Source organism: Elgaria multicarinata, chromosome 10, assembly GCF_023053635.1.
Source record: "Elgaria multicarinata webbii isolate HBS135686 ecotype San Diego chromosome 10, rElgMul1.1.pri, whole genome shotgun sequence".
Lineage (NCBI taxonomy): Eukaryota > Metazoa > Chordata > Lepidosauria > Squamata > Anguidae > Elgaria > Elgaria multicarinata.
The window spans coordinates 35978119-36050207 of NC_086180.1; the positions used below are offsets into that span (position 1 = coordinate 35978119).

Consider the following 72089-nt stretch of genomic DNA (forward strand, 5'->3'; position numbering starts at 1 on the left):
TCTCAGAATGCATTTTAAAGCTTTTTAATACCTTTTTTTTTAGTATAGAACTCCATCCCAAAAATCAGAGCTGTCCTAAATCCAAACTATATCCCGTTTGGCAAATTAGTCCAATAGTGGTGGGTCTGTTCAGTTTGTACTGGAATTTACAAAAAGTGCATCCTTCAAGCATCCCTACTTAGGAGAAATACTGGCTTACACTGCAATCCTATACAATGGGACTTACTTCAGGTAAGTGTAGCATTGCAGCACTAATAAAACAGAATTAAGAACATGAACTTTGGATATGAAAGCATTGCATAAGTCTAGGGCCATGGCTAGACCTACTGGGTCTAGCATGACGGATGGGGGAGGATCTCACGATATGGTTATCATGAGATCTCCCTCTTTGTCTACACATGGCGTGCAACATCCCAGGAGAAAGAGGACGTTGCACCCACCATTTTGTTTTGTTTTTAAAAGAAAAGGAGCACATGAGCGCTCTAGTGCAAAACGTAAGTATTTTTTTTAAAAAAAATCCCCGCTCCCCCCCCCCCCCGCCCCACACACACACCTCCTGAGGAGTTCTGTGCCCAGGTCCCGGCTCCTCACGGTTACTCACGAGGAGCCGGGACAATCCGCCAGGGCCGGTGCTACCATTAGGCCAACTAGGAAGCCGCCTAGGGCGCAGACCTCAGAGGGGAGCAGTACTGACCTTTAAGGGTCACAGTTTTATACAAATTAGCTGTTTTAAGAAAAAACATAATAAAAGGAAAATATAATAGTTCATTGTTAGTTCATAACCAGTTTATTGTTTTCAATATTAACAATACTGTTAACATTAACAGTAACCTTAAAGAGTATATATACTTAAAGGTGTGTGAAGTAAAAGGTTTTCATGTTGTGTTGCCAATGGCAGAGCCCTTTAGGTCAAAATGATTTGTGTGCCAAAATATTTTCTTTTGTATTTGCGAAAGATAATAAAAAATTGATTATTACTTATTTTTGCAATTTAAAATAAATTTAGCAGTTTCAAGTTTTGTGCTGTTTATTTTTTCTACAAAATATCTGTTCTTAAAAATTGAAGTTGGCAATTTTGGGGGGGGGCGGGGGGGGCAAGTAGCTTACCTTGCCTAGGGCACAAAATAGTCTGGCACCAGCCCTGCAACCTGCAACACCCGGCCACACGTTCCGCGGTCTCGGGATCAGACCCAAGACTGTGGAAAAAGTGGCCTAAAAGGGTAGGGCGATATCCCAGGCAAAGGGAGGGATTATCTCTCCCTGCTCCCAGGATCCCCTGTGCATCATATGAATGCACAGGGACAATCCTGGGGCAATCCCCGAGATATCACCCTATCTAGCCATGCCCTAGATTTCTTAATGTTCTAAAATCCACTTTGTCACGGCCCATCCCTTTCCGTTTTTGCCTATGAATCACAGTGGAGCTATCTCAGATTTTCAGTAAAGAGAGAGGTCATCTCTGGGTAAGCCCTGTTTCTAAGAAAGAGAAAACACCTACAAACTAAAAAAGTTGGTGGTAGGAACAGAAGCAGAAGGCGTAGGCTGCTGGGTTTGATAAGGACTCCCCCTGGTTTGAAAATTATCCCCCATAAGTCAGATTTTAGTAATAACGGGATCTATTTAATCTTTGATAAATGACACTTTGGAGAGATAGTGCTTCAGACAATAAGTTTACTTTTGTTTAGTTAATATTCTTGATAAGCAGCGCTCTCTAGTGGATCACAGAATAACTATGAACATTTTGGTTTCTTATCTTGACATGGTATTTGTTTGGTAATCTGTGTTTTGTTAACTTTTTACCCATTTGTAGGCACTTTGAGGCATGACACAAAAATTAGGACTGACTGTGATATTTAACTGTAATAATTTAATTATTATTTTTTTATGAACAAAGCATGTACAATGTAAGCCTATGCGGCAGGGTCTTGCTATTTATTGTTTTACTCTGTACAGCACCATGTACATTGATGGTGCTTTATAAATTAATAATAATAATAATAATAATAATACAAGCCCTGAATCAATTTGCGTAGAGCACCTTCATTGTGTGGACAACTAGTGATTATTAACAAAACCTGACCATAAATCCAGCCACCTCCAGATAAGTATCCATTTTACCTGATTAATATGTATGTATTTATTTATTTATTACATTTCTATACCAATCGCCAAAGCTCTCTGGGTGGTTCACAATTATATATTGCCATGGATCTTCCACAAAAGGTTGGTGGAATAGTTCTCAATGTGCTCAAGATGATTACTAAAGTGACAGGAAAGGGAAAAAAGGTCTTTTCTTGGAGCTCCAAACCCCAGGCAATTAAGCATGTTACACAGAAGGTAATTAGGAATCCAGAGAATTAAATAAATAATAAGGCAACTGGAACCAACAGGGAAGATACGAAGTGAGTTCACAATGAACTTTAGGTAATTATTATCAAAATGTAACTGACAAGGCAGTTTGGATAATATCCAAAGTGAGAATGCTGAATTATAAATCTTCATCAGAGATGAAAAGGATTGTGTGAAAAATGGAGAGACATCAAACTGTATAATTAAGGGTCAGAATAACCTTAAATATTTCACTCACCAATTAATAAGCAAAAACTATTTTATAAAGTATGAATGTTAAATCACATATATAGATGTCTAGGAAAAATATATGTACTTAGGTGACTTAGTAAACTTTGAATGAGAAATTGCTTTGCTAAAGACATATATCAAAATTAATTGTATCTAACTTGAAAGTATATGTTTAAATTTATGTGTGTGGGTTTTGATCACCAAAGATTATTTTAGAAGATGATAATAATAATAATAATAATAATAATAATAATAATAATAATAATAATATATTTATTTATTTATTTGTTCCCTGCCTCTCCCTCTGGATCGAGGCTGGGATTTTATGAAACAGCAATTAGTATTGACATGTTGGCAGTGAATTACTATTGTAGAAACTGCATAAATATGGTCTGATTTGATATTGAAGCTCCTTACCTGTGATACTGCAAGACAACTCTATAGAGAAATCTTTGTAATCAAAATAGACTTAGCATTCTCTCTTTTGTTACAGCCATAAAATGCTTAAGAAATATAGCTTTAATTGCCTTTGAATACTACACTACTTGTATTTGAACTGGAACCTTACATTTGTAACAATAAAAGAAAAAAAAACACTGGATTCAAAAATTCCTGTACTATAATTACTGTTAGTGCAATACCTGGTTTGCAATCCATATAACAATCCTACATGTACTACATGTACACTCAGATGAGAGTTTTATCGTACACTCGTTACTGGTTACTCACGGTTTTTCACGGGTCCTTTTTTATGATAATGTCCGCCTCCGATGCATCTCCCACTCCTTCTGGTCTTTTTTCCGTGACAAAATAAGACCTGATAAATCCTGGTGTTTTTTTTTATTGAAGTGAAACTTGCTGCCATTTCCTGCTGTATGCAGGAAAAGCAGCGTAATAAAAATGCCGACTGAATGGACCATGTGGTTGTTGCTGCTTCCTCTTTCTTCTCCATGTGAAGAAAGAGGAAGCTGCTTGTCCATGGGACAGAAAAGCGACAGTAGGGGAAATGTGATTTCCCCCTATCTGATGATGCTCTGTGTTTAGATGTATTTCATCTGCTATTAGGTGGCCAAGAGGTAGCTAAATGCTCCCAAAGTGCTGAACTATTTATTTATTTATTATTTATTTATTACATTTCTATACCGCCCAATAGCCGGAGCTCTCTGGGCGGTTCACAAAAATGGAACTATGGAACTATGGAACTATGGACAGATACCTCAAACATAGTCCCTAATCTGTAACAAGATTCTCAGAGAGAGAGAGAGAGAGAGAGAGAGAGAGAGAGAGAGAGAGAGAGAGAATATATAAATATGATCAAACTAGTATTAAATTGTTAGATATCACATTGTAAATAATACAAAGAGCTTTAACTCTATGTAATTCCAATTACTTTAAGTATGCATATGCTTTATGGTGCACTTATGCAAGAAGGTAGGCTCTTTACAAATTATATGTACTAAGGGCACAATCCTATACATGTTTAGAAAGAAAGATGTCCAGGAATTCTTAGCATGCCTCAGCCAGTTCCCTTATTATGTTTAGAAGATTACTTGGTAAAAAATGAAAGCAAGTGTTAAAACAAATATCATGTAAACAGGGGTGCCACTAGGCCTGGAACTTGGGGGCAAATGTCCAGGGCCCCCACAGCTCAGGGGTCCCATAAAGGGCAGCTGATGAGCCCAGCAGCAAATAGGTCCAGTGAAAGCGCCTGGGCTGCACGAGTATGCCAGGCCTCTCTTGCGCTAATGCAGCTCACCATAGCATCTTTCTTCCATACATATTGGGACTGAGTGCCAAAATAGACATTACTTCTATTTTGGCAAAATGAAATGCTTCATTTTTACTCTACAGTAGGTACAGGGCCCCCAATCTGGGACCCTAGTGTGGGGCTGGTAGGGGTTTTTAAGATCTGGATTGAGCTCTGTGCACTTACTCTAGAATAAAAATGAAAAGAAGACATAGCTTCTAGTCTTGGCCCTGAAAAAGAATGCTTACATGAAACAGCTGAATTCTCAACTGTACCTGTTACAGTGCTTTGAGCATGAGGGATGATTCATGTAGGTATCTTCTCACTTGCACTTTAGAACTGACATATATGGCTAATAAAACTTGACATGTATTAAAAGATACAAAGGTTTGGTCCCCTATTGAATCTGGAAATACAAATTGCCACTTGCCTGATGATTGTAGATCAAGACTGTGGGGTTTCTCCCTCTTGACACAAGCAGCAACCCTACCAATGCCTACAAAACAGCTGCCTGTACCAGCACAAAATACTACTACTACTACTACTACTACTACTACTACTATTATTATTATTATTATTATTATTATTATTATTATTATTATTATTATTATTTCTAAAAACCACAGATCTGCAAGGGCTTGGCTTTGCTCTTTTAAACCAAAGAGGTTCAAACTGAGGCAGCAATCCTGGAACCTGAAGACATGTTACAAGGCCTTCACTCTATTCTACACAGATTCAGAAAGTCATAAAGTTTCATAAACAGAAAATAACCATTGTCTTGGGAAAAGGTATTCCAAGGTGTACCACATGATGTCGCCAGACAGACACCAAATGTTCACGCTAGTAGCCTAATATTGGGTGCTACTTCAGTTGTTTTCCACTGATGCCTTTTAGAAGTATAGAAGAGCACTCAAGTGCCTATGATGTGCTTAGAGTCACCAAGTGTAAAGAATGATTTCACTGTTGACTGTCACCAGCCTCATACCCCGTTTACAGTCCTGTAGGTCAAATCCACCTTAGGGGAAGTATTTCTTGGAAGGAGAATTGAAAACAAGCCCTTCTCTACTGTACTAAACCCTTCAATTTCCACTGAGCAAGAGTTCAGCCAGTTGCTCTCTGTCCCTCCCTCCTTGTCTCATGTGTAATCCCAAAGCATGGACTAACAGCTAGGCAGGGAAGAGAAGTTTATGGCATCAATTTGGTCTGCTGATTCACAGAGCAACAGAGAAAAGGATTCAGTTCAGACAGGTTTTGTTTAATAAATCAACGCTCCTGTTCAGATGACATGCTAAGCCATGGTGATTAGCCATTTTGAGCTAAACATTATGGCTTAGCATGTCATGTGAACAATTCCTAACCATGGTGGCTACAGAATGACAGTTTAAACACATTTACTAACCATTTGCTACAAAGGGATTAGTGGCCAAACCACAGCTTAGCGTGTCATCTGAACAGGCCCAACCTTAATTTCTGATAGCTTGTCTGATTTCCCTATTTGGAAAACCGAGGCCAAACTTCCAAAGGAAGTGAGGCAGGTGGCTACAAGGTGGAGGGCCTTCTGTACTGTGGCATCCTGGCTTTGGAATGAGCCCCCTAGAGAGGTTAGCTTGGCACCTACATAATAATCTTTTTGATGCCAGGTGAAGACCTTTTTATTTTCCCTATGTTTTGACATTTTATCACCTTAGTCTTTTAACATTCCTGATTTAAATCTGTATTTAAAATCTTGTTATTGTTGTTCAGTTTTATTCTGTTTGTACTTTTATATTGTGATTTTACATCATGTTTAAGTTTTATATTTTAAATTGTACTTATGGTTTTGATTTTTGTGAACTGCCCAGAGAGCTTTGGTTATTGCACAGTATAGAAAAGCAATCAATAAATCAATCAATAAATGAAAGTGGTGTCATCAAACAATTTGGCTTGAAATGTGTGATGTATCTCTCTTCCCCCATGTATGATTATTCTATAATCATCACTCTTCTTTAATATTTATATATCACCAAGTACAAATTCTGCTTCCAGGATTTCGGTACCTTTATTCAATTAACCTCCTCCTTGAGGTAATATCTTAGAGCAAGTGTGTGTGGAAAGAATATATCAACTATAACCACCCTACTCCTTATGAACAGAGAACCTTCAACTTCTTTATGTGTGGTGGTGTAGATTTATAGTGTTTGGCTTAATTAGGGTAACCATATGAAAAGGATCTTCTGTATCTTTAACAGTTGTATAGAAAAAGGAATTTCAGCAGGTGTCATTTGTATGCATGCAGCACCTGGTGAAATTCCCTCTTCATCACATCAGTTAAAGCTGCAAGAGCTATACTAAAGTGACCTGATGCAAAAGAGGTCAACCTCCTGCATCTTCCCCCAATTCTGTTCTTTAAAAAAAAACCTGGATATTGCAGGATTTCCTACCATGTGCAGCCAAAGTTGCACTATAAAGCACCCACTAGAGGGTGCTGTCTAATTCAAGGCTATGAACACTGAGAGGAGGGGAAGTTTTCAATTATACACTACATGATCACCCCTCTCTACCCATGTAATGCAGCCCATTACAACTGTGCAAGAAAGTCAGGAAGTAAAGCCACAAAAAGGTAACACGATTTCCCCTTAATCCAATGAAGAAATGAATAAATTTTATACATTTAATGTTACAATACTTTACACACATAACACATTTTTGCCAGTGGGCACTTAAATGGCTGCTCATAGTTCTTTAAGAACAATTTGTTGAAAGAATATTCCAAGGCAGCTTGCAAACCAATGCCTTTCAAACACTTCCCATCTTCTTCAAGGTGGGTAACTTTTCTGTATCCTTTCTTTTAAAAGGGAAACAAAGTGCTCTCTATACACATTTTTAGAAGACAGTGCTTAACAGAAGCAAAGATAAATTACACAATAAAGTGCCCCTGAGGGAAAAATGGAATACTCAAAATATGTTGAGCATCCATCTGCCTCAGACTGTAGTTTCAATAAACAGATACACAGCAATTCTTACTCCTCCTACTCCTCTTCTACACTTAGTGTATACAATTGAACCACTCAACAGCAATTGTGAATACATAAACTATTTACCAGGAAAATAATGTATCACAGTATCTATGTAACAAGTTGACAAGCTGGTGAAATGTATCATCCTGACAAGAGCTGAGGAGAATTTTACCATGCAACCATACCCGATTCATACATGAGAAACAGAATTATCTTCACTGGCTGATAGGGCAACATAGACCACTAGCTTACTTAAAAGTTGATGCACTCCATGGTAAGTTACCACTTAATAAATGGTTGTCTGTATTTACTCTCATACCTCCACCTTAGATTAGGGCTATGCACAGACCCCCGATCCACTCTGGATCCCGATCCACAACTTTCAGGTCAGGTCCGCTCCACTTTGGGATGATCCGCCTCTGGTCCGCTCCGCAATGGATCCGGATCCGGAGCTCCACGTTTTCCCCCCATAGACTTGCATTGAAAATGTCAAACGCCTATAACTTTTTTAGTGTTCAATTTAGAAACATGAAAATGGGCACCAGGAGAGCTTCTAAATAGGTCCTTAGGCATGGCCATGTTGAAGAAAATTAGATCATGCCCTGATTTTTGGTGAATTTTTAAAAGATTTCCCCCCATTTACAGAAATGCATTATCTCCATCATTTTTCCAGATACACACATGCAACTGCCCACCAGGATAGCTTATAAATACATCCTTACTCATGCCAATTTTGAAGGAAATTGGATCATGCCCTGATTTTTGGTGAATTTTTAAAAGATATTTACAGAAATGCATGTATCTCTGTCATTTTTCCAGATACACACATGCAACCACCCACCAGGATACCTTATAAATACATCCTTATTCATCCCATTTTGATGGAAATCTGATCATCTATTTATTTATTAAATTTATATACTTCCCCATAGCTGAAGCTCTCTGGATGGTTTACAAAACTTAAAAACAGTGGACATTAAAAAAAAAGTATACAAAAGTATACAAGATCATGCCCCGATTTGGGGGGAATTTTTAAAGTTAAACCTAAATCAGAATCTTCCACTCAGGTAACCACTTCAAAAATGAACACAGGGAACTTCAAGATAGAAAATTATTAAACTGGGTGAGCGTACAGCACATAGCTGTTCATGGGATAAACAACTCAGACCTTGTGTTGCCATGCTTGGGTCGCAATACTTCTAAAAACTTAATTTCTTTTATGCCATCCACTCATTTCAAAATGCTATTACATGTTGGTTTTTCAAGATGCACACACACACACACCTCTGTCACAGTTCACACACTCCAGGGTATGCCCAGCTAATAATTGTAATAACAATAACAATAATAATACTAATAATCACAACAACAAGAAGAATTAGAACAAAAAGGCTGTCGGACTTTATTACCAGTAAAGGGAAAGTGGACATCCCAGTGGAACAGTGGACTGTGCCACCAGTCGTTCTGCCGGTCCTGTCTAGGTGCCTGCCTTTGAGAAGCCACATCACACATCAACTCATGCAAATCATTGGCTTCCTTCCACAGGTTCCCTTTTGATTACCCTCAAGGGCAGTGGGCCCTGGGCATGTCCACATGCCATACAGGACATCATCCACTTGCACCACTGTATTCCAGTTGTCCAACAAGGTTATTGTGGGTACCTTGCAGTGCTGTGTTGCTTATCTGTTATTTTACTTTGTATATTATTTAAGGTTTTGTGTGTGAGTTTGCTGGGGATACTGCTTCACCAATCCACTACAAACTGAAAAAAAGTCCAACCCAAAGACAAAGAAAGAAAAGTTACTAAGTATCCCTTTTTGCTAAGTATCCACCCCCAGTCTTCCCACTGGTATCCCATCAGCCATTGTGAGTTCTGCCGGCTGGACTAGAGCGGCAGCTGCCGCTTTGGTCATTCTTCCCAGGGGACTCTGTAGTCACCGAAAATAACCAACCATGTGCATCGAAACAGTCAATGGTGCCCAACACATGACACAGTAACCAATGGTTGTTCAAATAATCAACTCTGCACAGCGTTGGTTATTTGCATTGGTTATTTCCACTGAATAACCAACTGTAGTGTAAAAAAGTCCTGACAGATGACACAATAACCAACCATTAACTATTTAACACACCTTTGGTTATTTAACCCACCATTGCTTATTGTGTTGTCTGAATCCAGTGTGAGTCTGTGAATTTTCAATACCTGAAAATTAAAGTTCCCATTTTTAGTCCATTTTACATCCACCAAATTCTTTCAAAATGTATCTGCCCAAGTAATGATTAAGCATTTTCTCAACTAAGTAATATTAGCTTCTAACTTCTGTGAAACAGATCTCTCCAACGCTGAAGTGATGCAAATTAATGTTATACTTGAATGACGCTTTTTGGGAAATGAAAAAAATTGATGTTTTCAGCCAATATGCCGTAATGATATTTTCAATTGATTTCTGAATACACAGTGATAGAAAATGTTATCATTCCAATGGAACACAGTACTTTTCTAAGTGAAACTTTTAAATGTTTCATTTATAGACTGATTGTTCAGTGCAAAGTGATATGTAGTACAAAGTGATATGTACTCCTTTCAGCACCACATGAAGACTTATTTTATTTTCCCAGTATTTTAGCATTTTAGCACCCTAGGCAGGATCTACACTACTGCTATATAATGGTTTATAACAGTATTGGCAACTGTTGAGGCCCAGGACACATTCCATATACTATTTTCAAACCACTTTCAAAGTGTCATATACTGCTTGCCCCAATCTTTTAGCTCTGCTATTTTAAATTTGTATTTTAAATCTCTGCATTGCTGCTAGGTTTTATTGTGGTTGTACTTTTCTATTGTGGTTTGAAGCTTCCATATTTTGTAATTTACTTCGTGGTTTTAATTTTTGTGAACTGTGCAGAGAGCTTCAGCTGTTGTGCAGAATATAAATGAAATGAATAGTTAGACCTTGCAGTGTTTATAGTATGAGAAACTGCAAAACCATGACTCCATTAAAATTAATGTTATTGTTCTCAGCCCAAATAAGAACCTTACATTTTTCCTCTGACAAGGAATAGATTTTTCGCAAGCAGGCTTTTCTCAAACAGGTTTCAATATTTAATATCACTGATTACTTACACACACACCCAAAGCATAAGAAAACAACTTCCACTATTATATTGCTGTCCATCAAGTTTAGCTGAAAGATGTATGGAAGAATAATTCTTTTCTTATTGGACACTTGATGTCTCTGCAAAGATGGCACTATAGTCAGTATTTTATCCTCTTTTAGCATCTCAACAACACACTAAGAATTGAACAGTTGAGAGCTACAGAAACGGTGACCGACATTTTCACTGCATTCATAGTAACCACTCTCTAGCAATCATGCCAATGTCCCCAGTCTACCAATTGCAGTGAGAAAATAGCAACCCCACACATACAGACACTTTCCAGACAAAGAACAGCAGCCTTCTCTTCTGTAGTTCCACGAAAAGAAGGGAGAAAAAAATTCTCAGGATGCTGAACTTTTTATTGTAGGTTGTAAAGCCCAACGCGTTTCAGCCTTACCTTTTCAAGGCCTTTTTCAGGGGACTGTAAACATTTAAAATAATACTATAAAACATGGTAGGAACAACATGTGAAAAATATATACTTATTATAAAATTAGATTGACATATTGCCACAGGAGCCTATGTAGTATGTACATATGTAAATTGTTTAAAGCATTTTTCAAATTTATAAGAGGACATTCTTATGTATTACATTCATACATTCATACAAAACATTTCTTATCAAAAGAATATATATTATATTCAATAAACAAAAAACTTACGGTTTACAAAACAACCTTAAAGGCTCTACAGTTTTCAACCAAACTCCAAAAAGCAGGGAAATTGGGAGTTAAGGCTCACAAGCCTTTAACACCACATCTTCCCTAAGGAGGCAGAAAGTGCCAGTGAAATTCTCATTCTCCCAAAGCAGATATAAACCATGAGGACAGGATGGAGAATAGGATATGCAGAGGTGACTGCGGGGTTGTGGAAAACTGATGATGAACAACTTACGGCCACCTACTTCTCTCTTTTTGTTTAGAGCAGCCCTTCCCCAACCTGGTGCCCTCCAAAGGTGTTGGACTACAACTCCCATCATTGCAGGTCAGTTTTTAGCTTAATGCAACCCTATGGGGGGGGGGAAACGGATCCGAGCGGAGCGGACATAGGCAGAGCGGGGGCGGGGCGGAGCGGGCCAATCCGCAAATCGCGGATCTGGAAGAGAAGCGGAGCGGGGGGTCCGTGCACACCCCTACTAATAAATGAACCAGGCAGCCATCTTATTTCAGCCAGGCGGCCATCTTATTTCCAACATTCCAATCTATCTGAGACAGGAGGGAGGGGGGAGAGCGACGCTACTGAGCATGCTCCATTTAGGAGTTATGAGTCTGTACTCACTTTAATGGGGCAAAGAAGTATTCATTAAAAAACAATGGAAGCGAATTTTGAAAAAAGAAAAGCCATTCCACCAACTAGGACAGGGGGACAAGATCCCACCACTGGTTTGAAGGGTAAGGGTCCTAATTCGGAGCTTTTAGTGAGCAAAAAAATCGTCGCCACACGGAAGTACAGAAGAGCCATTTTGAGCAAGAGAGGTTTTTCCCATTTTGGTACTTTGAACTGCCATCCTGCCCTCAATATTTCACCAAACTTCTTGAAACATGCAGGGTATGTAAAATCAGCATTTCTTTCTGGCAGGTCTCCGTTTCAGAAAGATTGATGAAACATTTTCCATTTTATGAACTTCAGAATGACCCACCCCCAATTACAGCTTTAACATGGTGGAATGCTCTTTTCACTGATCGCCTATAACACAGGGAAACACTCCCTTGTTTCCCTGTAATCTTACTTGTAGGAAGATGTCTGCAAAGATCTTCTTATCAACAGAATGTTTTTCTCTGATTGTTAATAGCGACTGAAAAGACTGGCCTTCGAATAGCGAATGAAAAGACTGGCAGTCGCTATTAACAATCAGAGAAAGACATTCCGTTGATAAGAAGACCTTTGCAGACATCCTCCTACAAGTAAGAAATGATATATATTCTTTTAACAAGAAATGTTTTGTATGAATGTAATAAAATATCGTATACATAGTACTTTGTCCTCTTATCATAAATTTGAAAAATGCTTTAAACAATTTACATATGTACATACTACATAGGCCCCTGTGGCCATATGTCAATCTAATTTCATAATAAGAATATATTTTTCTTACATGTTGTTCCTACCATGTTTTATAGTATATATTTTAAATATTTATAGCCCCCTGAAGAAGGCCTTGAAAAGGTGCAGGCCAAAATGTGTTGGGCTTCACAATCTACAATAAAAAGTTTAGCATCCTGAGAATTCGTTTCTCCCTTCTTTTCATTTCATTGGATGCTTTTCTCCCCCTGCTTTTCTTTTCTTCAGTAGTTCCAACAACTGTTCTACTTTAGCCCCCATTTTAGGATTTCTGGGGTGTAAGGAATTAGAAGATGTGATTCTAGGCAGTGGGGGATCATCTGCCCCATCCACACTGGTCATTGGTTTGCCTCAGCATAATAGCATCCTGTAGTGACCCAAACGCATAGGGCAGTATCCAATTCTGTTGCTGCATCTCTGCTACTTCCGTCGTGCCCATAGAACTTACAACTACTGCAACAGGAACTAGCGCTTCTGAAAGCAACCCCAGAAATGAACAGAAACATTTGTTTTCAGAAAAGGACAAATCAATGGGGATCCCTTCTGTGAGCTCTGCTGTCCTGCCCTGTTCTGAAAACATGCATTTCCGGTCTTTTCTGATTGCTTTATGAAGTGCAAATTGTCTTCCAAAATGGGTTGACTCAAATCCCAGGCAAGTGTTCCAGCAAGCTTCAGAGTGGTTCTTGACAAAAACTCACCAACAACAAAAAAAACTCACCACCAACAAAAAACACCACCACCTCGCCACCTCTGAAACTTTTCGGAAAACTTGCCTGGGATTTGAGTCAATCCGTCTTTGAAAACAATTAAAGCTGTTTGGGGCAGAGGAACAATTTAAGAATGGCCTCACTTTTTCTCCCAAAGCACATGCTTATGAGTGGTGCAACAACAGAGAGTTTCTGAAGAAGCTGCAGTGAAAGAGGTGTAAAATCCGGAGTCCCTGCTGTGTGCCTGTTTGAATATTGCTACTAGTACATTATACACATTTCTCTGTGTTCAGTTTCAACTCCATTGTTAGCAAAATATGGAATTGATCTTACATGTTTACCCCATTGTCCTGATTGTTATTCAAACTTTGTGCAATTGTGTACTGTTCAGAATTTGTCTTTGTTAGTTATTTACAATTGCTGTCTCCGTTTTGTGCTTCCAGAGCTTGCATTTGAACACAGGGTTCCAAGGCCAGCTTTAGTACTCTCCTCGTTAGGGCCATTGATGGGAAAATCAATGTGGCAACATGTAACAAGGAATTATTTTATGTGAACAGTTGCATAATTAGTTTGCCAGTTATATTTCTAAATGTGGAGCTTATTACGGAACTAAAAAATGGTTCCAATCTAACCCAGTAATTGGGCGAAGGGCAGACTATAGAACTACTTCGTGTTTTTCACTAGACCTTCCACCCACAGTCAGGTGGATCAGACCAAGAATTTGTTTTCAATATCAGAGCTGAACCCACAATCTTTTTGTACAATCCTTTCATCCTGGTTTCCCCCACAAGCTTTCATTTTAGCAGCATAATTTACAGCGGGAAAGCTTTTTTGTAACCAGTTGGGAGTCAGAAACCACTGGAGATCTACCCCGTGTCACTCAGTGATCTACCAGTCAATTCTATCTACCTTCTGCCCATCCCTGTGTAGATGATATCTCAAAATTCTGGACATATATGTGGTCTTTAAGGTGGCTTTTGAAGAAACCATAATTGTCCAAAACATTCTAGAAATTTGATCACATTTAATGTGGTGGGTCATGAGGTGGTAGGAATCAAGTACATTTACACCTTAATCAGTTTTAAATGCTATATATACAGAATTAAGATCTGCTTAAAACAGGTTTTTGGTTTCCACTTTTTATTTCTTTGCAAGAGAGATCATCTTCATTTGAAAGTAGAATAAATGCTCAGCGTATTGAAAGGCTGTCATATGAAAAGCAATTTTCTCAATCAGGTTTAAAAAGATGGCCATAAGGGCAGGGAAAAGAGGCAGAGAAATGACGAATTTTTAGAAGCTGCCAAGTAATAATGTCATTTTTTTTTTAGCTTTTCATTACAGCTTTAAGTCAAATAGAAAGATTCATGGGAAAAGATTAAAATAGGCAACAACATTCGCTGCATGCATGGAATAATCTGTCACCCAGCTTGCTGTTTTAGACAGGAGGATGCCATTCTGTTATGGACATAAATGACAGGCAGGTATTAATCAACTGCAGGTTGTGAGGGGGCAAGAAAAATGACCCAAAGCAGCAACAGTGAGTCAATGTGGTGTAGTGGTTAGAGTGCCAGACTGGGAGTCAGAAGGTCTGGGTTCTAATCCTCACTTGGCCATGGAAACTCACCCAGTGAGTTTCTCAGCCCAACCTACCTCACAGGGTTGTTGTTGTGTGGATAAAAATAGACAGGAGGAGGATTATGTATGCTGCCTTGGGTTCCTTGGAGGAAGAAAAGTGGGATATAAATGCAAGGAATAAATACGTAGTAGTAGTATAATGCTTTTATTAGGATATAAGAAGAGCTATGCTCGATCAGACCAAAGGGCTACCTAGTCCAACTGAAAAGCCACAAAGTGACCAAGTTTCAGGTCATTCAAATTCATAATCAGGCTAGGTGTTAAGCAAAAGGGGTGGGAGAGGGAGAAGAAATAGATGTTGCTGGGAATGATGACCCCTCCCTCACACACAATAATTTATGACAATGAAAAAGGTAGTAAGCAAACCTTTTTAGGTTAGGCACAGCTCTGGGTGCGGGTTAAACCATGGCTAGACTAAAAAGATCTCAGGTGATGCCATGGACACTAAAAAAAGGGAGAGAAGTATGGCTGCTCTACCCTTGAATATATAAAAGCCAAGCAGTAATTCAGATCTAACTGGAATTCATTGCTCCTTTGTCAACTTGAAAGAGAAGATGCTCTTTTCAGGGCTTCTGGAAGCACCCAATGTACTGCATCGCAGGTAGGGAAGAGGAATGTGTGTCCCTACCCACAGTATTGTTGAACTGTCACTTTTCATCAGCCATAGCCAGCGGTGAGGGCCGACTGGAGATGCAGTCCAATTACAGCTAAAGGGCCACACATGCTGCCTGATACAAGTGGACAAGCCGCCTTGTGGCAACTTGAGGCAATGCTGTCAGGAGACAAATTAGTGAAGTATGAGGCAAAAGGAGCCGTGCAGTCAAAAGAGCTGGGCGAGGGTGATTTGTTGGGAAAACTTTGTTGTTCCTTCTCTCAGTCCAAGATGTGATAATTTAAAACCCAATAATATTACTCAGTTAACTCAATTATACTAGTGTAGGGTGAACATATGAAAAGGAGGACAGGGCTCCTATACCTTTAACCATTGCATAGAGAAGGGAATTTCAGCAGGTGTCATTTGCATGCATGCAGCACTTGGTGAAATTCCCTCTTCATCACAATGGAGCCCTGGCCTCTTTAGAGTGACCAGATATAAAAGAGGCCTGGTGAGAGTAAAGAACTAAACATGGCTACCTGGAAGTAACTCATTGCCTTCCATTGTACTTTGCTGGGTACAGGAGTGGGGAGGGGAGCCTGCCCTGCTGCTTTGAAACTGCGCTGTTGCGAACATGGGCTCAATCGCTGCCTTTCCACTCTTTACTGCTGCACTATTTCAGTTGTGCAGTTTCAATATAGGGTATTTCCTACTTTATCTGAGCTTAGGGGTGCAGTCACCACCATAAGGAGAGAGAGGGGTGCGAGGCTGGATGTTTGCATGTCTATCAAAAGTAACTCCTCCATTTCACTTTATGAGCATACAAGGGAGGGGGGAAGCCTGTTGATTCAAAGTTTCGCAACTGCAAAGGAGCACAGCTGAGAGAGGGTGATTTGAAGTTGTGTAGGTGTGTGAAAGCATCCTTTCACTGCTACAGAAGAGCAGTGAGAAGAAATTACTTTCAGATCCCAATTGATAGACGCTACTTGCTGCACATTACAGCTCTGTAACCAATCCTACAAAGTTTCAGGGCAGGATAATCCACATTCAATCCTGCCCAAGTATCACCGGTGGTTGTCGCTTTGCAACTAGGATATTACAGGTTTGGGAGGGTCAGCAGTGAAAGCAGCACTATGTAGACAGCCCTCATGTGTAGTGATGGATAGCAAATTTTTCCAACTCTTTCTTCAATACTCATTCGTATGTGAAATAGCAATTCTAATTAGGGCAGTGCTTTGCTCCATTTCGGGTCATAGAAGCGGAGCGGCTCGATTCGCCTCTGCCGAAGGCAGATCTGAATCGGATCAGAGGAGCTGCAGATCGAGGCAAAGTGGTTTGCTTCCATCCGGAACTCCGAATGCAGGTAGGTAAGTGGGGAGGAGGGGGCTTAACTGGCACCGGCACTGCAGTCCGTGCGGCGACAGTGGCGGAGCCAAGTAAGGGGACAGGGGACAGGGGGGCTTACCTGTGTCCGTCGCAGCCACAGCCTCAGTTGAAGCCTGTGCCAGACCGCAACGGAGGCAGGTAAGTGGGGGGAGGGGGGCTTACCTGGCTCTGCCGTCGCAGTCCGTGTGGCAACGGTGGCAGAGCCAGGTAAGGGGGCAGGGAGGTTTATTTGGCCCCCATTTTGTCCCCCCTTACCTGCCTCCACCGTCCACCACTTTATAGAGTTCAAGGCATTGAATTCATCATCACAACTTTGCTGAAAACATTGTCACTGTACACTGATTGGCAGCAATACAATGCATAAATGAAGGGAAGCAGTGGTTGGGAATACAGGACTCCACCCCAACTTCTGTAGCAATACAATGCATACATTATTCCTGTTGTAATATCTATATTTCTATTTGGCCAATTATTTAAATACAACAGTAGATATTATGTGAAAAACAGACTTCCTTTTTAAAAAAACTGCATGCAAACCTGGAAAACTTTAACAAAATCTTCCACTACAAGTCAGGCTTTGGAGCTCAAAAAGCTCAAAAAGATCACTGGTGTAAAGTCAAGAGTGACAGAATGTAGCATTAAGCCAGTACATTGCTGTGAAGATCTTGAAATGGTAGATCTTGACTTTAGGCAAAACCTAAATTAGTGCAACTTGTTTACAATGCTCTGTTCTTCATATATGCAAAGAGCCCTCAAACACTGTTACTCAGTTAAGAACCCATCTCTCCAAGCATCTTCACATTTAACTAAGGCCATAGCTAGACCTAAGGTTTATCCCTTGATCATCCAGGGGTCAAACCTGTTCATCTAGGTGACACACAGGGGATCCAGTGCTCAGGCAGGGGCGAACCCTGGATGATCCCAGGATAAACCTTAGGTCTAGCTGTGGCCTAAGTCAAAAGCAAATAGTGTGCTTGACAGAGCAGACTTTTGTTCTTAAATTGAAGAACACATGAAAAAAGAAATGGAAGAAGTATGATGTGGGTCCATAGGAAGCTTTTCAAATGGATGTCAGAAGGAGGTAGAAGAAGAAAGAAAGAAAAGGGGCTACTCAGGGGTGTGCAGAGTGGGTCTTCTCTGCCTCCAAATTCGATCCGGAGCTCCATAGAGGTGTTTCTCCACCTCAATTTCCAGAGCAGGTCCCTCTCTAGAACCATTCAATATTTGGGTAACCAGTGTTAACAGAAATGCTTACAGCACCCTCAGTTTTAAAGATAAATACATAAAAATCGGCACTATGACAGCTTTTAAAAAGGGTTTTAGGCATGCCAAAGCCTAATTCAGTGATTTATAGGGATTTTTTTAAAGTCTGAACTCAAATGTCTTCTCTCATGCACCTCTCATGGGGGAGAGGGAAATGAAGCAGCAGGAAAGCACTTAGCACAATAATAAAAAGGTAAATATATTAATAAATGCCACAACAGCAGCACACAGCTTGCCCAACCTCAGAGAGAACAGGAAGCTTGCAGGAGAAGGAGGAGAAGGCACCCCTTTCCCACTGTCGGTCAGGCACATTGGAGTGAGTCAAGGCAACAACAACAGCTTTCCTACATGGGAGGAGGACGAGGATGATGAGGAGGGGTCCTATTGGCTGCACTGGAAGCCCAGCCAGCCAATAGTTTAACTGAGAAATAAACAACCTGCCTGACTCAGGTGTAGAAGCTTACTCACTGACGATGCCAGCCCAGCAGCACTTTCACACTGTGGCTGACTTCTATGAGTCCAAGCAGAAAGGTGCCACCAACCAACCAGCCCTGCACTCCCTCTCCCCCTATGGCCAGAACCAGCACAGCAGCAGCAGTCAGTGTTTCCTATGCCTCATGATGGAATGTTATCGGTGTGCTTTATTGTGTATTGCTTGTGTGCACTGCACAAACCTAAACACACAAACATACAAGAAGAAGACACTTGTAACTTTGAAGCCAAGTGCTGCTGGGAAGGCTCAACTTTGAGGAAGGAGAGCTACAGCATGTCAAACCATTAAGGGGAAATAATAATAATTTAATAATAATCATACAACCCAGCCCTGCAGGCACATTGGAGGAAAAAGCTTTAACAGAACAGGCAGGCACACACGCACACCCTGGGGGTGGAACAGGTCCCTCTCTCTCTCCTTCTCTCTCTGGAAAGAAACAGATTTGTCTTGAGATCTCATAGATATCTCTCTCTCTTCCTCTCTCTCCTCCTTTGCAAACAAACGCACACCCTATCTCACTTTGCACTGTGTGCGCAAAGATAAAAGAATCTCTCTCTCTCTCTCTCTGACTGAAATGAATGCTGCAAGACCAAGAACAGCAATGAATGTGTGGAATCAAGGACTGTGAGAAAAATTCCCTCCCCTAACAGTGCAATTAAAGGAGAACAGAATACAATCACAGCCAGTGTTGTGACAATTCGTAATTGGTTAGCTACAGATGTCAGTAACATCAATTATCAAAACTTCCCCACCCCATCACCCCATGTTCCCTATTGGGAGGTTTTCAAGTAGACACACAGCCACACACAGAAAATGGTTGAATAATTTCAGAGACGTTGGAAACATCGATTGGGCACATCTCCACTCTGATATTATTTGATGGGTTTAGAAGCAGCCAATCTCCACTCTGGAAAATTGAATGCTCCATGGATATTCACAGTTACCAGATAATTCTGGGGCAGAGTGCACACCCCTACTACTCATTCCCCAGTGGTAGAAATCAACATCGATATTATGCTGATTGTAAGAGATGTAGAAGAGTTGGCTGAATGGGTTCTTAGCTCACTGTCAGGACGAGATTGATGCCATTGATCACTTCACTGAAATCCAGTTCTTGAGGATACAACCTCCAAACGTACAGTCCCTGATGTCAATAGCCTGAACTGGAAACTGGAAGAGCCTCTGAATTGACCAAGCCTAGTATAAGGTTCAACCAGTTATAAACATTAGAACAAAAGGAAGTACTCCATCATGGAGCCAAAGCAGCACCCATTGTGTTAACGTCCCACTGAAGTCTGCCCAGCGGGTTCAGATGTAAACAGAGCAAGGTGCCTTCTGGAGTTCTTTTTAGCAAAGGGCTGATCACAGAATTTCACTTCAATGTTTCCTTCACTGAATGCTTCTCTTCTGCTCTCTTCCATGGAGACTGGCTCTCTCCGACATACTCCTTCCTTTTGCTGTATCATTGTAATCCCCAAGTTTCCATGCCGCCTGGATGGGGACTGGTTTTCTTTTATAATACAAAAGCAAATGGCTGAGAGGAAGTTTTTCTTGAAGTTCTCATTCATAAATGCATACACGATGGGGTTGCAAATGGAATTGGAAAATCCAATTACCTGAACTATACCAAAGATCATCTTAATGGTGACATCATCATACTCCCTTTCAAAATTACCTAGAGAGAGGGAAATATATATCAAAAACTACATTTGCAATGACAAGCATTATTTATTAGGGGTGTGCAGTGCGGGTGTGCTCCACTCCGAATTTCAGAGCAGAGCTCCGATGAGGCACTTCTCCACTCTGATTTTGCACTGTTAGAATTGCACTGTTAATCTCCTAAGAAATGTGAAAAGATTTTGTAGTCGTACAGACTCCTGAGATAGTTTTTATGGATTGGCTAACAGCAGGACAGGAATCTGATTGGGCACTAGTTGCTAAAAGTTTCAAATTGCTTTGCATTGGTCAAAAGGAATTTAAATGCCAAGGGTACATATTTATATTTTATTTATTTATTTATTGCATTTATACCCCACCTTTTTTCCTCCAAGGAACCCAAGGCAGCGAACATGAATGTTCCATTAGTCAGGAGGAACAATTCTACACTGAAAGACTGTTTCTATAAGCTGTCATCATTCGCTGTGATAATTTCTGCCAGGTGTCTGGCCCACTGATGTGGCAGAAGTGTCTCAAATAGCTCCCAACTAACACATGTCCTTTCTCCAACATATTCATAAACAGACCACGAAAAAGGGCCATTTTTATACAGCTAAAGATCTTATTTAAGATACGTGTTATGTTAACCACATTGCTTCTACCAAACCATCTTAACATTCTGTTGTTATCTTGGCACAGAAGTTCCCCAGGGCAAGTAATTGTGCCTGATCTAAAAGTGGCCCTGGATTGGGAAAATCCAGTGATATCCCACTGGATTATATTGAAATCCAGATATCTTTGTTCCTTTTATGTTGTCTTTCTTCACACAAGTGGTCAACCACAGCACCAAAAATACATATGCAGATTTGATTTCCCCCCAAATCCATCACAAAACTTGGCATATGGGTGATGGGAGAAGCAGGTTTATATTGAACACATCTGAAGATATTCTGGAACTTCTTGCAAAAAAACCCCACCCACAAGCTGAATCAGACTTGTGTTGTAGAACATCTGGGAACTGGGAAAGCATGTTGAAGTCCCCACGCCATCAACCCCCTACCATTCACAGGGCTTGTACTCTAACAAATTATCCAAATGTTTTCCACCTAAAATTGACTGCAGCTCAAAAACCCTTGGTAAGCCTATGGCCTGGTTCAAATGTAATGAGAAGCCACTGTGGGTGAATTTCCCTGCAGGACTTCTTGTTGTGGAGCTGCTGCCATTTAAAATATTTGAGCTATGGCAGTTCCGTGCCATAGCTTGCCATGACATGTGAACCCAGCGAGGATGGGTTGCTGGGGTAGTTGACAAGCCACCCAGAACCCTTGGTCTATTTTTGGGTTGTGTGTGGCTTGTTAACCACCCCAAAAACCCACCATTGCTGGGTTCACACATAACAACAGCATAAGGCGCACCCACAATAGCTCGAATATTCAAAATATTCATAACAAGTAATCCTGTGGGGAAATTCACCCACAGTGGCTACTCATTGTGTGTGAACTGGACCATGCGTTTAGCCAAGGACTTTTCAGCTGCAATCAATTGGATAATTCATGGGGGAACAAGCTGTGCAAATGGTAGCTTTGGCAGCATTTGGGATAATTTGTTAGAGTACAAGCTGTGCAGATGGTAGGTGGTTGGCAGCGTATACAATTCACGTTTTTAAAGCAAGCTCCATAACAGTTGACCTCAGTGAACTCCCATGATCTGTTCATTTACTCTTAACAATGAAGTTTAACTGAGAGAGTGCACTGTAATTCAAGATAAAAAGGACCAGAATTCAGGTGGCAATTTAGGCAACTCAAGGAAATTGCTAATCAAAAAACTGTGAAGGAAGGAACGAAAGGGGACAGCACCAAACAGAAAGAAAGAAGGAAGGAAGGAAGGAAGGAAGGAAGGAAGGAAGGAAAGCCCACAAAGAAGTACTAGGAAATGGAATGTTACAATTTGATAAAATGTATTAACTTAAGATATTTTCAAGGCATAATAAGGTTTAACACGAGTTGTTCTACTGGGATTATGTATATAACAGACAAATCTGCTTCCCGTTCTAAAACGTTTCCATTGACTCGAGCACAAGTTTGTTCCATCCCATCTGTGCATCAGTTTGCAAATGTTATGGTATTTGTTACATTTCTATACAGTCCAATAGCTGAAGCACTTGGAGGGATTCACAACAATTTTTAAAGTCCACATGTACATAGGGAAATTCAATGCATTTTAAATGCATTTCCGTTAATATACCCATTTGTGCAAGCAATTTCTCCTAATATATACCTTTTTGTAGATTTTCCATAATATACACGTTTTTGTTTGCAACTTTCCCTAATTTATGCACTTTTATATGCATTTTTTTAATCAGAGAACTCAAAATTCAGAGGATAATTGCATTCCAGTTTGTATATTAGTTCAGAAGTGTAAATTGGGTTGGACCACATTAAAACTAATTTCCTGTTCCCTGTATATAACAATCTGTATTATGGTTGAGTCCTGTATTTATTTCAGTGTCCCTGAAGGTCTTTACTGAAATGCATCAGGCATTTTACTCCAGTACCATTTTGAATATTTCCCCTCCTCCTCCCTTCTTTGATAAAAATCCTAACCACAACAATTTCAGAAAAAAAGCTACTCACTGTACTCTATCATCATGTGCATTACATGAAAAGGAGCCCAGCAAATGGCGAACAAAACCACAACAGTTACCATCATAATGATTGCTCGCTTCTTCTTTCTGAAAGGAGAGAGAGAGAGAAAGAGAGAGAGAGAGAGAGAGAGAGAGAGAGAGAGAGAACATGCTTGTACTGAGAATTTCTGATGAATCTATGGATGAGCATAAGAGTCTGGAGGGGATATAGATGATGTGGAAAGAGAATTGTTATAGGTCAGTAGTAAAGCACATGCAGAAGGTCTCCATTGGGCATCTCTTGCTAAATATTCTTTAGTAGCAGGTTCTGGCGAAGAAGACCTTTCTCCAAGTCCAAAGAAAACTGCTGCCAGAATTAGACAAGATGGTCCAATGGTCCAATTCAGCATAAGGCATCTTCATATATTCATGACTATTTTATTATGCCTTTGCACCAGATGTGTTGCAAAAACTCCATTGCCACTTGGCAGATGATACGTATGATCAAACTATAACAGGTAAGAGAACTTACCTGGGGTAATACATCTGTATGTATTCTATGGGCTGGTTCACATGACATGATAACCCATGGGTAAAACAACCTATAGGTTGTTGGGGACAAGTGAGAGAGCATGGACGTGCTGCCTGCAGAGCACCCATCACTTCTGTTTTTACTTATCAAGCCAGGATCAGCTCTTTTGTGGTTGCTTAGCATGTCAAAAGTGCAGAGCTGTTTAGAGGCTAAACAACCCGGCAATTAACCTAACAATAAACCATGGGTTATTCACGCAATTGTTTAGCCCCTAAACATCCCAGCACTCTGGGTTCAAACAAAATGCTAAGCAACCTACAAAGGAGTCAATCATGGGTATCTGAGTAAAACTGGAAGTGGCAGGTGCACCAAAGGTAGCACATTCTCTCCCCGCCACTCACGCACGACTGCCCATGGGATGTTTAACCAATGGGTCTCTGACTTTTCCAGTTAAGGAAATAGAAAGTATGGGCTGTACTACACATTTCATTCCCCTACACATCTAAGCAGAATGTGTCTACTTTTACAATGAGAAAGAGTATTTCAGAATTAAACAATTCAGGTGAGGAACCAAAAAAGTTTCTGCTACCATTAGAAAAAGAAGTTACCAACACTTTCTAGAAAGTGGAGCAACACTGGCATAGAAAGACACTGCAGCCCCTCCTATATCATGTAGATTTTAACACATTACCCAAGTGCAGCTTACCCCAACCTGGTACCTTTCAAATGTGTTGGAATACAATACCCATTATCCCAAAGGCCATCATGACTGGGAGTGATGGTACATGTAGATCAACACATCTCTGGAGGACACAAGGTTGGGGGAAAGATTTTCCAGTGAAAGGAGCGGCACTAAATCAACTCCCATGTTTTCCAAGCTATGCGGGTGCTTAGTTGTATGTTTAGACAGAAAAAGTCCTACAACTCCCAGCATGCCCCAACCAACATGGCTGGCTGAGGCATGCTGGGAGACATATGTTATATTTTTTTCTGTCTGATCATGCACAGGATTGTACACTTAGCTAAGGCTGATATAACCAGGTCTCTACTTGAAAAGGACCACTACAAACTGTATATTTCAGTTGCGGAGACCGAAGGTGCTTCTAGACAGAGGGCTCCTAGAGCTACTAATGAGAAGGCACTGTGCAGCCGTTCTGTCTTTTTTTCCTTAACAATTTTCCTGCAGTATGAAGAAAGGATGGAAGAAGTTGTGGGAAAACACAGGAAGATTATGAGTGTGGGACGATGACATCTGGACCCCTGCAAAATGCTGTGAATGAGGCAGGGTGACACTGTGATTAAAAGCTACGACTGAAAGCACCCAGTCAGACAGAGGAAACAACATAATATTTGTTTGTAACAAGTAGTTTGGCCCTAAGTATACCTTGTTGAAAAGATAACCCTGTCTACACACTTGCAGACATTCTCAATGGATTCTAGAAATTCAGGCCGTTTCTACACCAGCCTGAAAAATCCAGGCTGGTCATGGCTGAGTTCCTGTGCATCTAAACGATGCACAGAGACTCCTGGGGGCAAGCGGGAATGAGCACAGGTTTTCCCGGGGATAGATAAATAATCCCTGGGAAAACCCAATTCTTCCCATGTTCTCAGAATTATCCGGAGACTGCGGGAAGTGTGTGGGCGTCCATCCTGGCTTAGTCCTGCTTCCTCATGAGTAAATGCGGGGAAACAGGCTCCGGGCCCATTGGGGTGGAGGGGGGAGCAGCATCATGGTTTTTTTAATCTTACGTTTAATTGGGACACACATGCGCTCATCTTCTGTTTGTTTGTTTTTTAAAATGGTGGGCGCGACATCCCTCCTTCCTCCTGGGATGTTGTGCACGTGTTGGGACTAAGGGTAGGATCTCGTGATCCAAATATTGTGAGATCCTCCCCGGTCCCTCCCTCTATACAAATATGGTGTAGAAAGGGCCGCAATGAAGCAAGAAAGAGGTCCTTTACAGAAGCAAACAAAATACAGCTAAATAAATTTAAGAATAATAAAGGCCAGCAGTACACACCGTGATATTTTGGACATTTCATTCCCATGAATGGTTTGCAGAACAGAAGCATCTCCAACTCTTTTCTTAATCCACAGCTCATAGCCAATCTTACTGTAGAGCAAGAGCATCAGCATCAGTGGGAGAAGGAAGAGAATGACCAAGATGAAAGTAGCATAGACCTTCTGGTGAACAGGACTGGCCCATTCTTCCAAGCAGCAAACATACTCTTTTTCATAAAGGAAGTCATATTTATTCTGAAACAAATTAAATGGAAGTTATGCTTAATACTGAAAAGTGTACTTCTTTTGTCAATGGGTTAAGGAAAAGCTACATACAGTGTTTAATCAAATATATGCAAAGGCTTACATGTAGACATTTCATCATAGTGATGAACCTAAAGTGCTTTGTTGTAATTCAGACTACTGATCTATCAGAATACTGATCTACACTTCAGGGTATCAGGCAGAGGGATCATTCCCAGCCTTGCATCACTATCCAAGATCCCTTGGCTTATAAGACTGATTCCACACTTTTCACCAGGAATTGTGATTTATTAAACCACAGTGGGAACAAGTGGTATGCTAGTGCCTGCAGCCCACAACGCATTTGCTCCTCTAGACTCTTCCTACAAATGGGTAAACAAACAAAGCATTGATAGCATAGTGTGACCGGGTTTTACTGTACCCAAACAAGCCAGGATTGATAAACCATGTTTAAACCAGGGTTTGTTGTTGGCTTACAAATCCTGGCTCATGTAGATGGAAGAAAACATAATTCCACATTTGGACCTCACTCTAAGCTATCCATACTTGGTTCATTTACCCACTAACAAGAACAGCAAAGCAGGAGCAAACCTTTCCATTGATTTGTTTGTCTGCCCTTGGAAAAAGATTGATCCTAACTACCCAATTAAACTTTCCTGTCTTTGCGAAAAGTCGAGAAACTCAAAACATTTGTCTCTTTACTTGTCACTTAAGGACTATTTTTCCAATGAGCTATAAACTAAACTAATATTGCATATTGCAAAGTGGTTTCTTTAAAAAAAAAAAAAAGACATAATGCCTAGTAGCCAAACCATGACTTAAATCAGCTTCTGAAGAACAGAACACAATGCTTCATGAGTCAACAAGCTCAATGAGACAGCTAGGAAAGTTATGACAAAAAACAAGGTAACCTTAAAAGGGACTGTGTGCACTCACCTGAAAATTATGTTCTATTGCTAGAAACGGTAGAGGTAAATTACAGCAGACATAAACCATGTGTTTGATTAAGACAGTGTGTCAGGTCAGAGGAAAATTATTCTCAAAGGTCCTTCTATTAATGCAGTAGTTTGTCTTGAAATTATCTCTTTTCTGTTCTAACAATGAGGCCTGATTATAGCAATAGTCTGTTGTTCTTCAGCAGATAGAGATCTCAGTTGTATGTGAATAATCCCTGTTTCTAAAGGAACTAATTTAAAATATTTTACAAATACTTGAAACTGTTTAACCCTTGTTCAGTTTTTAATAGCACATAATATTCATCTTCTGAAGGTAAATACCATACCTCTAGTCGCTGAACGTGCCACATAGGTGACCCAACAACAGCTGCCAGCAACCAGACTATGCCTGAAAATAAAGAAAGGGTTTGGTGTGTTTTTAAAGTAACCTACTAAATTAAATTAAACTAACCTACTAAGAGTTTTGTGTAAATTAGTGAGGTGGCCAAACAGGACCTGCTGACATGTATTATATTTATTAAAATAATACTCTGCATTCCACCAAAAATGGCGCTCAAGGCTGCTAACAAAAGTAGAATACAGATAAATTAAAACATAAAAACAAAACTGCTAAAACATAATTAAAAACACAGCAAAAGGAACAGACAGTGCCCAACCAGCAAAAAATCTTCAGCAGCAGACCAACTAACATGTTGAAGGCCTGCCTGAATAAAAACACATTTGCTTGTTGGCGAACGAACAACAAAAAGGGAACCAGCCTAGCCTCCTTCAGCAGGGAATTCCAGAGCTTGGGAATGCCATGGAGAAGGCCCTCTCTCATGTCTCCACCAAACATGCCTCTGATGGTGGGGAGAGCAAGAGAGGGCCTCCCCCAAAGATCTTGAAACCTGGACAGGCTCGTATGAGAGAAGACAGTCTTTCAACTAGCTTGGTCTCAAGTTGCATAGAGCTCTATAAGTCAAAACCAGCACTTTGAATTGTAAGAAGGGAGTTATATACGCTCTGTAACAGGTGCCAATCAACAATCTTCGCTAGCATGCACTAGCTGAAGTTTCCAAACACCTTTCAAAGGCAGCACCACATAGAGTCATCCAAATGGGATGTTACACTGCAACATATGTTTTAACTTTAGCAAGCATGTTGAAGATGGCTAATTGTGAGATACTCATCTTGGCTTATTTGTGCTGTTTCTTGGATCTTACCAAGCATTGTGTATGCTCTTCTGTTGGTGTACTGCCATTTCATTTTTAGAGGGTGGACAATCCCATTGTGTCTTTCTACAGCAATGCAGCTCATTGTAAGAATCTCAGTAACTATTGCAGTGGATTGTACAAATGGCACCATCTTGCAGGCAAAGGCACCTGAAAAGGATTGGAACAAAACATCCAAGTCATCAACAGCCTCAGTATCCATATTGGTACTGCAGAACAAAACAAATATTTTTCCTTTGTGCCCTTTCTCTGAAGGATATTTATAATCCCAGACCTTTTCCAAATCCCCTTTTTTCTCCTTTTGTAATCTCTGTTATTCAAGCATTACTATGTGAAGGCAGTCACAAAATTAAGCTTCTGTTTGATTGACGTAAGTTCAAACAAACATGGACCAAACTATGGTTTAATATCCTAGTTTGGACAAACCACCGCTTCCCACATTTGTAGTTCTAAACTGGAAATAGAAGCTTTAAACTTCCTCCTCTTGTACCAAAGGGGGAATAAGTAGGGGGAGAACACTTGCATGAGGATTGTGCCTCATAACAACCATCCATTATTCAATATTGCATCGGAACTATGCTAAGTGACAAACTTCTAATTTCCAGGTTCAGATACGAAAAGCCATTTTTAAACATCCCACAGGGCAGAATTGACAGCTTCTCATAGAAATCAACAAAGAAAGAAATGCAACTGTGATTGAATGCCAAAATGCCCACCCCCAAACAGAGAGGTAGCAGCAAATAAACTTAGCAGCCAGGCATCACAACTGAGTCCCCCTTGTGAAAAGAATAAGCTTTGAGCCACATGCAATAGTAGGGGATCTCATAAAAGATCACTATCAGAAGCAGTAAGTCTGCATACACCAGTTGCTGGGGAACATGGGTGGGAAGTGCTGTTGCACCATGTCCTGCTTGTGGGCCTCTGGCCAACAACCAGTTGACCACTGTGTGAAAAGAGCGCTGGACTAGATGGATACATGGTCTGATCCAGCATGGCCCTTCTTATGATGTTGTCCTACTGGCAGAGGTGTGAAACAGGGTGGTCCAAAGCACAGGGCGGGAGCACAGGTGTGTGCAAATTTCAGTTCTTTATTCAGGCTGCTTCTGGCCTCCCCTCCTGCTCCCTAACTCTACCAATGCAGACACACACAGTATGGCTAGCTCATGCTGCCTGCCTGTCCACCCGCCTCATAAAAGTGTGTGTGTACATGGGTTTTTTTCATGACTGTCTGCTCATAAGTAAGTCTTCCATTGCAGTTTATTGAACACGCAAGGAAGGAGCGGAAGGGGAGCAAGTCTCCACTCATTGGCTGCCCCACACCTAAGCAATTGATGATGTTAATTTCTACTCATCCAACCCTGAATTAATGCAGCTTCCATTCCCATTTGCTCTGCAAAAACGGGTTTTCTCTGAAGAATACAGCACTTTACTTGTGTGTGCCATGGAAGGAGCTAATTTGATTCTGTGAAAATCCAGATTTTGCCCAAATCACCTCAGAAATCATCTCCATTTAGATCACTCTTTTTATGTAGAGAAGGTTAGTTAAACAATTTTTACTCCGGTCAGCTTCAAAACTTTCTACAAGTATTTCCTTCATAAGGACTCCCATTAAACTTTGTAGATTGATAATGGCGATAAAATGAAAAACACTCTATAAAAACAAGCTTTAAATATTATCTCCCAAAGCTATGTTTACCTTCCATACCATACTTCTTTATTGCGATCCATAGATCCATGAAAAAGTTTACCTGAAAAAGTGATAGCTGTTTAGCTCTTTTGAAAGCCCAGTTTATTTCCATGGATCTTTGTCTTCTCATATTACCCCCACCCCCCAAAAATGGAAAGGGTTTAAAGCTTTTGCTTTCAGTCCAAGGATGTTTTATTTCTTGCATTTTAGCTTATTTGTTAGGAAATGATTTCTCTTCTATCTCTGTTTGTCATTTTAATTGCTGAAGCTCTCTGCTCAGCTTACAAATAACAGATTCCCTGCAATATTTAGGGGGAAATGAAGGGCAAACATTCTTTCAATAGCTTCAACCACTTCAATCAACATAAAAGCAAAATGAAACAGCTCTACAATATTTTGATGGAAATATGTTTTACTGAAGTACAGGCATTTTCCAGGCTCAAGAGCTTTATGCCGACCACAGTGAAATCTTACATACTTCTACAGTATGTAAAGTTGCAGGACAAATGAAACACAAGTCATATACAATTTCCTCCCACTCACCACAATTTCCTCCCACTCACTAATCCTCTGATCGGATGGGGGGTGTTCAACAGGTTCTGGATGGGGTTGCACTCCCCCTGAAGGAGCAGGTTCGTAGCTTGGGGGTTCTCCTAGAACCATCTTTGTCACTTGAGGCACAGGTGGCCTCGGTGGCACGGAGTGCCTTCTACCAACTTCGGTTGGTGGCCCAGCTACGCCCCTATCTGGACAGGGATAACCTAGCTTCAGTTGTCCATACTTTGGTAACTTCCAAATTAGATTACTGCAACGCCCTCTACATGGGGCAGTCTTTGAAGACGGTCCGGAAACTGCAGCTTGTGCAAAATGTGGCGGCCAGATTGATAGCTGGAACAGGAAGATTTGAGCATATAACACCGATTCTGGCCCGCTTGCATTGGCTGCCTATATGTTTCCGAGCCCAATTCAAGGTGCTGGTTTTAACCTATAAAGCCCTACATGGCTTGGGACCACAATACCTGATGGAACGCCTCTCCCGACATGAACCTACCCGTACACTGCGCTCAACATCTAAGGTCCTCTTCCGAGTGCCTACTCCGAGGGAAGCTCGGAGGATGGCAACAAGGGAGAGGGCCTTCTCAGTGGTTGCCCCCTGACTGTGGAATGATCTTCCCGATAAGGCTCGCCTGGCGCCAACGTTGTTATCTTTCCAGCGCCAGGTCAAGACCTTTCTCTTCTCCCAGGCATTTTAAGCAGCATTTAAGAACGTTAAGTTTGTTTTTAATGGACCCCAGAATTGTTGTTTTAAATGGATACTGTTGTTGTTTTTATGTTTTTTAAAAATTTTGTGTACTTTTAATGTTTACTATTTTTAATTGTTGTAAACCGCCCAGAGAGCTTCGGCTGGGGGGCGGTATATAAATGTAATAAAATAAATAAATAAATAAATATTGCACTGTGGAATTTGTAGATCAGAATTTGCATTAAGATCAGTAAACACCAGATGACTAGTGTTTTTTACTGGTGATTTAAAGAGAAACATCAGCTTTGTTCTGTCTTTGGGTTGCAAAGTTATTCAAAATGGCTGCCATAGCTACGACAAGAGGCCCGCAGGAAAATTCATCCAGAGTGGCTTCTTGTTATGTGTGAATTGGGCATTTGTCTGTATTGACTACTGACTATTTACTGAATAATAGCTGCTCTCCAGGATTTTCAGCAGTGGTCTTTCACATCACTTGCTATTAGATCCTTGAACTAGAGATGCAAATGGTAGATATTCAACCTGGAATCTTCTGCATACAATAAAGCATGACCTTTATCGAACAGCCCGTGCTCCTGCTGTTCCCCTACCAGTGTCAATTCCTTGAAAAACTGGGTTCATACTGTGTGGTGAGGAGCTACAATGGGCTCATGATGCAGGTCCCAGATTTCTCACGCAACTTGATATTATGGGAAGGAGTGGTCTTGTTGTGCCTCCCACATCATCCAACTAATGCAAGAACAAGGGTTGTTCTTACAATTAGGGAGAGTGAGTTAGTTGCCTTAAGCAGCAAATCCTGAGAGGTGACAGCAAAATGGTGGGGAAGAGAGCTATGGGGAACTCAGACTTCCCTACACTCACTCCCCTACCTTCAGGGGTGTTGGAGGATCCTGTCCTATTGCCAATGTCAGAGAAAGATTCATCTTCCTGTGCAGTTTACTTTTGTACATGGAATGGGAGGAGCGCCATATAAGAACGTAAGAAGTGCCATGCTGGATCAGTCCAAGGATCCATCTAGTCCAGCACTCTGTTCACACAGTGGCCAACCAGCCATCAGCCAGGGACCAACAAGCAGGACACGGTGCAACATCACCCTCCCACCCATGTTCCCCAGCAACTGGTGCACACAGGCTTACTGCCTTGAATACTGGAGGTGGCACATAACCATCAGGGCTAGTAGCCATTGATAGCCTTCTCCTCCAGGAATTTATTCAACCCTCTTTTAAAGCCATCCAAATTGGTGGCCATCACTACATATTATGGTAGTGAATTCCATCATTTAAATTATGTGCTGTATGAAGAAGTACTTCCTTTTATTTGTCCTGAATTTCCCACCAATCAGTTTCATGGGATGACCCCAGGTTCTAGTATTTTGAGAGAGGGAGAAAAATGTCTCCCTATCCACATTCTCCACACTATGCAGAATTTTGTACACCTTTATCATGTCTCCCCTTAGCCTCTTTTTTCCCCCAAGCTAAACAATCCTAGTTGATGTAACCTTTCCTCATAGGGAAGACACTCCAGCCCCTGAATCATTTTAGTTGCCCTTCTCTGCACTTTTTCCAGCTCTATAATATCTTGTCCTTCTCTTTAGACAGCAAAACGTCAGCCCTGTCAAGAACATAGCCCACTCCCAGACAAACTTCAGAAGATATATTACTATGATTAGTTGATGTTAGACTGTGTTTGTCCTGCCTTATTTATGAGATAGAGGAACCTTGACCAAACGGATCCTCTTGAGTGTACAAACAACTCCCAAACAAACTCACAGTAACCAAACAACCATAGTAAACGTTTTAAAAAACTAAACTGAGAGTCAAACAAGAAATAGGACATTTACTTCAAAGTAGGCTAAGATTCAAAATGAATAATAGACCACAATTCCCAATTTTTAAAAAAAATAAAATTGATGCTCCCCAGCAAATGCTGTAACATAATTTTAAAGATGTGATTCACTAATTAACCTAACATTCAGTCACTTTCTGCAGTCCTGTAACCAAAGATGAAAACAAACACTTGCCATAGCTAGACTGGGCGAAATCCCGGGGCAATCCTCAGGATTGTCCCTGTGAGTTCACATGACACATGTGATCTGGGATCAGGGAGGGATGATTCCTCCCTTGCCCTGGAATCTCGCCCTGCCCTTTGGGCCCGGTTTTTCTGCAGTCTCGGACTGCCCAAGACTGTGGAACGTGTGGTCGGGCACTGCGGTTTGTCCTGGCTCCTCACGATTTCTCGTGAGGAGCCGGGACCCGTGCACAGGGCACAGAACTCCTCAGGAGCTTTGCGGCCATCAGGAGTGGGGTGAGGGGAGTGGAGAAAGTAATTTTTTTTAAAAAAAAATCACTTACCTTTTGCGCACAAACGTTCATGCGCTGCTGTCTCTTTAACCCCCCCCCCAAAATGGCAGGCACAACACTTCTCCATCTGAGGTCGTCGCACACTTGTGTGAACTGACGGGGGAGATCTCACAAGGAGAAAATCACAAGATTTTCACCCCTCCATCCTGCTAGACCACTAGGTCTAGCTAAGGCCAGTGTCTTCCTTAATGGAGCAGTACTTCTGTTAAAATAACACAAATCACCAATCAACTTAATCTGTCACAGTGCAAGCTGAAGGAATATGAGGTCAATTCTTGATCTCCAGTATGGAGTTTATGGAGCTGTCTCTGGACCAGGCACAATTTAAAGCTTAAACTTGTTATCTCCATAAATGTTGCCCCCCCTCTCTTTCCAAAGCCAGCTTCATTCCTTTCCCCCTTGATCTCAGGATTCCCACCATAAAACTGGATCTCCATTATGGATGGTTTATGTCTTAGTCCTACCAATGGAGGTGCTTGAAACTCATGCCAGTAGATGGCCAAGTAGGCATCCTTCCATAAAAAACACTATGCAGAGATATCAATGGAAATAGCAGCAGGGTGGTTGCACACTTAATGGGAAAGTGGAAAGAAGTATTAAAACTTGATTTTGTTCTGACTTTTATACTGTTAGTTTTACTCTACCCTGTGCCTGTTTGGTGCATTCTCTTCCCTTTCTTATTGTTTTATTATGATTTTATTAGAATGTAAGCCTATGTGGCAGGGTTTTGCTATTTATTGTTTTACTCTGTACAGCACCATGTACATTGATGGTGCTATATAAATAAATAAATAAATAAATAAATAAATAAATAATAAGGCATGCAGAATGAGAAGGCGGCTAGGAGGTAGCACCCTCTCGATTACTTATTCAGCATCTAATCAAAGGAGCTCTTTGTAGGAACTGCAACCTCTTACCCATGATTATCCCCATGTTCATTTTGTCTCCACAGGCAACCAGCAGCCCTTCAGCATGCACAGGGCCAAATAATATTATCTATCCAACCTCTCACTGAGCCATGCAGACCATCAAGAGCCTCCAGCAGGGAGAAATTAGCTGCTCTCTGTGGGGTTCCCATTCTTTTGTTCTGGCAGGGCTCCTACCCTTTTCAAAGCTGCTTTACGCACAGTAATGCTACCATTTTGGCTGTACCCAGGATGGAGGTGCAGCGATGGAGAAAAGGTGTACCGGTTACTCTGCTGTCCATCATGCCGATTTCAAGGGCACTGTAATAAGAAAAATGAAAACGCCAACACACACAAACCCAAATTTATTCATACTGCTTTCAAACCTAGCTCTACAATTGATTGCTTGTCAACAAAAGCTTTAACTGTTTCAGCTCTCTGTTACACTGAGAGTTAGCTGGTAGGTATCCAGGGCCAGCCCTACCATTAGGCAGGATGAAGCCACCGTCTCAGGCAGCAAAGGCTGGGTAATGGCAGCAGCTGCCTCCCTAACTATTTCTCCTGAGCTGCCATGCATGCCTCTTTGTTAGAGGACAGGCTGTGTCTGCCATACAGCCAGTCCAGGGGCCCCTTGATTAGCCTGTTGGCTCAATGCAGTGGAGGACACTATGTTGTTACTAGTGCTGAATTAACATTCAACTGTTAATCCAGCTGGCTTCTGTACATGAAATGGTAAGGGGACACCACTTAATCCATTGCCTCAAGCAGAAAAAACATCTCGGGCTTGTCCTGTAGGCATCACTTCCGCCCTGTGTGCTACTTGCCTCAGCACTCTTCAAGAGGGGACACCTAGAACCCCATGAGTGTCTGCTGCTTCTGCTCCACTCCCTAGCTGGAAGTCATCATCTTGTCTAAACTCTAGACCAGGAGTGGTTAACATGTGGTTCTTCAGATGCTGATGGATGACCTTGGCTATAGGAGTGCAATCCAACATCCGTTGCACCACAAATTCCCTACCCCTGCTCTAGCCACCAGAGTGCTGGCAAGTGTAAGTAGCATCCCCACCCCACACACACACAACTCACCATCCCTTTGGTCTCTGCTAATGTGATCAAAGCAGGCAGTTAAAAGAAAAGTGGAGGCAAGGAATGTAACAAGGGCTGCTGAGGCAATGGACAACAACTAGACGTAATCAAAAGAACATGGGTGAGGTTCTGTATTTTATTGCTGTAAGCCACTTTGGGAGGGGGCTTGCCCCAAAAGACAGCCAAGGAATATTTTAAATAAATAAAATTAAATATATACTCTGCTGACTGGCGCTGAGCTAAAAAAAATATAGCTGTGGGCCGTCTGAATGAGCCATTGATGAACATTGCTCACTCCGGTGGGCTGTACTGTGCAGATATAGAATTCCAGCCCCTTTTCCTAGGAACCTGAGACCAAAGGTTGAACATGGGTTCTCTCCTCTGTGCCATCCTGCTCCAATTAATTAAAGGTGTGTTTAGGGCAGGAGTCCCAAGGACGCCCATGAAGCTCTCCACTCCCTGCCACTTTAAAAAAAAAGTTTTAAATAAAATCCCAGGAAAATGTTAGTGTAGTCTTTCTTTCCCTTTCTAGCCTCGCTGTTTCTCTCCCAGCACATACAAACACCTCTTTGGCTCACTGGTCCCCCCCCCACTCCTAGCCTCTAGCCTTGCTCTTCTCTACACCTTTGCCTTGCTATTTTCCCCTCCCTCCCAGCCTCTTAGCTTTGCTATTTCTACCCCTCCCCTTCTTTACTTTGCTGTTTCTCCCTCCTACCCATGCTCTAGCCTTGCTCTTTCTCCCTCTCCCCACACCTCCTTAGCTCACTTTTGACTAATGAAGCCCCCGTGGTGGCTATTATGTGACTACCCATATCCATGGTAGGAGCCATTTTGTGGTGGTGCCCACATCAGTTTCTCAAATTAACAAATGTGCCCATGGGTCCAAAATGGCTGGGAACCTATGGTGTAGGGCCCCTTTAAAGGCAGGCCATGTGACTAAGACTGTCCAATTGAATGGGGCAGAGAGAAGGTGACCTTATATCAGGTCTTATCTCTGGAACATCTCCAGTAGTTTATGTGGATAGAATTTTGTGCTGTACAGCAGGAGCTGTGGTTTCTATTCCTGCTACTGCCCCTTCTAATGTTCTGAAACATTGTTGTCAGCCAATTCCTCATCTCACCCCATCCCAGCCCAAAACATTGGCTTGGCTTTGTACAGGTTTCGATCTTCCTGCAGTGGGAAATGAATTCCCACGTTATACCATTTTTTCCTGCTGTTGTCAATCACTTTAGTTGAATGATAAGCAGCAGCTAGAGTTGGTCATTAAATAGTCCAAGGTCAATAAGACAAAGATATCCATCTGAAGCCAAGGAAAGCAAAACTATCTATTGCGATGCACTGAAGAATTGTTGGAGTAAAGAATAATCCAAGCTGGGTCCAGGAGCTGGCAGGACCATTTACTGCAATGGATAAGCATAAACAACAACTGCTTCCAGCACCTAAACTGAGCTTGAGGCTTGCCTTTTATGCAGAGGCTGATTGATGAGTGAGGCCATATGGGTCAAGCTGCAGATATCTTCTGCTTGCCCATGTGCTGGGCCCCTCCCCAAACACTCTCAGGTGCAGCTGTTCTGTGTACTCCTCCATCCCAAACAGAGGCACAACACCTGCTGAGCTAATACTGCTCACAGTTCTGCTTGCTGTTATAGATTCCATCCTTCCTTGTCCAAGTATAAGGTTGGCCATCCCTGGGAAATCAGGCCCTTTTTGAGTTCACCAGAGTTCTATGGTGTGCCCAACTCAGCTTGCATTTGCAAGCCAAGCCGTAGCTTTTCCCCAAACTCCGAGGACTTTTTGTGTATGTTTTTGGCCTAATCTATACCAAGCAGGATATAGCACTATGAAAGTGTTATGAAAGCAGTATATAAAAGGCAGGAGCCACACCACTGCTTTATAGTGGTATTGAAGAGCATTGACAACTGTTGGGGCCCATTGACACATACCATATACCACTTTCATAGTGCTATATCCTGCTTGATGTGGCTCCTGCCTTTTATATACCGCTTTCATAGTGCAACATCCTGCTTGTTGTACATTAGGCCTAAGTGCCAGCTGTAATTTGCGCACAGAGAAATTTGTGCAAATTATGTCCACAAAATTGTGCAAATTATGCAACTTTGTGCAAATCACAGCTAAAAGTTGTGCATATTTGTGTAATTTATGTAAATTGCAGTTGTAATTTGTGTGAATTAAGAATCACTGAAAATCCGCTAGCTGGGCTGACTTGCTGCAGGCCAAGTCAGGTCAGCTAGCAGAAAACCAACTGAAGTCCAGGGGCCAAAGCCCACCAAAAAGATTCCTCTGGTATCCCTATCCATGTGGCTCCTTTCTCCCTCTCTTCTAAATTACTTGTTCTGTTCTCTTCAAAGTGGATTTCTAGACTTCTTTATTGGAAGTAACACAAAACTGCACACACAACAATTTTATGTCCCTCCTATGGAATCTCCATTTACCTTAAATGGAGTTGTGCAAATATGGCCTCACGCTTGCTAGTACTGTCATTGAAACCCCGTATCTGTTTCAACTACATGCAGATGCTTCTGTGCAGTACTTTTGCAGAACGGCTGAGTAAGTGGCTTTTTTTTCTAATTCATAATTTCTCTTTTCTCTTTTCTCAGACAGTTTTATTGGTCTGAATCAGTCAGTGTGACAGCAGGCTGCAGTTTTCTGGTGTAAAGTAATGCTAAGTCTAATAAAATAAACAGTTTGCACATTTAATTCAGCCATTTTCAAGACGTTTTCTCCTTGAGCACCTTCCCACTACAGCCACATTGCATATATTTCATTTCCTCATGATCGATATGCTTCAAGTTTTACAATGTTGGGAAGGATGCAGAATTGTATTAGCATTTAGCAGGCTAAGATCTTATGAGGGTTTAAAGGCAGTGCAGTCATGTTTACTCAGAAGTAAGTCCCACTATGTTCAATGGGACCTAATGGCCTGTTTAGACAACATGCTAAGCCATGATGGTTAAGCATTTTGAACTAAACATTATAGTTCCCATAATACAGTATAGTTGACTTCCAAAAGCTGAGAGGATATGAAAAGTCTTTTTTTTCCAGATGATTTTGTTGCAGAGGGTCAAATTAGAAAGCTTAGAGGGGGCATTCTGATACATATTGCCTAGTAGCAACATAATATGTCTGCCTTAAAAAGCAGTTTGCCACAATTTATAAACTGGTTCAAAGATTTATGATTTTAGCTGAGGGTGAAAAAAACTGGTATACAATTTAAAGCACTTTAAATCTATCATCACTTTCTTCCAGAAAAAAAGGATACCCAACATAGAGAAATATTATTTAATGTATTGTGTTAAAAGAACTGTTCTATTGTGTAAGAAGATGGTATGACTGGGGGGGGGGAATCATGGGCAGAACAAATCCTGTAATCATATTAGTCAAGGATCAGAGATTGACTGATTTATTAAAACATTTGTATCCCACCCTATATCACTGGGATCTCTGGGCAGCGTACATATAATATCAGAACAATGTAAACATAAATAATATATCGCTGCAATGCCAGCTGAATAGCTCCCAAATTCCACACAGAACACATGCCCCCAAAATACAGAAACAGCATAGAAAAGACAAACATGCCCCTAGCATGCCATAGTTTCTCACTTGTGAACTTTTAAGTGCGTGTGGCACTAGAGGTATATACCTCCATGCCCAGTGCCCTATACCAACAATTCCTCCAGTATTTTTACCCTCAGCCTTTAAATCTTGAAACCTGACAAATCAGACTTCCACGCATTTCTCAACGTATGCTGAAAGTCTGAAGTGCTGAAGCAATAATTTACACTCATTTCTACTAATCTCCTTTCTTAGACACGTACGCCTCCGGAGGCAAAGATACTGAATCTCCATTGGCAACAGAAAGGAGTTATTTTGCTGTTCATATCATTCATGCCTAAGGTACAATCCTATATTCAAGATCTGTCAGTTGAGGAAAGATGAAGAGGTGGTATGCCAGACATATTTCTGGTATAGATCAGTGGCACAGCACATGGTTTCCATACAGAAGCTCCCAGGTTCAGTCTCCAGTCTGAGTCATCAGCATCTCCAGGTATGGATTGGAAGACATCTCTGTCTGAAACTCTGAAGAACCACTGAGCTGAATGGACCAGTGAGCTGGAAGACCAAGGTGATGACTCAGTTTATAAAGCAGTTTCCTATGTTTCTTCTTTTCTGCTTTCAGAAACTTTCTTTGTATGCCTGATTTGGATTGTTGCACTACCCATGGTTTGACTAGCAGACAATGAAGCAAACCATTTTTATCTTCTCAATCCCTGTCATTTGTTTTCTCAATTTCCCTCATCCTTCACCAACTTCCTCACTGTATCCTAAATGCCTTTGTGAGGCTGTAGTACTGGTATGTAAAGTGGTTAGGTTTTTGGTTTTTTTATCGCTTTTATCTTCCATCACTGTAGCCTAGTGAAATAAGCCATGAATAATCTACAATTCTGGATTCATACATAATGATAACCCATGGTTTAAACAAGCCAGAGTTCATAACCCAAACAACAAGCCATGGGTTTTCTTTCTGGGTTGTTCATGGTTAACACACATCATGACAACACAGAATTCTACAACCCATACGTTGGTTAGCATTATGTGCAAACCAGGCCAACATTGGGAAGTGCAAAAGCAAGGAAAACCCCGTGGGGGAGTAAAAAGAAGCCAAAGGCAAAGGTAGAACCAGGCGATCTTCAAAACAGAATATTTACAAAAGTTTATTTACAGTGCCAAGGTGCCGCCTACGCGTTTCGAACGCAAACTGCACTCTTCCTCAGGGCTGTTATCTAAAATATAATATAAAAAAGTCCTTTGAATCATAATATTTACAAATAGAGGCGTTTTACAAGTTTATGTACCTAAAAATACTTTAAAAAAACTTATGTATATCCAGACATATAAATTGTAATCAAAAGGTGTAATACATCATCATTCAGTTAATTAAAGTATATATACAAAAATATACCAACCAGGAGTAAATATCTATGTTACAAATGCAAACATCAGAGTTTACTTACAGAGTTTGTTAAGTTGTCTGCAGAACACTGCTAGACTGACATACTAAAGGAGGTGAGATTTATAGGGACCTTTTGATTACAATTTATATGTCTGGATATACATAAGTTTTTTAAAGTATTTTTAGGTACATAAACTTGTAAAACACCTCTGTAAATATTATGATTCAAAGGACTTTTTTATTTATATTATATTTTAGATAACAGCCCTGAGGAAGAGCGCAGTTTGCGTTCGAAATGCGTAGGCGGCACCTTGGCACTGTAAATAAACTTTTGTAAATATTCCGTTTTGAAGATTGCCTGGTTCTACCTTTGCCTTTGGCTTCTTTTTACTCCAACATTGGGAAGTGCCTTCTTATGCAATTATCTTGTTAAATATAACAAAATTCTAACATAGATGGAATTTCTACTAAGAAAAGTCATGCTAGATTAGACTAAAAAATTGAATCCATCCAGCATTGTATTCCTACAGTACAGCGGCCAATTTTCTTTTATCTGTCCTGAATCTCTCACTGTTCAGCTTGGGTGATCCTGGGTTCTAGTATTAAGAGAGGGGGACTAAGAATTCTCCCTATACACTTATACCATGCATAACTTTATGCACCTCTATATGTCCCCCCTTACTTGTCTTTTATCTAACCAAAAATATTTCTTCTATATACATAAGTTTATTGATTAGCAGTCCCATTTATCAGATTTCATGCTTTTCGATGACCACTGAACCACTCTCTGCAGCCTAACCACTCCCTAACCACCTGCCATCAGGCAGAATCATCCAGTCCTCTGGCCGCTCCTTCATACATGCCAGCATCCTCAGTGGCCCAGACTGTGGGTGGTGGTCATTGCCAAAGCTGCAGCAGCTGGTTTTTAACTTTTTAAACTTTGGGGGGAAAGAAAAAAGTGCATTTGCTTTAATGCACATTTTTGGCTGTTTTTAATATTTTTGTGTTTTTCCCAAATCAAAACAATCTGATTCCAGTATTTCAGGGGACGACGACGACACAGCCCTACAGGCTTACAGGCTACTACAATGGCTAAATGTGTCTTCAACTATTCTAATTTCTGGCATGGTCTTTGGAGTGTTTTGCTAGTCTACTGGAAGTTCATTTAACAGGAGTCATTGATCTTCTTTTCAATCACCTCATTTAGATCGATGTAGCTTTTATGCTAAACCTTGCCTTTTTGGCATGAGCTTCACACAGCTGTCTGGTTAAGCCTTCCTTTATTCTTCCCCACCCCCACCCCCTCTATGACCTTACATTTTAAGGAAAAAAGCATTTGGTCCCACTGCAGAAACAGAAAGGTTAAACTGCTAATCCTTCAATGAAGTTTAAGTAATTAAGCCCTACTCTGCAGAGTCAGTCATTTACTATTCCTAGTGTGCAACGGATGGCATTTGCAACCCATTAAATGTAAATGGAGAAATATTTATTTTATTCCCTGACTTGAGGGCAAGAGACAAGCCAATTATCCAGCTGTAGACAGCATACTTAAAACTCTCCCACGGGTGCTAAAATGAAGCTGAGCCTTCAGTTTGTACAGATAGGTAGAGTGACACAAAAGTTATGTTCAAAATATCAGCCATAAAGCATTTTAGGGTTAGACGATAACCCATTACCCAATAAAGTATGAAACAATGGGGAAAACAAACAAAAAACTTACACAAGCCAGCCAGACCCAAAATCCACTGAAATGCAAGAGAAAAATAGAAGATATTTCGATAAAGGTTGGTAATCTCATCAGTATATAGTAAATCAAATAAATAGTTAAACAAAATGACATACTGTTCTTAAATTACATTTAAGAACACAAGACTAGGAAGTACTCGACATGATTAGGAATTATTACATGCAAATGATTGTTTAAAACAACTATATAAATATCAAACATTTCAGCAAAGATCTGCTCATTATATGTAAAACTCTGCCATCAGCCTTTCCCAACCTGCTACCCTACAGATTTATTTATTTCCTTCAAAACTATTTTGCGTCCATCTCTAAGGTCAAAGGCTCTCGTGGCTGGCTAGGGTTGGGCCAGGTTGGAGGAGGTTGCCCTACATTTTGCTCTCTTTTTCTATCTTTGCCAGTTTTGCTCACTTAACAAAATTCTATTATTCCAATGCACCTGGACAAGTCCCATAACATATGCTATCACTGAAGAAAATCAGGGAGAATATTTCCAAGTACAGGAGGAATCCAGTTATCTCTTAATATTGCAATCTTATGCATGTTTACTCAGAAATAAGCCCCACTGTGTTCAACTGGGCTTGTTCTCAGGTCATTGTCCATCGGATTGCAATCTAAGGGCTTCTCTACCCCAAGCTTTTTATCCCACAACTTTACTGGGGCTTCTGCTTCCAGATTCTTTCCACGTTTAAGATTGGCCCTTTAAACGAACTTCCTCTCCCCCCCCCCTCAGATTTCCTTTATCAGCAAGTTGTATATGTTTCCTTATAGTGCTAGATAGTGCTGTGGTTATTATGGAACTCATTCATTAGATGTTGAGAATCAAATCACAATATTTAAAAAGCTCATTATCCCCTTTAGAAATAAAGCTGTGGGAATGGTCATCAAGCACTGGAGAGGTCCTAGATGTCAATATTGTCATGTAAAGACCCACAAACTTCTGTGAGTAACCAATCTCAATCACAGGATAAAAGCCTCACTGGAGAAGCCCTGAGTCTCTGTAATACTGACACTCCCAAGTTGCACATCAAGGCAAACCAGAGCATGGTCATCAGGAATGTACTCTGTGCTCACATAAGCTGAATTTTTACTTCCAAATGAGTTAGATATGCATACACATAATCCCACCAAAGCAATTTGCTTTTAGAAATGGCTCAAACATTAAAGCACCTCAGGGAGTTCGATCTTGTTTAAGAGAGTAAAAGACATAAGCAATCACAAACATTTTAGCACTATAGCCACTGTGGATAATACATTTAGTTCTAACAGATTTCAATCATATGAGGGGAACACTGGGCAGCAAAAGACACTAAAAGCACAGTGTCTTCAATATGCACAAGATAAGCATATGCTGTGTTCATGCACACAGAAGCAAACGAGATCTCAGTTTTTAGTTGTCATCAATAAACCCCTTTCCCCACTTTGTCATCTTTTGCCACCTAGCAACTGTATTCAGTTATGACTATTAAAGATATACTTAATTCCATTATTATTAGCTCTGACAACACTAAACAGTGGTTTGACTCTACATGAACAAATTCAGTGTTTGCATGCCCCCGCCCCCACCCCCACCCTCAATTTCCCTCTCACTTCCAATTTAGGCCTGAGCCTATGGGAGCTCAGCCACAAATCTATTTCCTAGTGCCCCAGATCCCCAGAGCTTTGAGTGTCCATTAGTGCCAGTCTTTTAAACTAAAGTCTTTTCTTAGCATAATTGACATGTAGGGAGTGATTTTCCAGGGGAATTGTAGTGTGGGGCGGGGCAGAGTTAACCATCCCCACCCCATTTGGTGGCTGAGAAGTGCAGGCAGAGGCAGGTACAGGCCTTCAACCCGTCCGCTTTTGGAGGCTTCCCGGAACTTTCCAAGAACCCTAAGCAGAAGATGGTCAAGCAGGCCATGGAGAGCTGCAGCTTTAAGGCAGCCCTGGCCTGCATCAGGGGTGAGAGTGAGAGAGAGGCAAAAAGAAAATAATTTATTTCATTTTAAAGTTACCTCACTGGCCTAGCACCAGCCTACATTGCAGGGTGAGAAGGGAGAAATGAAACAAATTTAATTTGTTTAAAAATTAACTCACAGGCCTAGCACTGGCCTACTACTTTAAGATGATTACTTCACAGACATATATCTTACAGGGTCTGAGCAACGCTGGTTATATCAGCTACTCTCTCTATACAAGGCAATTAAGGATAGGGGGGAACCTTTTCCCATTAGCTTGCGATGATCTGGGGCAGGGGCAAATTAATTGACATATTGGGTGGCTTTACCTCCAGAGCAATTTAAAGAAATCCTAGTAATTATTTCTACATCTGCTATATATATAAATAAATCAACATATGCAAATTTTATGCAGATTTGTGTCCTAGCAGCCCATGCCCAGAATCCTTTAAGAGCCTAGCAACACTCCTTGCAATCCAAGTTTACGGGCAACTGATGGTTACCTAGGGTGACCATATTTTAGAAACCGAAAAGGAGGACAAAGTGGCCGCCCCAAGGCATGCCCACCAACATGCCCAGCCCGCAAGGGGGCGTGCCCACCCAAACATGGCCTTGGTCACAAATCTGACTTCACAAAATCTAGTACAGCAAACAAGCATTCAGAAAGAGTATAAACTACTATTAGCCTGCAAACATTAGCCATGGAACAAAATGGACTAAAAGGTAGCACCTCTTAGCTTGCTTCAACTTCAACAAGACATAACAGTAAAAAACAGTAAAAAAAAAAAACACCAAAAAACAGCTGGTGGCTACTGCAGCTGGTGGTGGTGACGGTGGCGGCTACTGCTGCTGCTGGCTGGTGCTGCAGCTGACTTCTATCCACGCCTCTGCTTGGTCGACGTCACTCTGTCGCTCAAGCAGAGGCCCGGCCGGAAGGCTGGGAGAGCCTTAAAGCGCGTGTTTCACTAATCTTCCTGAAATTTACATGTGCCAGAAAGAGATGTTGGTTTTACATAACCTGAAAATTTCAAGAAGGTTAGTGACAGAATGAGGGAAGGAGGGCAGTTTAAAGTAGAAAAGGGGAGAAATCCTTCCGCTAAAGTGTTTGTTAAAAAAAAACCTTGGTTTGTTAAAAAAAAAAACTTGCCGATTTTTTTTGTCCACCCTTTATTGCTAATGAAAGCCTATGGAAGCTCATAACGTGGCACTCAGAATGTTGAGGGGGAGGGGAGGGGAGGGGAGGGGGAGGAGGGAATAACTGCCATCTGCTGGATTAAAAGCAGAAGCAGCAAGCAGCTATGCATTTCTGTGACATGTGTGTGTTTGTGGTCAAGCAATCCCCTCAGCATGACTAGACCCTCAGTGAATCATAGAATAGCAGAGTTGGAAGGGGCCTACAAGGCCATCGAGTCCAACCCCCTGCTCAATGCAGAAATCCACCCTAAAGCATCCCTGACAGATGCTTGTCCAGCTGCCTCTTGAATGCCTCTAGTGTGGGAGAGCCCACAACCTCCCTAGGTAACTGATTCCATTGTCGTACTGCTCTAACAGTCAGGACGTTTTTCCTGATGTCCAGCTGGAATCTGGTTTCCTTTAACTTGAGCCCGTTATTCTGTGTCCTGCACTCTGGGAGGATCGAGAAGAGATCCCAGCCCTCTTCTGTGTGACAACCTTTTAAGTATTTGAAGAGTGCTATCATGTCTCCCCAAACTATGGAATTGAATAGGAGTGAAACTTTAGTTCATAAGCAGGCCTGGCTTTCCTTGAGGGCAGAGAGTTTTGCTGCCTGAAGTCTAAGAAGCAGACTCTACCTAGTTCTTGACTCCCTTTTGAGAGAAGAGACCTCTTTTCTCTGTTGGAACATGTTTTTCCTTGGCTTTGAGACTATTTTGGGCTATCTTTTCCCAAGGCCAGCTTCTCTGATCCAGGCACCTGGTTTGTCCGCTATTTGATTTTGCTCACTGATGAAGGTTGAGCTTCACAGCACTTTTCATTTTAAAATGAGCTATAATAATTAACACAGTAAAGAGTAACTTATTCTAATATAGAATATTTTCCTGATTCATCTTGTTTGCTTCCAGAATTAATCAGGGATTTTTTAATTCCAGTAGAACAATTTTTCAAGCTGTCTCCAAATACAGACACAAAACATGAGGCATGTTTATATCTGGACACTGGCTATTGAAAAGTTCAAATGAGTAGCATCAGAGCATAACTTCTGGGGCTCATTTATTAATTAGAAAAGTCGGTTCAACACATAACACTAGCTATGATTTTATATTGGATGGCAACATGGTATAACATCCTGGCTGACACAGGCTTAATTGTCAACTGTATAATATCTGGTCATCCACTACACAAAGCCATGAAATTCATTAAACCTACAGTTTACAAAACAACATTAAGGCTCTAGAGTGTTCCCCAACCTGCTGCCCTCCAGATGTTTGAGATTACAAATCCCAGCATTCCTGACCATCGGATATGCTGACTTGCAATGATGGGTGTTGTTGTTCAATATCTTTGGAGGGCACCAAATTGAGGGAGGGCTGGTCTAAAAGAGAGAGAGAGAGAGAGAAGTCAGTGGCCCTAAGTTGTTTGTCATCAGTTTTCCACAACCCCATAGTCACCTCTGCATATCATATTCTCCATGCTATCCTCATCTGCGTTGGGAGAATAAGAATTTCATTTGCACTTTCTGCCTCCTTAGAGAGGATGTGGGGTTAAGGCTTGTCGTCCTTAACACCCAATTTCCCTGCTTTTTGGTGCTTGGTTGAAAGCTCTAGAGCCTTTGCATTGCTTTGTAAAGCAATTTGTTTTTGGAGAGCATTCTCAGGCTATTTGAAAGCTGCTGCAGCCATGGTTGCTTAATCAAAACACCAAAGGACTAGCTTCCAGGCAAGTATGTTTAGGATTGCAGTGTCCTTCTTTTATTCCTCCTTTGCTTTCCCGTTCCTTTGTTTCACATCAGTTCCCTCTGATGTGTTTGCAACTGCTGCTAATCCTTATCTCCTCCAAGATGCCTTTATTCTTAAAAGCAGCCGAAGACCATTTAACCAAATTAAAACAGAAATGATAGCTGTGTTGGGCCATGACAGGGGTGGGGAACAACAGTTGGACAAAACTTTTATTCAGACCAACCAAAGTTCCACAAAAATGTGCAAGCTTTTGAGTTCTTATTCCTCTGTTGGTAAAAAAAGAAAATCTTCTTCCTCCCAGTTTTTTTTTTTTTTTTTAATGTGCAGTTGGACACAAAATGTGGAGTTGGGGAAAAATGTGCAGATGGAAAAAGTGGTGAAAAAAATAAGACGTGTTATGTGTATGTGTTCATTAAGAATTTCACAATAGTCAAAGTCAGGGATGGCATGTAACACAAATTATATAAGGATGCAGGTGAAAGAGCCTTTGATGGTGTGACTGATGTTGTTGAGTCCTGTGACAGTGTTGCCTGAATAGATGTGGGGGCAGAGTTGGCACTTGGGTCTATTGCATGGTCTGGGCCCTCTGTCTGTGTCTCTGTCCTGTGTACTATTGCTGGTTAGCATCTGCTTCAGGTTGGGAGGTTGTCTGTAGGCCAGGACTGATCTGCCTCCCAAGGCTTGTGAGAGAGAAGTGTTTGTGTTGATGATGGGTTGGAGTTCACTTCTCTTGGTCTGTTGTCCTCCCTGGGTATCCATATGGCCCTGTCAATCTGTCTTTAAGTTTAAGGTGCTAACAGGGTTGGTGATAATCTGTCCAGTCATGAAAGAGAAATAATGTGCTTGGCTTGGGTGGGGGCAAGGGGGTGTCTGACAGGAAATTTGTGCAGTTGGAAAATGTGCTTTAAAAAAAAAAACCTGTTTCCTCCAGTGGTAGATTCCACCCTACATTGTATTTTCCAAAGCGCATAACCTCCCCCCAGGCCCAGAGACAGCCTTTCTGTCTGTGGTGGTGGTGGGGAATAAAAAATCCAGTTAGGTCATTTTGGTTAGTCTTAATGAAGGCATTGCCCGACTGTGGATTCCTCCCTTAACAAAGAAGAAAACAAGGAGAGAAGGAGCATGTAGTATACTGGCTCACCGAGGGTGAACTGCCCGAAGGCACATGGTACTTCCTGAGGGCAACCTCCTTAAAAAGAATACGGTATGAAGTATTCCAACTTTTCCTGTAGCAAACTACTTCACCGTCTTCATCCACTGCCCTTCCACCTTCCCCCCCCCCCCCCGCTTTTTTCTGTATTTTCTCAACTTGTATTCACCTTGTGATCCTAGGCCCTTTTAACATGTACTGCTGCCAAGCTGGGTCTCCCACATCTTATAGTTGGGTCATTTTTCTGGGTTTTTTGTACCTAAATGCAAGATTTTACATTTATCTCTATTGAATCTCATCTTATTAGATTCAGCCCAGGATTGCATCCTGTCTAGATCCTTTTGAATCTCAATCCTGTCTTCTATAGTGTAGGCCATCCCTCCTAGTTTTGTGATCTGCAAATTTGATAAGCAACCCCTCTACACCCTCATCCAAGTCATTCATTCATATATATATATATATATATATATATATATATATATATATACACACACACACACACACACACACACACACACACACGTCAAACAGCACAGGCCTAGGACAGAGCCCTGCAGCACTCCACTCAAGGCCTCTTTTCAGGAGGATGCTGAGCCATTAATTAGCACTCACTAAATGTGTTTGCTCAGCCAGTACTGGATCAAAACTTAGTCAGTGAGTACAAATTAATAGCTCAGCATCTTGTAAACAAAAAAAGCTGCATTTTTTGAATTTTAAAAAAATAATGTGGGGCCGGTTGCACCACTTTTTAAACTGATTTATATTCACAGCTGTGAGTTTGTGCTGTTGCAGGAGATGCTGTGGGAAAACAGGTCTGACTCGTGAGCAAAGTCCTGAATAGATATAAGAGCATTAGAATTTGCAAATCAATTAAACCGACAATATTCTAGCATAGCCTGGTGGCTCAGGTCACCTAACAGCAATTTATTATTGCCTCTCCAGGCATCATCTGAAAGGCTGGAAAGTGCTGCAGTCAGTACATCTTTCATAGCAGGATGCAGTCGAATTAATGGCAGAAATCATAGGTTGAGAAGACTGTCAAACAGGGATGTAGAGCAGAAGAAGAGGGGGGGTCTTGGCTTCTGCCCCCATCACTGAGCTGTCAGTTTTGGAAATGGACTTTGAGAGACAAAGGTGATCCTTCCAAGAATAAGGTGACATTTGTCATAAGGAGTCTAAGAGTACAAGAGGGTTTTAACAAAGGATTAAAAGCCAGGGAAAACATTTACATATTATCTACTAAGTCAAAGGCATAGAGGTGTTAAATGTTCAGTGTTTACTAATGACCCAAGTTTGGATGACTTTCTATTATGGGAAGCTAGAAGCAAGGCAGAGTTCCTGGATATAAAGACTGGCTTTAACACAATAACTTTAACATGGAATGCAATACATTAACTTTTTTTTTGTTTTTTAAAAAATATTTTGCAGTTATACCCTCCCCAAGAATTTTCTCCATCCTCCATATTCTTGACCTCCCAGTTCCTCTTTTTTGAAATGCAACAGCTTAGTAATGTTGATGAGGGCAGAAGTCAAAGCATCAACTAAATTTATTTATTATTTATTTATTATTGCAGGTATATCCCACCTTTTTTCCTCCAAGGAACCCAAGGCAGCATACATAATCCTCCTCCTCTCCGTTTTATCCTCACAACAACAACTCTGTGAGGTAGGTTGGGCTGAGGGGCTGTGATTGGCCCAAAGTCACTCCATGGGTTTCCATGGCCAAGTGAGGACTAGAACCCGGATCTCCCAATTCCCAGTCCAACACTTTAGCCACTACACCACAATGGCTCTCTGTGATCTCCTCTTTTATGTGACACTCTTTTCACATATACTATTTCTGTATTTATTACCAATGTATTTCAGCTTAAAGTTCTTACTGCCAGTAATGATGCTGTAGGAGAAGGCATTTCAACCTTTTAGAATGGGGGAGGGGAGGGATGCTCAAAAGTTGGGGAACTACCAACAATCATCACTCAGGGTTATCTGGGGAGCAGGCTGGATTTGGCCCTCAGGACCAAGGTTTGGCAACCCTGCTCAAAAGCAATGATTCTCCAACTTTCTACCTTAAGGGAATCTTAATGACCATTGGAGCCCTGCACACTTTTGAGTGGAAGTTCAGCATATGTGTGTAGGTTGTGCATGAGAATGTACAGGAAGAAGTTCATACTTGCAAATGGCACAATGGAAAATTGCCTAATATGCATAGGAACATTTTCCAAGACATTTTCTGGAAGAGATTCAAATTTTCTGGAAAACTCACATCACTAGTGGTGGCTTGAATTGTATATATGTGGAAAGAGGCTGCTATATTATGTTGGGGGAGAAAGGGACCATGTACTTCTAAAGTGGGTATAATTGTGATTGAACAATATGAATATGGTATACGTTTGTTATAGAACAATGATTACAATTGTTTAGCCGGTGGAATTATTATTCGTTGACGAGATCTCCAGATTGTATCCCATTTCACTGCTTAGTCAAAACCAACTTAAAGCCAAAATTTCCTCCGTTGAAATAACATTTCATATTCATGGATGGCAGCTGAATTCTTTGTCCAGCCTGTAATGTGACACACGAGTCTTCCCAAAAAATCTCTAACCACAAAAGCTTCCATGTGGCTTCTTTTGTTTTTTCTTATTACACCCAAACAAAAGCTTCCATGTGGGAGACAAAATAAATCTCTAACCAAAAATATATCAGGCTTCTATTGGGGTTGTTGTTTTCTTACTGCCCTGAGAAAAGCATCAGTGTGGGAGACAGTTATACCTACTTTATAAGTACATGGTTACTTTCTTTATCTTTTGTAATAGACTTTATTTTGGGAACTTCTGCTTTGTGTTATCATGGGAGGAGTCAGGATGCCTTGTGTACATGGACTTGAATATTCCTAAATTCAGGAAAGCTTTCACTCTGGCCAGGTTTAACGTTCTACCTTCAGCCCTTTTGGATGGAAGGTTTGGAAATGTACCCTACCAAGAACGGATATGTCCCTGTGAGATGGGTAAAGTGGAAACAGTAGGCCATGTTCTGCTGTATTGTTCCTTTTATCAAGATCTACGCCAAACATTTATAACCTCTATCTTGCAGCGAATTCCCGGTAGATCAGATGAATATTACATAAAACATCTTCTATCAGATCAGAATCCTCAGGTTACTCTAAAAGTGGCCAGTTTTTGTGCGGCTGCCATAAGCCGACGGAAATTAATGTTGAAGAATTTTATTGCACCTTAGACTAAGGCTGAGACTGCCGCGTTTTATGGATTTTATGTATGTATTTTATTGTATATTGGGGGTTTTATGGATTTTATGTATGTATTTTATTGTATATTGGGGGTTTTAAGATTATTGTGATGATGTTTTCTGTTGTGCTGGTCTATGACTGAAATAAACAAACAAACAAACTTGTATACATGGAGTGCTGTCGAGAAAGATGGGACTGAACTTGAAAACTAGGGGAGGGTTTTTTTTTATGGGAGCTCTGCATCTGCCTAGTCTTAGCTCCCCCTGCTGTTACCCTTGACTCCACCTACAGTGCTGTTATCTGCCCTGCCCTCCACTCTACCAGCAGCAATGGGCACCGGCCCCCACTGATCATGGTTCAACAAGCAACACAGGGGTTATGCCCTTTGGAGTGCAAGTCTATTGGAAGTACTAGCAATCATTTCAAACTGTGATCTGGGCACAAGGTAGTTTCAGCTCTTTAACAGACTTTAAATGCAAGAAACTACAGACATTATTGTCTCTGATTTTCTAATACACCATTCAAATATATACACATATACACCATCCAACAATCAATTCCATGAGCATTCTGATGTGCACAATTCTGATGTGCACAAGGACTTTCCTTGAATGGGCACCTCCTTGTCTCATTAGTGCATGCCTGTGAGAAGTGTATCATTATAATGCATCTGCCTATGGGCAGATGCTCCCATTTCAGATATTCAGGTGGATGTCTGGGGGACAGCTTTGTAGCCATAACAATATAAAGGGTGCAATGCTGTGCATATTTAGACAGGAAAAAGTCCTACAACTCTCAGTATTCCCCAGCCAGAATGCTAGGACTTGTAGGACTTTTTTCTATCCATACATGCATAGGATTGCACCCTGGGGATAGGACTAATGGTACAAATCCACTCCCTCCTATGAAGATCTCTTTATTACATTTCTGTATCACCCAATTGCCAAAGATCTAATGCAATACACACTACTATTGCATCCCTAGTGTGAAAAGCTTGAAAGAGGATGATCTACCCTGGTTTTAATTAAAAAGAAATTGCTTGTAGACAACACACTTTTGGGGGGAATACATTACATCCCTGTACTCAGGGGGACTGCTGTAGTGTAATGTAGCAGTTGAGAAACAGATACAATCATGAAGTTTAAAAATGTCATGAACGTACTAGGTAGCTTTATGTAAGCCTCTCTCGCCTGTTGTACAGGATTATTGCAACGATAAGAAAATAATGTCTATGAACAGGACGTGCTTTGAACACTTAGTCGCTATTCAAATGGCTAAGTATTATTATCCAGCTTTGCAATTTTACTCTTGGGGTTTGCCTACATTTTTGCAGCACTTCTACCAATAAGGTGGAACCCATATAAAATCACACACATACCCATTAAAATGCAGCTCTATCTTAAATGTGACTTAAAATACTCACTTCTGTGGTGTCCTGGGCATAGCATCCTAAGTGAACTTCAATTTATTAGTTCACATTTTCCCAGCGGCAAGAGGGAGGCAGGCAGGCAAGCATATAGGTTCAGAGCTTGCGCATTTATGCACGTCACCCAGTGAACAATGGACTACTGCACCCATGGGCCCTTGCCAGCATCAAAGAAAGTAGCTACTCCAATTTTTCAACTCTCAGCATCTTAAAATCAGTAGACATTTGATATTTGAGAATGCTAAATATTAGTTTAAATGAACATGCTTTTGATGCATGTTCAGGACAGATGAGTTTGGCTGCCACAGTCTCTAAAGCTGGCACATATGTTTTTTTTAAAAAAAAAACAGCCCACCTCTATAGTCCATCTAGCATAATGCCATTATTAGGCCAAGGCAAAGATCACATTTTTCGTGATCTTTGAGTGGTCCTATTAAAGAAATTATACTTGATTTCTTTTGGATTTTGGTTGTTACAGCCAACAGGGCTGCCTTTGTTTTTAATATGCAAAAGATTGTTTCCATAGCTTAAAAGTTTTACAGGGGGAGGGGGAGGAAACCCAACCTTTTCCTTGGTTTGGGCAAACTCAGAGCATGAGTGCAGTGAATGGAATAAGGCGGGAGCTGGGCTTACACACCAGCTGATGCGCAAAACAGCTGCCTGGCAGGACAAGGTGAGACCCCACCAGTGAAGGCTGATGGCTCTGATTTCAGTGGGGCTGCGAATCCATTCTGGGTTTCAGCCAGAACTCTTAAGAAGCTATCCGAAGTTGAACTGGGTTTCAGTCAGAACCAGTCAGAACTCTAAAAGAGCTATCCACAGGGTTGAACCCATGCCCTAGAATAGGTTCAGCACCTTGGATAGCTCCTCTAGAATACTGGCTGGTTCTGACTGGACCCCAGGATGGCTTCACAGCCCCACAGAAATCGGAGCCAGCAGCCTCTGCCGGATCCCACCCAACCACGCTCCCCCTCACTCACCCCCCAACCAGTTGCTGGAGATGTTCTGCAGCATGGTGAAGGGGACGCAGAAGAAGGCGATGAGCAGGTCGCTGAGGGCCAGCGAGCAGATGAAGATGTTGGTGACGGTGCGCATGGCTTTGCGGCGGGCGACCACGTAGAGCACCAGGCCGTTGCCGAAGAGCGCCAGGGCGAAGATGAGCACGCAGGTGAGGACGAAGGCCAGCTTGGCGCGCCCGGGCAGTTCCGGGATGTAGACCAGCGGCTTCAGCCCGTAGAGCGCGATGAACTGCTCGCGCGTCACGTTGTTGTCCCGCAGGAGCTGCGCGAACTGCTCCGGGGTGATGTTCAGCGACCGCATCGCAAGGGCGGCGGCGGCGAGGCAGGCAGGTCAGCCTCCGATCCCGCGGGGCTCGGGCAGGCCCGGCCAAAACGGCCCTCTCCCGCGATGGGGTGTAGGATGAGCCAGGGGCATTTCCTTTTCCAGAGAAAGAAGAAGAAAATCCGGAGGCGTGAGCCAGAAACTTCTCCCGAAGAAGGCTGTTGGAGAACGAAGGGTCGGGCAAAGCGGGGGCAGGAAGAGCCTCAAGAAAGGAGCCGCCGGCCGCCTTGCTGCGCGCAGCCGGGGCAAAGGCACCGCACGCGGCGGGAGCTTGAAACTTTTCAGGCGGCGGCGAGCACCCCACGCGCCTCGCCCTCGACTCGACTCACAAGCTGGAAGAAGAAGTCTGCCCGCCGCAGTTCCCCCGCTCTCCATTGGAGACTTTAGTCGCGCCCAGAGCCAATCGTTGAAGCCGACTGGCGGCTCCTCTTTTTTCGGTTCCCCTCCCTTCAAAGTTTCAGAACAGCTGGGGGCCGTGCGGTGCCGTGCCGCGCTAACACGCACACGCGCGCACCCCCTCCGCGCAGTGGCTGGAGAGCGAGGGAGCCGAGCAGCTGTCGTCGGTGCTTTGGAGCGGGTTCCTGGCTCTCCATCAGCCGAGCAGCGCGACGCAGCGGGCTACGAAGCGACCCTACGGAAGAGTTCCAAGAGATGGTCTGTGGACGCGTGGGAAGGTGGCGCGGGCGGCGGCGGCTGCGAAGGATTCCTGCTGGGGAGCAGCAGAAACCAGAGGCGGGGCGTCAGGGCTATCGAAACGAAGGGTGGGCAACCTCCAGGTGTCGTTGGGCGACCTCCCCTGAATCTGTTTACCAAGGCCTCCGATCTATTCTCCGGTGCTCAGAGTGTAAATTGAGGGCCAGTGGAGTCTCCCCCTTAAGGTTAATTGTCATACAGGGGTGATTTTCAGGAGGAATTAAGCCCGTGGATATCAGCGGGGCTGTGAATCCATTCTGGGTTTCCGTCAGAACTCTAAAGGAGCTATCCAAGGTGAATCCTGCCCGGGTTCAGCACTTCGGATAGCTCCTCTAGCGTCTGGCTGAAATTCAGAGCGGATTCACAGCCCCACCGACACTGGAGCCACTAGCCTCTGCTGAATTGCGCATTCCTCCCCATTGTGCAACACACACACACACACCCTAAAATTGCCCTTGTGCATAGCAATTTCGTTTATCGCAAACTGCTTCCATTGATGCCAATTAGAAGGTTTTCTAAAGGTTAATTGCCAATCGGAAGTTTTCCAGGCTGGCTGCAGTTAACCCTCCCCTCCTTGTGCACTCTGTGGCCTCCACGTCAATTATGTTTAGATGGGAAACTTACCCCTAGAGCATTGGTGCTTTCTTCAGTTAAGGTACACACACACACACGCACACAGAGAGAGAGAGAGAGAGACAGAGAGAGAGAGAGAGAGAGAGAGAGAGAGAGAGAGAGTGATGTGGGGGAGGGGGAGAGATGAGTTTGGGGGGATGTGTTTATTGCCTTCCTTAATGGGTAAACAATATGAGCAGGAAGTCCTTCTCCAGGTGCTCCACAAGTATGTGTTAGATCCAAGTAATCTCTCTCTCTCTGTGTGTGTGTGTGTGTGTGTGTGTGTGTGTGTGTGTGTCGACCCTGTGCTGTGCCACATAGAGATTTGATACTTAGCGTGGAGCTTTCTGGGCTGTTCTGCTTGTATCTTCCTGTGTGTGCCAAACTATGTGTTTTGGTTTTGGGGGGGAAAGTTACAGGTTTCCGCCACATGGAAAGACAACCCCAGAAAATAGAGAACAGAGCCATCCTTCCACACGCATTGCCGTGTCATCTGTTCCCCGTTTTCTTTCAAGACTACTTCTATCCCATCCTTGCTACCCAGTTCTGGCCCCATCATTTCCCTCCTGCTGGTTTCCACCTCCAAACTCACCTGTCTCTTCGCTTCCACAAGATCTAGTGATGACCACCAATTTTTGGATGGCTTTAAAAAGGGCTTAGACTAATTTATGGAGGACAAGACTATCAATGATGGCTATAGTATCCTGAGGCAGTTTGCCTATGTATGCCAGTTTCTGGGGGACATGGGTGAGAGGTTGCTGCTGCACTTGCATCCTACCTATGGGTATCCTGTGGGCAGCTGGTTGGCCACTGTGTGAGCAGAATGCTGGACTACATGGACCCTTGGTCTGATCCAGCAGGGCTCTTTTGTTTTGTTTTGTTCCTTCCAGGTCCCTTCTTCCAATTTTTCCTCATTACCCTTTTCTTCTACTTCCTATCCCATCCCCCCATCCCAGCATTTTGAACCACCACCTTCCCCAGCCACAGAATTGTGTGCCAATTTGTTTTATATTTGAATTCAATTTACATAGGTAATGATGACTGATGAATGGTGTAATTAATTGAAGGAGGATTGCTTAAATTTTGGAGTAGGATCTAGGTGGGAATTGGGAAATTAATTGGGGTTGACCCCCTGATTTGTTCCCAGTGGCGGGGGCTGCTTCTTTTTCAATTGGCCCCCCTCTCAAATTTTGAAATTCCATTTTGGAGTGAAAGTTGCCATTTTTAAGTAGAGGTGTGTGAGAGAGAAAGAAAGAGAGTGGGTCACGAAAAATATCTCCCAGCCTCTCTCGTTTTTGAATTTCTTCACACCGTTCCAAATTAATAGTAATTGAAGAGGGACTACTGATTTGGATGATTTGTGGTAGGTGTAAATTTATTGAATAATTTATTTAACTTGTGATGGATTGAATGAGAAGTACATTGGTTGACTGCCTTCTTAATTACTATGATTAAATAGCTCCTATTAATTATTTCTCAATGTGCATATTTACATTTAATTTAGCATTTGCACATTTTATACAGATATGTGTCTTATGGGCCTGGGTCATGCATCCTTTAAGTGCCTAGCAAAACCCTTGACTCCACCTTCCATCAACTCCAACCGACATAACCAATAGTCAGTAATGATGGGAGTTGTAGTCCAATATCCGGCACATCACAGGTTCCCCACACCTGCTCTAAACTTATATTTTTCCTCCAAATCACTCTGCTCTTTGTGGGTGGCAAGGCATAATTATATATGCCCACAGCAGCTCATCAAATCATAACATCTCATCACTACACTAACAGGGCAATCCTCTGCACATCCAGTTAAATGTAAATGCTGTTGAGTCCAATGGAGCTTGCTCCCAAATGAATCGGCACAGCAGTGCAGCCTAAGTGGGTTTTGCAAGTCAGCCTTTGGATCAAAGTGCAAGAATGTTAACCTTTAATGTTTTGTTGATCTGAGTGTGGTACGCAAAAGGTTCCCATTTCAATCTTTGATATGCAGCCAGGGCTGAGAAACACACTTTTCTGACCCCCTAGATAGGCTCTACAAACCAGTGTAAACCAAGGATAAGGACTGCACCTTCCATCAGCCCTAGCCAGCATAGCCAATTCTGAAGGATGATGGGAGTTGAAGTCCAACAACATCTGGAGGGCCACACATTCCAGATGTAGAAGGCAATACTAGTACCAAAAGACCAATTGACTGGCTTAGAAGAAGGCAGATTCCTAAAATCCGGCTATCTACTCAAGTGACCAAATGAACTGTGACCTTAAAAATGTATTTGAGTTAGGAATAGGGGTTCTGTGTATGTTTGTAAAAATCTGTTCCTAAAAATTCAACACCCCACGTTTTTCTACTAGTTTCCTATCCTTGGCTAAACACTATGAGAACATTATAGGATTGTACTGGCTAGCCTGATCCCATTGGAGTCCAGTTAAAAAGGCTGCTGTCATGTCTTTGATCCAAGGTACTAGTTGAAGGTAGTCAGTATTTTGTACTCTGTTTTTAAAAACAGTCACAACATGGAAATAACCCCAGATGCAACAGCTGGAGATTCTAGCTAACGTGCAAGATCCTTCACCACCAATCTTGACATTGAAGAGAAACAAGTCCTTGAGCAATTGACCTTGATAGCTGCAAACATGAGCTGTTATTATTGTTTTAATCATGTTTTTATTTATCTATGATTGTAAGCTGCCTTGAGCACCATTTGCTTGGTAGAAAGGCAGTGTTCAAATCAAATCAATTAATAAACCAATGTTTTAAACCTTTTTAGCAGGACCACCTTTTTAGGGCAGCTTATCAAAGTGACATTTTGTCCCTTCGCTTCATCCAAGGAGACCAGGGCAGGATTCATGGTGAGCCCCTACCCTGAGGTGAAACAGGTGGCATAGGGAGAGATCCTTTACCACAGTGCCCCATCTGTGGATCTCTCGCTCAGGAGAGGCTTGCCTTGCTTTGAAACATACCTCTTTTCAGGACCAGCTAGTGACTTCTTTATTTAGATATCTTTATCCTGGCTTTTAGAAAGGATGCAAAGACAAAAGAGGTAACTTTTCAATTTCAGCTTTTAAATGATGTGGCTGTTTTAATGTTTACAAATGGATCAACTGTGCTGTTGGAAGTGGACTTCTCTACACCACCTCCACCACCACCACCTCGCCAGACCCCTGACATTGCTACACAGAGAGTCAGGAGACCCTGCTGAATTGGATGAGCTGTGGTGTGGGAGGAGGGGGATCCCCAAAATTGAGCAGAGGGACATTCTGCAAGGGGAACCCTTCCTTTCACGGAAGGCAGATACTGAATCCAACCCTAAACGTTTCACTGTTTTTAATGCTCTGTTTAAAATTGCATTAAGGTTTTATTTGTTTAAATTCTTGTACACTGCCTTGGTGGCTTATTTTTTTAGCACATAAGGTGGTATGTCAGTGTCAATACTGAATAAGTAATAATATTTTCCCAGGCCTTTTAACCTGCATTTAAATCTGTTGAATGCTGCTGGTCCTTTTTATGCTTGCTCCCCTTTAACCCCATAATAAATGTGTTCATCTTTAAAATGCCACAAGACTCACTGTTGTTTTTCATAAGAAGAGCCATGCTGGATGGCTTTAAAAGGGGGTTAGCCAAATTCCTGGAGGCTATCAGTGGCTACTAGTCCTGATGGTTATATGATGCTTTGGGTGCCAGAGGCAGTATGCCTATGTATGCCAGTTGCTGTGGAACATAGGCCAAAGGGTGCTGTTGCACTCACGTCCTGCTTGTGGGTTTCCTGTAGACAGCTGGTTGGCCACTGTGTGAACAGAAAACTGGACTAGATGGACCTTGGTCTGATCCAGCATGGCTTTTCTTACATTCTTATGATCATACCAAGGGTCCATCTAGTCTAGCACTCTGTTCATACAGTGGACAACAAGCTTCCCATGGAAAACCCAGCAACAGGACAAGAATGCAACAGCCAAACATGACTATCCATCTGGAACATAATAATTACTTGTAGTTGTTTAACTAGATATTGGGTGACCTACCTGGAACTTTGTTTTAAACTGGAGTTTGTATCTGGCCTTTCAGTTTAAAACAAATGGGTAGTCATATTAGGCTGTTGCACTCATGTCCTGTTGCTGGGTTTTCCACCCATCCATCTTCCACCCACCCACCCATACTCAAAGTATCCTTAGTACATCACCTTTCCTTCCCCCCCCCCCCGGTGGCTCTATCCTCTCCTCATGCCTGATTCCGCAACCCACCAATGCCTTTTTCAGAGCTGAGGGATTGGTCTCAATTACTAATGAAGCAGCAGTGGCTACTGCTATGCCAGTGATGGGGGAGGATTGGGTTCAGAATAAGAAAAGGTTGGGTTTGGGAACTAGATGGGGATTGGGTTCAGGAATGAGTTCTAGAACCAGGTCAGGAATGGGTTCTAGAACTAGATCAGCTGAATGAGCATTTGTCCCCATTCACTGGAATGTGGACTCTTATCAGGCAGACTGAGGTGGCTGCCTCAGATCTGGGGTCCGAGAATCTCCTACCCCAGAATCTCCTTCCCCAGCTCCCTGCCCCTCCCCCCACATCTGTTCTTTCTGATCCTCCACAGCTTCTCCCTTGCTCCTGAGCTGCACTGGTTATGCTTGCTTGTTGCTAGCACTGACTGCTATGTCTAGCCTAGTTGGCTTTTCCTAATAAGTTGCAAAAAACACCACTGGGAAAAGTACCTAAGTGAGAAGGCAGAGCGAGTCCTGGCCGCATTCTCCAGCAGGAATTGCCCATGCACCTGTGGCCCTGTGCTTTGCTAACAGGATGCAAGCTGGTGCCACTGTTGCTGCACTTCAGCATTTACTGGAGAGGTCAGAATGTGGGTACTGAGCCGAGCAGTAAGCAAGTGGCAATGGGATGTTGGAGGGTAGAATTCTGTGTGCCATCTGGCCAGCCCTGTGCCCCCTATGCTAACTGTTTGCACTCAGGTATATAGGATGCATACATGCCAACACTGAAAACTCAACTACCAACCCAGTCAGCCCCTGTACATGAAATGTGGGAGGGAGCCATCTTGTCCCTCAGCTCAAAGAGCAAAATGTCCTGGACTGCCCTTGCTATCAGGCCCTACATGGCCTTGCCTCAGCACAGGGGACCAAAGGATAAAGCCTGTTTCATTTTGAAGGAAACTGATTTCACTGAGCTAGAAGGTGGTGCTGTTTAAGAAAAATTAAACTCTTAAATTTAACCTCAGTGCTCCCATGGGATATATTTTCCTAGAACATGTTATTAAAGAACAGACCAGCTAGGAACATAAACATTTTCACTGGGAAACTAGCTAGGTAGCTATTATAAAGCAAATGTATTGACAAGTAAATCATTGCACACAGTTGTATGCCCCTTGGTATTCCTTTTTTATGGTCTACAAATCCTTTAATGTGTTGGCTATACTAAATGAGGATGATCAGGCTTGGAGACCAGCAACGTCTAGAGGGCCACAGGTTCTCTGCCCTTAGCTTAAGTTCTGAACAGTGGCTAACAAACAAATATATGTCTGGAATAGCAAAGTAACTACTGGAATTGAAAATAGGAGAAATTAAGCAAGCTTAAGCTGAGATTCAGCTGAGTGTCACTTGACTGTCCCCACAAGAGGACCTCTAGGAATAAGTAAGGTGGCCATCAGAATTCTTTCTGCCTATTTAATTTACTTTTACTTCAAAAGATTATATGTCACTTTACAGTATATCAGATGATTTCAGGGCAGTTTAAAACACATCTTCACAGTTCTTCTGGTTCTCAATAGGCTGTAGGTTTTAAATATTTTGAAATTAGCCTGAGTGCCAGACATCCCTGTCCCTGAAAGATGGTCAGCAATTGTTCCTTACTACCATTTTATCTTCTCCGGAGTTCATGATAACTAGGCTTATGGAACTCTCAACTATATGATCAGTTTTAAGTTCCCACATCCTCCAGGCATTTCAAAACAGTTATAAAGGCTGTGGTTATTTACAGTCCATTTTGTGTGGACAAAAAAAGTAAAATAAAAAATACTGAAAATGTATTTCTGGTCCTAATTGATTTTCTACAATGGGAGGCCAGCAAAGAGAAATTGCTTCCATTTATTATAAAAGGACTTTCAGCAGTCTTTTATACAACTATGGGATTCTTATGCTGCAGTTCTTCCACTACGTCAGTGGAAGGAACAGCAGTCAGAGCTGGAAAAGGCCTTCTTATTGAATCAATACACACCACTGAAGTTGGCCCTGTCCATTTTCAAATTACCTACTGTGCCTGGTACTGCAATTCGGTTGAACAGAAGTGTGAAGAAAGGAATTAAGTAGAATATTTACTTTGCAAATGAAAGTTAACACATCTGGATATATTCAGAGTTAAAATCTGAGGTGGTTTTTTCCCCCAAGCTTTGTTAATATGTTTTTGAAGGTCTGAACCACTAATTTCCGTCTACAGACAAGTCTTAAAGAATTCACTCAAACAAAAATCCGCGGAATGTATCTATAGAAGTGATACATCTTTTGGGAAATTAAACAAGACGTTTGCAAAAAGTAATTGGTACTTTTAAATCCAGTCAGTCATTGGAGTAAAAGAAATGTCAGAAGCACTGCTACTTTATGCTCTTCTCTTAACAAAGCTGAAAGAAAAATATCCTGTGCCAAAGCATTCATACATTGGAGTCATTGTACTGCTGTACGCAGAGATTGGGGGGAGGGGAGCAGGAGATGTGTGTGTGTGAGAGAGAGAACATCATATTGGGAGATTTGCTCTGCAATCATTGCATCTTTCTTTGGCACAGCTTCTGGTGTTCTGGTATGGATGCACAGCCTGTTCTGAATGGCAGAAGCTGCTGGAAACCCCAGCCTTTTCAAATCTGAATCTGATCAGAAGTTTTTGGATCTGTTCCAAGCTCATGATTCTGTGTGCAGAGAGAATGAGTAATAGTGGGACACTTCCCATTTTGACACTTCCATTAAATATACGCTCATAGTTGATAATAACAAGTGGAATTCTCCTAACCCATTACTATTGTGGCAAATATTGGGACCCATATTGACCAGACTGACCTAGCTACGCAGTTAAGAGATTCCATGAACAAATACATCAAAGGACATTCTGCATTAGGAATTCATGATTTTATTCCCGCACCCAATGTGGCACAACTGGACACTTAGGTTGAGAGTAAAGTTTTTCAAAGTACAGTCCTATGGGAATCGTATTGGGATATTTAACATTCTGGGAAACATCTGAGAATGGTAAATAGCTGACAATGGAGGTTCTAGTGTCAAATAAGATATTGTAAATCAAGGAGGTTACAATGGTATTAGGTTATAAGCAATAACAGGCATAAACTAGAAATATTCTCCACCCAGGAAGAGACCCTTGAAATGAGAAATATTGGATCTCCCAGGCTAAAACACAAATACAACTATTTTTAAGACTAATGATCCATTTGTCACTGATATATCAGTTGCATATTATGATGGTCATAAATGTTGTTTCACAAACATGTTCATGTAGCTAAAAACTTGGTTTTATGATCAGGAGATATAGCTTTTTAGAGTAGGAAAACTTTTTTTTAGTAATGTGTTGATATTCCCATTGTATTAAAAAGATACATAAAATCTGAATATACCATATGTAACCAAATAAATGCATGAAAAAATGTTTAACACATATAAAAGGCGGTCCAGTGATCAAAGAGTTCAGTTCTCCATGGGAGAACTCACATTCTTTGCTTGATTTGGAGTGGCAGTTGAATTTTATTTCTACTGGAGATGGGACAGTGTCTTCCACTAGACCTGAGGGCAGCAGGCTAGTTTAGGGAGTGCAGGACAGGCCATGTGGCACACACAACTGTATCCTCCAACAGAGGGGAATGGGCAGGAAGCCCAGAAAAAGAATGGCCAAGGATGCTGCCCAATGGTATCTGCTGTCTGAAGCAGTTGCTTCACTCTGCCTAATGGAAGGGCTGGCCCTGACCTTAAGTTAAGATAAGTGTTTTTTACAAGCCTCATCAGGATGTGCAGCAGAGACTTGCAAGCTGCAAACAGCAATGGGCCATCTCATAGGAGGCTTCCTCTAGCAAAATGGTAAGTATCAGGTGCTTTTGTAAAACAATACAGGACCAGGACAAAGTGGGGCATTTTTGCTGGTCACAGACTGTCCACCTTTCCTACTGAATTTGGGTCTGAAAGATGAAGGAAAAGTGTGGGTGCACAGAGAGTAAGTTGTAAGCAAGCACAATTTGTGTCATTGAATCACATTACTACTGATCACAGGCATGTCTGTTGTTAAGGCATCAGCCTAAGCTTCCAATTCCCTGGCTTTGTGGTCAGCTTGATCCAACATGAGATAGCCTTAAAAATAAGTTTTTATCATTGAATATGACATACCTTGTTGTGATTAACTGGAAGACCCCTCTTTCAGTTAGCCCAATCTGCTTCTCAACAGATGTTCTATAGAGTGGGATGAATTCCTTATTCCAGATAACACTGTAGAGCAGCTGTCTCCAACTTACTGCCCTCCAGATGTGATGGACTACAACTCCCATTATTCCCATGGCCTTCCTAGAGAGCAGGGGCATTGACCCTCTTTCAGACCAAGGACTAAATTTAATTTCATAGAAGCTCATGGATGCCACCACATTGACCGTGGTGGGTGGGGATAAAGGCAAAAGGTGAGAAGCAACAAACAGATGAAAAATACCAGCCTATTTTAGCTTAAAGCTCTTACTGCCACTAACTCTGCCTTAGAAGAAGCGTGTCACTGTTTTAGAATGGGGAAAAACTGCACAAGTTGGAAAACCACCACATGACCAAGGGAGAGTGGGAGGAGCCAGGAGAAGGGAGTATGGCCATCTGGGGCACCTCAAAGGGCCAGATTTGGCCCAGGGGCCTGAGGCTTAACACCCAGCTATAGAGAATTCAGTAGGAAGTTGAAATGTAGCTTTGGCAATGGCACTTCAGAAACAACTCAATGCCTCCATAAGGGTGACCATATTTGCACAGAAAAGGGAATTTCAGCAAGTGTCATTTGTATGCATGCAGCACCTGGTGGAATTCCCTCTTCATCACAACAGTTAAAGCTGCAGGAACCCTGCCCTGTGTTGTATCTGGTCAAGGAGGAGGGCTCCTGCAGCTTCAACTGTTACGATGAAGAGGGAATTTCACCAGGTGCTGCATGCATACAAATGACACCTGTTGAAATCCACTTTTCAATATAACTCTGAAAGATACAGTTTCATATGGTCACCCTACCTCCATGTCTGTACGTTCATGGCTTATTTTAATACAACAATTCCTCTTTGGTGCAGAACAAAAGGCAGGCTCAAACTGCACAAGGTCTTACGTGTGTGTTGGAATGCTGAAAGTTTTCTGTGATTTTGAATGAGTGCTGGATAATTTGTGTGTGGCATATGGAGGAAGGTTTACATGCGACCTGAACGGAAAGAGAAAAGTGTGCAAAGCTCCAGACAACTGTTGCCAGGGAGATTGGAGCATTAGAGGGAAAAGTAAGTGGCAGTGAACCTCTGGTGAAGGAGGAAAGAGATGCAAAGTGGGAAAGGGATCATTTATTTTATTTATTTATTTCATGCCTTGTTTCTCAAAACCTCTTGCCTTCTTGGGAGACAAAAACAACACCTGTTAAGTAATCCACAAAGCTTTATTCAAGCAATAAACATATCTTCCCACCTGAAGAGAGTCTAATCTCTAGGATCTTTCCCCCTAGGCAAAACTATGCAAACTAAGTGATACAATTGTCCTTTCAAGAAGAATGGAAAGCCTTTTCCCAAGACCAGTTAACTTCAGACTAGTTCTGAGGCATCTTCTGAGGAGATGCAAGATGGGCCGACTTCCTCTTGCCTTCCTTTCACTCCACCTGTTTTAGTCAGTGGCGTATTCTAGGATCAGCTAACCTGTGCGTACTCTTTCCTTAGGAAGAATGTTGGCTTCCCACTGACTGTGTATTATTTGTCCTTGACAAGATAAACTCTGGAAAGAGTTCACTCCCAGCTGGTGAAGAGCCCATGAGAGCTTTCTCCCCCACTGGTACAGGCTGGCCTGTTTCTGGCTCCAACTCCTCTACTTCAGGTTCTGATTCTGATCGATCACCTGAAACACCTTCTTCCAACCCAGGGGAAGCAGGGCTAGACATGACATTTCACTTCTATATTGCTCAATAGCAATATAGAAGCTCTCTGGGCAGTTCACAAAAATTAGAGTGGACTCATTGAGGTGGAAGTTGTGATCCAAAGTTAGAGACTGGCAGCAAACTTTGGCCCCGAAACTGTGTGGTATAGCCTGAGGTGCAAGGGACAGAACAGCTGTGAGGACCACACAGGGCCAGCCCTACCATTAGGTAGAGTGAGGCAGGCACCTCAGGCAGTGAACTTTGGGTGTCATGAAAGTGTAGCAAATTGTTCATTGTTTTCTAATTTGTTGCTGTATTGATATTGCTAGGAATGGGGGAAAGTGCTCATGGGATTTTCTGCCTCATGTGCAAATAACGTAGCTATCTTTGGGTACTATTCACCTTGACCTGGGTGAGTGAGCAAAATGCTATTTCCTGCTCTGATCAAAATGCCTTAAGTGAGCCCTGGGAGCAGGAAAGCGGCAGCCTTCCACACAGAGCATCATTACAGGAGCACCACATCGTCACGGCATCCAAGTAACATCGACACCGAGCAATTCTTAGTTAGTACAGAGAAGTAAAGTGTCAGCATGTTATATTGAAAGCAGTATTTTGAATGTATGCATTGAAGACTAGTATATATTGAATAAGCATCCCCCATTCTCTTACATAGGATAGATTGCCTCTTTTAAGATTATGCCTTCTCCTCATCTCTCATTCTCTCTTACTGTCAATGATGTTACGCTTACTCCGGTCAAGGAAGCTCGTAGCCTTGGCTTTATATTTGACTCCTCGCTCTCCTTTATTCCTCATATTGAGGCAGTAGCTAAATCTTGTCGATTTTTCCTGTATAATATTGCCAGGATTCGATCATTTTTGTCTGTCTCTTCCGCCAAGACGCTTGTTCATGCACTGGTTATTTCACGGTTGGACTACTGCAACCTTCTTCTCTCTGGCCTTCCTTCTTCTCACATCAGTCCGTTGGTTTCTGTTCACCACTCTGCCGCAAAGATCATCTTCTTGGCTCGCCGCTCTGACCATGTTACTCCGCTTCTGAAATCTCTTCATTGGCTTCCAATTCACTTCAGAATCCAATATAAACTTCTCCTGTTAACCTTCAAAGCTTTTCACAGTCTAGCTCCTTCCTATCTCTCCTCTCTCATCTCACACTATTGCCCCGATCGTGCTCTTCGCTCCTCTGATGCCATGTTTCTCGCCTGCCCAAGGGCCTCTACTTCCTTTGCTCGGCTCCGTCCATTTTCTTCTGCTGCCCCTTACGCCTGGAACGCTCTTCCAGAACATTTGAGAACTACAACTTCAATCGCAGCTTTTAAAGCTCAACTAAAAACTTTTCTTTTTCCTAAAGCTTTTAAAACTTGATGTTGTGCAGACTTTATACTGTTAGTTTTACCCTACCCTGTGCCTGCTTACCCTACCCTGTGCCTGTTTGCATTCTCTTCCCCTCCTTATTGTTTTACTATGATTTTATTAGATTGTAAGCCTATGCGGCAGAGTCTTGCTATTTACTGTTTTACTCTGTACAGCACCATGTACATTGATGGTGCTATATAAATAAATAATAATAATAATAATAATAATGATGATGATGCATATGCACATTATCTAAAATCAAAGAAACAAAACTTCTTGCTTTAAACATATTGCTTTTATTGACATGCAAATTGAAAATAAATTAAGGCTGCAATCCTATATACACTTGGGCTGTAGCTAGACCTAAGGTTTATCCCAGGATTGTCCTGGGGTCAAACCTGTTCATCTAAGTGCCACACAGGGCATCCAGCGCTCAGGCAGGGACGAACCCAGGATGATCCTGGGTTAAACCTTAGGTCTAGCTACGGCCTTGGTTGGGGGGCAAGGCCCACTGAAGTCATTTGGTCTTACTTTTGAGTAGATTTGTTTAGAATTTCACTGTAAATCTTACATGATACATGGTTGTTGTTGTTTTTAAAAAATGTATACTCATTTTCCAGTCCTAGTATTTATAGCTGCAATTTTATGAATATACAAAAGAAAAAAATGCCTCCCTTGGCTCTGTTGATATTGCTACTTGACCCATGAAGTAAAGGCAAGAAAATTAGCTTAGCTATTTAACACTTCATTTCATTCAGGCCTTATTCATAAAACAAAAACATTAAGTTTGCACTCTCAATACTTAAAAGTGAAAGCTTTACATTGTCAAGTGGAAAATACTGTCCCACACTTTGTTGTACATACTGATCCTGCGTTTCTTTCCCCTCTTTGGTGCTTCTCAACTGAGCAAATGGGTTCCTCCTTTCTCTTAGTGTTATTTTTCACTCAGTCCTTCTCAACTGTGCACAAATTGGCCTACTTTGTCCATTTCCTTGTACATTCCATACCCTACTTCAGCATTCTCATTGACAGCATCAGTATTAAGGACATTGATAAGCAAGACTACACATATCAGACAGGCAAAAGAGTGCTCTTGTGCACTTGCAAAAGAACAGGGTGTGTGTGCACTAATTTGAAAATTGCAAACATTTGTGAACTTTCGAAGCACTGATTATTATTTTTTTAAGGTGGCACACAAGTAGCAGCCCCCTGACCCCAGTGTCATTTAGGCATTGGTGGAGGGGCAGTTGCTGGTGAGGAAGGCTGGAGGCAGCACTGGAGAAATTGCAAAGAGCAGCATGGGCTTTTTTGCTGCTCTTGGCAAGCAGCTCTGTAGCTACTCTGGCAACCCACAATAAAATCACTCCCCTGGGTTCAGATAATGCATCAACCCACCATGTCTATCAGCGAGCAACCATAGAACAAGCCATGGATTTTCAGGGTGGCTTATTCATAAAAATTAAGTCAGCCTGCAGAAAATGTGCTGTGTTTGGAAGATACAACCACCTACCATGGCTGGCTGCCCCTGGTGGGATATCATGTGATGCAAATGCAGTCACAGGGGTTATTCAGACAATCATCAGGGGAAACAATGCAGTATCAGTTGTTTTTCCTGCTCCCACGCATGACATTTGTGTGACTGGGATTACCTTAATTACTGGCACTATGTCACAGGTTGCCATGTTGTTGAAACCTGGTGCATGGCACCCGCCCTACAACCTCTACTGCTGTGATGTTTCATTGTTTCCCCCACTGAGCATCTGAACCCAGACACAGTGTTGAAATAGCAGGAAAAGTAAAAGGAGTTTGAACAGTCAAGTGAGTTTTATCGCTTTTAGCACGCACATGCATGCCCCAGGCTTATGCTGCAGTTCTGGGAGAAATGTGAGGACGTGCTGCTGTATCAGTTTGCTATGCTTTTTGTTTTTAATCCACTAACTGCCTGTGCACCGTAGATGCTGTGCAGAAGTTGAGGTTTAAAAATACATTCTGTTCTTATCCACAGGTGCACAGCTCCATGCTCAGACAAAAGTACCCACTCCAAAAAAATAATGATCATCTTCATGGAGAAAGACAAGAAACAGAGAGGGAGGGGGGAAAATGTCATAGTGACATTTTTGATGTTGGTTCCTGTGGCGTTACCCCACAATTGATTATAGTGTATATGTCTGGATTAGTATGTCTGGTAAGTATAGAATGTTAGAACTGAGTGGGTGTGGTTTATGATGTAATAGGTGGGGGAAAGGAGTATATAAGGAGAGTGCATGTGAGTTTGAGGAGTGAGTTGTTTATTTGTAGAGTTAGAAGTGTTTGGATTCTAGGGATTTAGGATTGGTGTAAAGAGAGTAAGGTGGTTGGTGTGTGCAGAGTTTAGATTAGGTGGGATTGAAAGTATTATATTTTTATTTAAAGCTTTTAAATAACAATAAAATTATTATTAGTTTGTTAGCTACCAAATACCATGTGTCTGTTTGGCATTATTTACCTGCCTTACAGTTATTAAACACCAACACCAGATTATACCCACAATATATTTAGAGCAGATCCTGAAGTAAACCTGTTTCCCTCATAGCTAAGGGAAAGGTTTTAATTAGCCCTCCCTCAGGTTTTCAAGTGGTGGTGCTTGGCCTGAGAAGGGTTTATGCCACGGGCCTAGTGTAAAGGTCGGTTACGTCACAGTCCATCCCCACCCCGCTTGCTAATCCCATGAAGATCAGTGCAAGGAAAGAACAGGGACTAAAAGGAAGAGGGAAAATTATAAGGGGGATGAGAAGAAGATGGGGAAAATATCAGAAAATAGGTTCTACAGCTTTAAAGCCACTTCTGCAAGTAAGACTTGCAACACCACTAGATTTAGGGTGACCATATGGAAAGGAGGACGGAGCTCCTGTATCTTTAACAGCTGCATAGAAAAGGGAATTTCAGCAGGTGTCATTTGTATATATGGAGAACCTGGTGGAATTCCCTCTTCATCACAACAGTTAAAGCTGCAGGGTGCAAAGCAAAGTGACCAGATACAATTTTAATCCTGTTGTTTTATAATTTTTAATAATTTTTATAATTTTCTAGCTTTTAGCTCATTTTATTTGTTGCATTTATTTATTTATTTATTTATTTATTACATTTTTATACCGCCCAATAGCCGAAGCTCTCTGGGCAGTTCACAAAAATTAAAACCACAATAAAACACCCAACAGGTTAAAACACAATTACGAAATACAGTATAAAAAGCGCAACCAGGATAAAACCACACAGCAAAGTTGATATAAGATTAAAATACAGAGTTAAAACAGTAAAATTTAAATTTAAGTTAAAATTAAGTGTTAAAATACTGAGTGAATAAAAAGGTCTTCAGCTGGCGACGAAAGCAGTACAGTGTAGGCACCAGGCGGACCTCTCTGGGGAGCTCATTCCACAACCAGGGTGCCACAGCGGAGAAAGCTCTCCTCCTAGTAGCCACCTGCCTCACTTCCTTTGGCAGGGGCTCACGGAGAAGGGCCCCTGTAGATGATCTTAAGGCCCGGGTAGGTACATATGGGAGGAGGCGTTCCTTCAAATAACCTGGCCCCATACCGTTTAGGGCTTTAAATGTCAATACCAGCACTTTGAATTGGGCCCGGACCTGGACTGGCAGCCAATGAAGCTGGAAAAGGACTGGCATAATGTGATCTTGCCGGCCAGTCCCTGTTAATAACCTTGCTGCCCTATTTTGTACCAGCTGAAGCTTCCAGACCGTTTTCAAAGGCAGCCCCACGTATAACACATTGCAGTAATCCAAGCGAGAGGTTATCAGAGCATGGATAACTGTAGCTCACCGCTACAGAGTAGGCTCAATAGTGAGCTCTAGCCCGTGTTCGATCAGACTCAGCACGAGTTTTCCTCCACCTGCGTTCTAGCCGTCTCCCCTCTTGCTTCATTGCCCTCAGCTCAGGTGTATACCAAGGAGCTGACCGGGCTCTGCTCAGAGGGAGAGGACGCTTGGGCGCGATCATGTCAACCGCCCGAGTCATCTCTGCATTCCACAGAGCGACCTGGGCTTCGACAGGAGCACCGGCCATATTAGCAGGAAAATCCCCCAGAGCCCTCTGGAATCCATCGGAGTCCATTAGCCTCCGGGGGCGGACCATTTTAATAGGCCCCCCACCCTTGCAGAGGGGAAAGGCCGCCGAGAGTCTAAACCTCAATAGGAAGTGATCTGACCATGACAAGGGGGTAGATGTTAGTTCCCCCACTTCCAGATCACCATCCTCCTGTCCAGTCGAGAAAACCAGATCAAGCGTGTGCCCCTTTGCATGTGTTGGGCCGATGACATGTTGAGACAGCCCCATGGTTGTCATGGCAGCCATGAAGTCCTGAGCTGCTCCAGATACAGCAGCCTCGGCATGGAAGTTGAGATCCCCCAGAACCACCATCCTGGGGGTTCTCAACACCAGGTCCGAGACAACCTCCGTCAGCTCAGGCAGGGAGACTGTGGGGCAGCGGGGTGGACAGTACACCAGCAGAATCCCTAATCTGTCTTGAGTACCCAACACACAGTACAGACACTCAAGATCAGCACTCGACTGAACAGGAAGCCTAGAGAAGGAGATTGTATTCCTATAGACCACGGCAACCCCCCCTCCCCGGCCCTCGAGTCTGTGCTGGTGCTGCACCGAGTACCCAGGAGGGCAGAGCTGGGTGAGAGCAACCCCTCCTAGTTCCCCCACCCAGGTCTCAGTGGTGCATACCAGGTCAGCTCCCTCATCCACAATCAGATCATGGATGAGAGAGATTTTGTTTTGGACTGACCTGGCTTTCAGCAGCAGCAGCACCACCAGACCCGAGAGCAAGCTGATAAGGCCGCCAGGAACCATCTGGTTGGGGGAAGGACTAGAAGAGGGGATAGCTGTAAGGAATCTGTCCCCCCTTCTCTTCTTTTACATTTTAATGGTTCTATTCTTTGTGTAAACTACTCTGGTAATATGAATGAAGAGCAGTCTAAAAATATTTATAATACATAAGTAGTAGAGAGATAATTCCACTACCAGTTTCTACCACAAAGGCCATGTGTCCAGGAGTATGTATGCAAGGATGTATGCTTTTCCTCATTATACTAGATTTCTTTACCTTACAAGCAGAAGACTGGCTTGTCACCATGGATGTCCGATCCCTTTACATTAGCATCCCACAAAATCAGGGTTTGGACATCATTTTTTTCAAACATTACAGAAAAGAGAGACACAACAACCTCCCACTCATTTTTTACTTGCACTAGCCTAAATGGCTTTACAAAAGAATTATTTCTCCTTCAATAAGCAATTTTATTTCCAGTCCAAAGGAGTAGCAATGGCATGCTCTATGGCCCCGGAGATTGCAAACCATTATGTGAAAGAATTTGAAGCACAACACATCTTTGCCAACAAT

The 72089-nt window shown here is 42.1% G+C and overlaps 1 protein-coding gene across 1 annotated transcript; it reads right to left on the bottom strand.

Moving 5' to 3' along the window:
- Positions 1–19902: 19902 nt before the first annotated feature.
- QRFPR (pyroglutamylated RFamide peptide receptor) lies at positions 19903–53878 on the bottom strand. Its single transcript, XM_063136111.1, has 6 exons — positions 53539–53878; positions 27861–28019; positions 26985–27046; positions 25458–25693; positions 22915–23012; positions 19903–20300 (listed from the first exon to the last, which is right to left on the bottom strand). The coding sequence occupies exons 1-6, from the start codon at positions 53876–53878 to the stop codon at positions 19903–19905; spliced, it is 1293 nt and encodes a 430-aa protein (XP_062992181.1).
- Positions 53879–72089: the final 18211 nt, after the last annotated feature.

Coding starts and splice junctions, on each gene's coding strand:
- QRFPR (XM_063136111.1), bottom strand. CDS start 53,878: ATGCGGTCGCTGAACATCACCCCGGAGCAGTTCGCGCAGCTCCTGCGG. Junction 28,020..53,538: donor CTCCAGCAACTGGTTGGGGG/GTGAGTGAGGGG, acceptor AATCCTTTTCAG/GTGCCTTTGCCTGCAAGATG. Junction 23,013..25,457: donor GAAATGTCCAAAATATCACG/GTGTGTACTGCT, acceptor CTCTCCTTTCAG/AAAGAAGAAGCGAGCAATCA.